The 72,089-nt window shown below is 37.8% G+C and overlaps 1 protein-coding gene and 3 pseudogenes across 1 annotated transcript; 1 reads left to right on the top strand and 3 right to left on the bottom strand.

Annotated features, from left to right (window-relative positions):
* Positions 1-157: 157 nt before the first annotated feature.
* On the bottom strand, positions 158-5,638 carry LOC118836041 (annotated as a pseudogene).
* A 23,019-nt stretch (positions 5,639-28,657) lies between these two features.
* On the bottom strand, positions 28,658-29,162 carry LOC118836032 (annotated as a pseudogene).
* Positions 29,163-31,793: 2,631 nt separating this feature from the next.
* LOC118836018 lies at positions 31,794-39,245 on the top strand (annotated as a pseudogene).
* A 27,177-nt stretch (positions 39,246-66,422) lies between these two features.
* Positions 66,423-67,171, bottom strand: LOC118833749 (proteasome subunit beta type-6-like). The gene has a single exon (XM_036741141.1). It carries the CDS (start codon positions 67,166-67,168, stop codon positions 66,449-66,451), a length of 720 nt encoding a protein of 239 aa, XP_036597036.1. The 5' UTR covers positions 67,169-67,171; the 3' UTR covers positions 66,423-66,448.
* Between the last annotated feature and the right edge of the window lie 4,918 nt (positions 67,172-72,089).

Raw genomic sequence — 72,089 nt, 5'->3', positions numbered from 1 at the left:
TATTGTGAGACCCTCGTTCCTGTGGGAGGGTCATAGGGAAGGGGGGTCCTGGGTTGGGGCGGCTTGGATGCGGTGAATTATAACCAGTCTCCTGGACTCAGAGCTGGGATTGCAGTCCCATGGGAAGGTCAGTCTTGGGGAGTGGGGAGGGGCAGTGTCAGGTCACGGGGAAGAAATGAAGCAGCGTCTTCCGGTATTATCTCTTTATCCTTTTCCAGGAACAGACAGATGTGCAGTCTATCCACCTTGTGCTCCTCCAGCCATTTTCGGAGGGTGCCCAGGACGACCTCAGCTGCGGCCTCATTGGGGTAACCAAAAGCCCCAGTGGAGATGAAGGGAAGGTCACTGATCGAAGGCCGTTCTCGAGTTGCAAATGCAGGCTAAGGTAGTAATTGCGCAGCTCCTGGACCTGGCTGGGGTCTCCCTGAGCGATGGGCCCCATGTTTGGGTGAAGTACTTTGCCGACAGGCGGTAGCCTCCGGTAGACTTGGCTTTGCCCGTCTCGCAGCTGTGTTGACTGCGGCACTCCTAGGTCAGCAGGTGCCACGCGGCTCGGCGGATTCAGCCATCCACGTTGGCTGCATTCACTATGGCGTCCACCTCCAGCTTGGCGACATCTCCTCGGAAGAGGTGGATTTTCTCATTCAGGGCCTTGTCCTTCTTGTACTGGGGCTCGTTTTACTTAGAGGTAGCCCCTTTTGCCGTGTCCTCCCAGGTGGGTATCTTCAGCTTGACAAAGCGTCTCGACAGAAATAATGCTCCTCACTAAGGCTCCTTGTAGTCGGGGGAGGTGTTGAGGTCCATATTGGCCAACATGGCCAGAGCGGGAGCGGCCTTCCAAGTCCCCACGCCAGCCTGGGTCCTTGTGTCTGGCAGAGAAGGCGCGGTGCCAAGGAGGGCTGCGTCCCACTAATCGCCGCCGCCGCTGCAGCGCTGGCGCTCAGTAGTGGCCGGAGGCCGCCGCAGTGCAGCCCAGGGGCGCAGGGGGCGTTCTGGAGGGGGGGGGGGCGGGTGACGGGTAGGTGCGCTCAGAGGCCCCACCCCATACCATTATCTTATACTTATCCTTCCCTTTTATACCCTGACCCCTCTTTAGGAGTTTGTTTTGTTTCTGTTCACTGACTCCTTTAAACTAAGCTTCCTTTTACCCCTCCCCCCTTCTCTTAGCTTCTTTCTCTCTTTGTTATCTATTGGATAAGATGAATTTATATACCCAATCACTTGTGTTTGCATAATCTTCTCTCCTTAAAACAATTCAGATGAGAGTATGTTTCAAGCATTGCCCATATACCCTTCCTATTTTTCCCTCCTTTGTATAAACTCTTCTTGGCCTGCCTCATTTATATGAGATAATTTTCTCCAGTCTTCTCCCTTTTGTGTTTTCACCATTTGATTCTATTTTGAGATCATCTAAACATAGTAAACTTACACAAATGACCTTCAAGTAGAGTCCATATAACTGCCTTAATGATGATAAAACTCTCAGGAGTTACATGCATCATTTTCCCACACAGCAATGTAAACAGTTTAACCTTGTTTAGCACTTTATGATTTCTCACACATATTTGCTCTTTTATGTTTTGCTTGAATGGCATATTTTCTACTTATCGCTAATCTTAGAAATGCTTGAAAACCATCTGTTTCATTAAATATCCATTTTCTCCCCCTATGATTATACCCTGTTTTTGCTGCGTAGATTATTTTTTGTTGTAATCCTAGAGCCTTTGCTGTCCTTAATATCATATTCAAAGCTTGCACTCTTTTATGGTGGTTGTTGCTAAATCCTGTGTGATCCTGACTGTGGCTTGAACATATTTAAATTATTTCCTTCTGGATACTTGAAATATTTTCTTTTTCACCTGGGAGCTCTAGATTTTGGCTATAATATTCCTGGGAACTTTCATTTTGGAATTTCTTTCAGGATTCATTACCAGTGAATTCTTTCAATTTCTATTTTGCCTTCTAATTCTGAGACATCTGGGTAGTTTTCCTCTAAAATATCTTATAAAAAGATGTCTAGGCTCATTTGCTGTTCAACGCTTCCTGGTAGCATAATCATTTTAAAATTCTCTGTCCTTGACCTATTTTCTAGGTCAATTCCCTTTCTTATGTCAGATTTCACATTTTCTTCTATTTTGTTTCAGTCTTTTGACTTTGTTTTATTGTTTCTTGATTTTTCATGGAGTCATTGGCTTCTACTTGACCAATTTTAATTTATAAGTAGTTATTTTCTTCAGTGATGTCTTGCACCTCCTTTACCATTTGGCCAATTCTGATTTTTAAGGTGATATTTTCTTCAGTATTGTTTTGCTTTTTTGCCAAGCTTAATTCTCTTTTCATAATTTCCTTTCATAGCTCTTACTGCTTTTCTCAATTTTTCCTTTATCTCTTTGCTTATAGATATTTTCAAGTCATTGGTGTTTTGAGCTTCTAAAGTTGTTACTGTAGTACTATTTTGGAGATCAAAAAACATCAAATTCCTTATTTGTTGTTTGCGCATTTATGTAGCCGACTTCTTGACTTTGAATCCCTTATGTTTTTTTTTTCTTTTCCATTTTTACCTGTTTATGCTTCTCTTGGGTCTTGATATTGAAGGTCAAGTTTTTGGTTTAGTTCTGGTCTTCCTCTTAGGAAGGCTTGAAATCTTTGTATTTTGTTGCATAATCATTTTTTCCCTTGATGTATTATGTTTAATTTTGTCAGGTAAGTGATACCTCCAGAATATCATGTTACATGACCTCTGATCCTTTAATGTTGCAACTGCCAAGTTCTATGTAAAACATGATTAAAACTCACTGATAAATGAATTGTTTCTTTCTGGCCACTTGCCTTGATCTGATTTTTGCCTTGATCTTACAGTTCTGAAATTTGGCTGTTATGTTCCTTGGGGATTTTATTTTGGGATCTCTTCCCTGAGATGATTGGTGGATTGCTTAATGCCTATTTTGCATGCTGGTTGCAGGACATGAGAGCAGTTTTTCTTGATAATTTCTTGAGAGAAAATGTCCAGGTCCTCTTTTGGTTATGGCTTTCAGGTAGTCCAATGATTCTGATATTGTCTCTCCTGGATCTATTTTCCAGATCAGTTGTTTTTACAAGGAGGTATTTTATATATTCTTTCATTTTTTTATTCTTTTGAATTTGTTTCCTTGATTCATGATGTCTCACAGAGTCATTAGCTTCCACTTTCCCAATTCTAGCTTTTAAGGAGTTGTTTTCCTCATTTAGCTTTTGTACTTTCTTTTCCATTTAATTATTTGTACTTTTTAAGAAGTTGTTCGGGTGTTGGCATTTGCTTGCTCCACCACACTGGGGCCCAAGATCTCCTGTGTTTTGCTGAGGTGAGGCTTGCTGCTGGATTGCTAGGATTCTTTCCATCCTGGACTGTGCTTCCCTTTTACCTGAGTGAGATGGATCTTTCCTGCCAATTCTCCAACTTTCTTGGTCTAAAAGATTGTTTCACCCCATCTTTTTGCTGGTTCTCTTATTCCAGAATTTGTTTGGGGGCTCTGTTTTATGGTTGTTTAGAGGTGAGTATGGGAGAGTTTACAGTGATTATCTGTTTACTCTACCATCTTGGCTTCTAGAAGAGACCAAGAGTTTTTAACTTGGGGTCCATGGATCCAAAAAACATCGAAAAATAGATTTCAAATTGTCCATGAAATTGACTGGGGGTGGGGTAAATCGCGTTTTTTTCTCACTAATCTTGATTGAAAATTACCCTTTCCTTCAATTTTGAGTTTAATGTTTTTTAAAGTTTAATTTTTTAAAAACAAAACTATTTTGGAAAAACAAAGATCCATAGACTTCACAAGACTACTAAATGGGTCCATGATGCAATAAAAGTTAGGAAGTGCCATTGTAGAGGGTGGAGATTCCTTTATTTTTCACCAGAAGAGGGTCTGGCGCATCAGTTTGGAGTGACAGGGGAAGCAAGTAAATGTTCTGATTGCTGCTTAGTCTGAGTGACCCTCTTTGCATTATTATATTTGGGAGGGGGAAACTTTTTCCCATAAGGAACTGGGTCAGCCCCAGATACCCCCAATGATCACAATTCTGTTAATCTTTCAGACAGGAAAACCACTAAGACCTGGATTCAGGAAAATCTGAGTTCTTTCTGAGTTATTTCTTTCTGAATTATCTGTCTCATTTTCCTGATCTGCAAAATAGTGACAACAACCCCTGTTTCCCAAAGTAGTAGGCTGTTGTGAAGCCAAAATGAGATAACATGTACATAGTTCTATAAAAAAGGCTATTGTTATTATTATATTGTTCAATGGATAGAGTGCCAGCCCTGCAGTCAGGAGGACTTAAGTTCAAATTTGGCCTTAGACATGTACTAGCTGTGTGATCTTGGGCAAGTCATTTTACCGCCTTTGCCTCAGTTCCTCATCTGTAAAAAGAGCTGGAAATGGAAATGGCAAACCACTTCAGTTTCTTTGTCATGAAAACCCCAAATGGGGTCACAAAGAGTTGGACACGACTCATTGAGTAAAAACAATTTATCGTCATTATTCTTAAATGTAGGACGTTAACAAGTTTATTTTTGTTTGTTAGTTTTCTTCAGTTTTATTGTAGAGTTTTTTTTGAGTTTCCACCAGAAGTCAGATTCAACATGTAGAAATAAAATATGTCTACGTACTGGGTTTTTTCAAAGTTCATATTTCAGTCTTCAAAACCAGTGAACATTCCCTGTGGGTTGTTTATGGTTTGTTTGTTTTATTTTTTTGAGAACAGGATCAAATGTAAATGAGGTATGAATATGTAAAACCTTTTGTGCTTGCACTTGTGAAAAAGTTCACTTACTAGGTTGAGTAAACCTGTGTTTTTAGCCCACTCAAAATATTAATAAAATATAAATAAATAAAGATTTGAAGCTGAATGACATCACAAAATATTTCATACATTTCATATCTTTTTCTAATTGGAAAGAATATGCTATATGGATGTATATGAGGCCCAAACCTAATTAGAGAAAACATTACATTAGACTAACTTAATATCTTTTTTCCTTTTAACCCCCTCCCTTTTTTTATCAAGCTGGTGTTATGTATCTGATGGGTATGAAAAATTAATGAGAACATTGCTTTGTCTGCAATAGAGTATGTAATCAAACCTGAATTTTAACCTGAAATAATTTTTATTAAAAGATGGTATTATAATGGAATTTTATTGCAGTTATTCTTGAGATAAAGATCTATATACTGGGGATGAGTTTTTCACATTTCAAAAGGAGAATTATTTGCTCTCCTGGTACTTAATGAGATACACAATAATCTGCCAGGCTTGTATTTAAGTGATCCAGAAGTTATAGCTCTCATTATTTGTATCAGTTCATATGTATGAATGCATATGTATGTGTGTGTATATATATATATGTATGTATGTATATATGTATATATATGTATGTATGTATATGTATATAATGTGTGTATGTACATCCACATATGCATAGATATATATGTATGTGTGTATAAATTTTTTTTTTGAAATTGAGCCTCCTTATCTCACTTAGGCTGAAAATACAGCAACCTCTTATGGGCCAGTCCCTCTACTGATGGCCTTGGTCCCTTTGACCTGCTCTGCTTTGCTTCTTACCTGGGTTGGTTTGCTCCTCCTTAGGAGGCCTGGTCACCATCACCCACTAACCCACTCATTCCGTTGGAGTTCCCAATGAGGGCAGATTAAGTGTGGAAATCCAACTAACTTTAGCACTACTGAAACTCGGAACTCCCCAAAGCAAGCAATCTACTAGCCTCAGCTTCCACAGTAGTAAGGATGGGTAGTATGCGCCACCACCTTAGTTTATAAACACACTTATTTATCTTCTTTCTGTTTTGCTTTTAATGTTTATTGCCTTCTGTGAAATAATTTCCCCCTATTAAACAGGTTTACTTCTGTACAACTTAAGCTATGGAGAGAGGGACAGGCTTTCATACATCCCTAACACAGATTTAGGAGTGTGAGTTAATAATTGGAAGATAGCTGGAGATTTTTGGCAAAGACTACAGCAAAGTAGAATAATATCAATTAACAAGTTAATTTTTTAATTTATTCTCATAAATTACAATGTGTTCTTTTGACAAGGTGATACTATATAACATCTACTCTACAGATACATGAAAATGGACATAACTATTTATGTGATAGCTACTTGAAAGCTATATAATGCTGTTTTTAGATGACCCTACAGAAGACATTTTATATCTAAGGTTTGACATGACAGGAAGTGAAAATTCCTTGTGGATATCAGTGTATTGATTTCCTAAATGATTAGCTAGAGTGGTATGTTTCCAATATGGAGCACCTTTTTTGAGAAATAGGCATAACATTTTTAAGCTGTCCAGCCACATAAAATAGATGTTTTGGCATTGAGATGGAAAAAAGTGGGCTGACCTGAGTGAAAAAACCTACATGTAAGACAGTCAGTGTTAAAGAGAGAAACCATGAGGGCCAAAGCATTAATCACCTATAGAAGTAAAGGTTGAAAGTGAATGCTGAAACTGCTTTCTTCCTTTCCGTAAATCCAGTTTATAGCTTAAAGGAATTGTAAAGGCCATCTAGTCTAGTATCTTCTTTTTTGGGATAGATGAGGAAACCAAGATTCAAAGAAGTTAGATGACTGTCCCATGGTCATACAGCTCCCAAGTATAAAAATGTGCTTTGAGCTGACATCCTCTGACTCCAAAACCAGTGCAGTTTCCATAGCATTTCTTTAATGCTGCTGCCTACTGCACTGAAAAGTCAGAATCAAGGTAACAAATCTAGCTTGGGGGTGGGGTAGATGATAGAGTGAGGAGACAGAAACAAGTGTTGCTTCAGGGACCATTTGCTATGACACTATCTATAACCTTATAAAGTCAGGGCTGATATGTATGTTAAGCTCTCAGAGCAGCCAGATTAGCTGGTGTTTGTTTTTTCCAGCTATGCTGATCTAGAATCAAACTCCTCTATGTCTGTCAATCCCATTGGATTCTTTCTTATTCCATCCTGCTAGAAGGTCAACCCAGGGAGGTCGACACAAAATACTGGAGACCTTTCCACATTCTTTCTGATATTTAGATGGTAGCAGCAAAACATTCTAATTGTCCATGTAGCATCATTTGGTGTTGCCATGTATTAACTTTATTTCTTCTTAAAATCATACAATTCTTTGATGATGCAATTTTTCCCCTTTTTTTGAGCTTCTCATTGGTTAAGGGTTGCAGCCTGGTGATATCTAACATGGTTTTCAATTGCTCTCTCTGTGAAAGTCATTTTTATTTCTTTGGAGACATGCCTCACTGTCATCTAACGATGGCACAAATATGTTAAAGTTGAAAATATAGGCCTCTGTTTTTGTGGGAAGTTTGGGATCATGAAATAACTTTCTAATATGCTAAAAGTAATCTAGCCACATTATTCCTTTTCAATATTGAACCCAGATCATTGTTGATCTGTACTATTTGTCCCAGATATACATAACTTTGGACAAGCTATGTAGAGTTTCTATCCAAAGAAATATTGATATCTGGCCAACAGACATTCTTTATCCACTTGAACTTTCCTGTGTGGATGGACGGACAAAAATCCTTTGAATGTATTTCTTTGACCAGACTCTATGATGTTCCAGTACTTTATATTATAGCAGCAAAATTCCAAACAAGAACATATGGAAGATATCCATCCATATGGAAATCCTTTTTGACCTGGACTCTGCTGAATTTTCTCCATCACAATGACTGACAACTTTGGAAAATATACACCTCTCTTTTTGATGCCTCACCTGATGTTTATTAAGAGAGGATCATTAGGAAGGTAATTTCTATTGTCAGGTTTTCCAAAGATTCCTAAAGGATCTTGATATATGAATGGGAGACATGAAACTAAAACTGTCTTAGACTGCATTTTGTTTTCATACCTTCATAAAATCACATCAAAAAGGTTAGATGTGGCTGCAGCTAGTTTTAATTTTATCTTCAATGGGGTGGGGGGAAGTATTGGTATATGTGATATGGTGGGACCATTGTTGGTACAAAGAATAGTCCCGTAGAAGGGAGCAGAGAAGGTAATGTTAGCAAGAGGACAAAAATCCAGTCACAGGTTTCTGGGAAAGAGAGCTGTTCATCCCATAGAAAGAACTATCTCTGTAACCCTAACGGGTTAAGGTGGAATAAGGCCCTGGGAGAGGGTGCCAAGGTTACTTTGGGCATGAAGACAAGGTAGGGAGTCACACTGTAACAATGAGTAACAAGGATACTAAGGTTAGGATTATGCTGGAGTCATGCTGGGCATCATAGGATGATAGGAGACCATGAAGTGATGAGACATTGATTTCCATGATGCATAGGAATGTAGACCTCTGGATTACTATAAGGAGGAAGCATTACTTCTTCAAGAGTTTGAACTCCATTGTCTCTATCCCAGTTATGCCTCTTCTTGAACTGTTCTTTACTGAGAGTACAAATAATAACTTTATAATGCTTTTAATGTTTTCTTTACTCCTGTCACCCTGTAACTCTTCCTTTAGAGGCAGCTAGATGGCATAATAGAACACTGAGTTTGGAGTGAGAATGATCTCATCTGAACATCCAGCTTCACTTCCTTTTCTTTTCTGTGCTATGGCTGTAGCCATGAGTACGCTCATGCTTCAGAAGAAGCTTGCCTTTGGTGTCCTTCAGCATGGAAAGAAGAAGGTTGACTTGATGCCAATGAGACCAATAGAACTAAAAATGTCAATTCCCTTCAGAAGATCCAGAAGTTGAAAAAGATGGGCTGATCATCCAGAAGTCTGTTACTGTCCATTCTCATGCCTGATACTAGAAAGATACTCTGGTTTTATGGAGGGGCAGACATGTGGACATTGATAAGAGAAGAAGCACTCCCAGTGCTTGTATTCCTGAGATGGTGACCTGGATCAGGAGAATGACGACTTTGTACCATCTAGGCTGAAGATGTTGTGAATCCAAAAAGATTGACCACTAGATGCATCACAGCCTGTACTTGAAGACGAAGGAAAATTTATACAAGAATAAGCAAATCTTTATGGAGCAAATGTGTAGACAAAAGGCAGACAAGGCCTGGAAGAAGCTCCTGGCTGAGCAGGAGGCTCACCTGTCCAAGACATTAAATTAACACAAAAGCATCAGGAAGAATGATTTCGTCTAAGTAGGAGGAGACCAAGAAATGATTCTCTTCACTCTTCTCTGTATTTAATATCCCTCTGCATACAGATGTTCCCAAAGCGGGTGATACTGCCCCTGGGGAGCACTAGAATAATGAGGTGAAGGCAGTAACCTTAGGTGCAATAGGGGGCTTTGAATTAAAATAAGGGGGTGGTGGAAGCATAAGGAAAGAAGAGAAGAAAATTTTGAAAACCTGCTTGTACATGTTTAATATGTTGTGTAACAGAGTTAAAGTTGTAGTGATTACACTATTTTCCAAATAAACACACAAAATGTAAGTGATCAAGTCCACCAACAAGCAAGTGTTACAGGCGAGTATGTCATGTGTTGTCAGGAAGTCCAGCATGTATTGGCAGGAAGATATGTAATGTAATATGTGTAAAGACTTGTTCACAGTATGATACCATATGGTTACATGACTCAATATTGCATCGTCAAAATTTCAATGCAGGAAGAAAACAGAAATTATCAAGAAATTATTAAATTTAAGATGTATCATTTAAAAATATTTTATGTTTTTTGAAATGATGCAAATTTCATAAAAAGTGAGGAGGGTGGTAAAGAAATTAGATTTCCATGGTGTGCCAAGTTACTTTTTTTTTAAGAGCGATATTTTAATTTAAAAATTTCAGTACAGTACATTTTATTGTAGTCTAATTTTCTAAGAATCTGTGATCTATGAGTGTATACACACACACACACACACACACACACATATATACATATATATATGTGTGTATATATATATATATATATATATATATATAGCCATTCTCTGTTAACTGTCATGTTCAGGCATCCAGAATACTTTATCATTTTATGTGTACAAGATACCAGGAATCTTAAGTAAATGGTTGGAGAAATATTGTGTTTTGAGTAAGAGCAACATTTTGTCTACTTATTCCTCCTTTCTCTATTTATCATCCATCCATCCATCCATTTAGATCTATTAGCTATCCATATCTATTGATCATCCATTCCTATCTATTATCCATCTCTCTCTCTCTCTCCCTCTCTCTCTCTCTCTGTCTCTCTCTCTCTCTCTCTCTGTGTATATATATATATATATATATATATATGTATGTATGTATATGTCTGTGCATCCATCTGTCCATCCATCCATCTATCATATCTATCATATCTATCTATCATATCTATCTATCTATCTATCTATCTATCTATCTGTCTATCCATCCATACATCTATCTATCCATCCATCCACCCACCCACCCATCTACCCATCCACCATCTATCTATCTATCTTTCCATTTTAAAGTTTATTTTTCTCTTCAGTCAGCATTTACACATCTCCCATGTGCTGGGCACAGTGCCAGGTGCTGAGAATACAAAGACAAAAGTGAAACTGGGAAGAAACTCCTTAAGAAAGTGTCACTTTACTGCTAAAGCAGAAGCTTGATCACTGTACTGCCTGTTCAAAGCACCTTCAGTAACTTCCTGTTGCTCCCAGGATAAAGTTCAGACTCATCTGTGTGGCCTCTAAGGCCCTTCACAATCTGGCTCCAGCCTCATTCCACTTTTTTTTTCATTTAACACATACATATATTTATTTTGTATACATATGTACATATATATTTTTAAATTCTTTTTTATTATTTTAAATTTATTTAACATATTTAGTTTTCAGCATTGATTTTCACAAGAGTTTGAATTACAAATTTTCTCCCCATTTCTACCCTCCCCCCCACTCCAAGGTGGCGTATATTCTGGTTGCCCTGTTCCCCAGTCAGCCCTGCCTTCTGTCATCCCACGCCCCTCCCATCACCTTTTCCCTTCCTTTCTTGTAGGGCAAGATAAATTTCTACGCCCCTTTGCCTGTGTATCTTATTTTCTAGTTGCATGCAAAAACTTTTTTTTTATGTTTTTGAACATCTGTTTTGAAAACTTTGAGTTCCAATTTCTCTCCCCTCTTCCCTTCCCACCCACCCTCCCTAAGAAGTCAAGCAATTCAACATAGGCCACATGTGTATCATTATGTATAATCCTTCCACAATACTCATGTTGTGTAAGACTAACTATATTTTGCTCCTTCCCAGCCCATCCCCCTTTATTGAATTTTCTCCCTTGACCCTGTCCCCTTTCCAAAGTGTTTGTTTTTGATTTCCTCCATTCCCATCTGCCCTCCCCTCCATCATCCCCCCCTTTTTTATCTTCTTCCCTCTTCTTTCCTGTGGGGTAAGATACCCAATTGAGTATGTATGATATTCCCTCCTCAGACCAAATTTGATGAGAGCAAGATTCACTCATTCCCCCCCTCACCTGCCCTCTCCCCTCCTTGCACAGAACCACTTCCTCTTGCTACCTTTATGTGAGATAATTCACCCCATTCTATCTCTCCCTATCTCCCTCCCTCAATATATATATATTCCTCTCTCATCCCTTAATTTGATTTTATTTCTTTTAGATATCTTCCCTTCATCTTCAACTCATCCTGTGTCTGCTCTCTCTCTCTCTATTTATATATATATATATATATATATATATATATATATATATATATATATATATACACATACACATACATATACACATATACGTACATACACATTCACTTTTATATATATATATATACACACACACACACAAACATATATATATATGTGTGTATATATATATATATATATATATATATATATATATATATATATATGCATATTCCCTTCAGCTACCCTAATACTGAGGTCTCATGAATCAATCATGTCATCTTTCCATGTAGGAATGTAAACAAAACAGTTCAACTTTAGTAAGTCTCTTGCAATTTCTTTTTCTTGTTCTTTTTCTTGATTACCTTTTCATGCTTCTCTTGATTCTTGTGTTTGAAAGTCATATTGTCTATTCAGCTCTGGTCTTTTCACTGAGAAAGCTTGAAAGTCCTCTATTTTATTGAAAGTCCATATTTTGCCTTGAAGCATGATACTCAGTTTTGCTGGGTAGGTGATTCTTGGTTTTAATCCTAGCTCCATTGACCTCTGGAATATTATATTCCAAGCCCTTCAATCTCTTAATGTAGAAGCTGCCAGATCTTGGGTTATTCTGATTGGGTTTCCACAATACTCAAATTGTTTCTTTCTGGCTGCTTGCAGTATTTTCTCCTTGATCTGGGAGCTCTGGAATTTGATGACAATATTCCTAGGATTTCTTTTTGGGATCTATTTGAGGAGGCGATCGATGGATTCTTTCAATTTCTATTTTGCCCTGTGGCTGTAGAATATCAGGGCAGTTCTCCTTGATAATTTCTTGAAAGATGATATCTAGGCTCTTTTTTTGATCATGGCTTTCAGGTAGTCCAACAATTTTTAAATTATCTCTCCTGGATCTATTTTCCAGGTCAGTGGTTTTTCCAATGAGATATTTCACATTGTCTTCCATTTTTTCATTCCTTTGGTTCTGTTTTATAATATCTTGATTTCTCATAAAGTCACTAGCTTCCACTTCCTCCAATCTAATTTTTAAGGTAGTATTTTCTTCAGTGGTCCGTTGGACCTCCTTTTCCATTTGGCTAATTCTGCCTTTCAAGGCATTCTTCTCCTCGTTGGCTTTTTGGAGCTCTTTTGCCATTTGAGTTAGTCTGTTTTTTAAGGTGTTGTTTTCTTCAGCGTATTTTTCAGTATTTTTTTGGGTCTCCTTTAGCAAGTCATTGACTTATTTTTCATGGCTTTCTCGTATTCTTCTCATTTCTCTTCCCAATTTTTCCTCTACTTCTCTAACTTGCTTTTTCAAATCCTTTTTGAGCTCTTCCATGGCCTGGGACCAGTTCATGTTTTTCTTGGAGGCTTTTGGTGTAGGCTCTTGTACTTTGTTGACTTATTTAGGCTGTATGTTTTGGTCTTCTTTGTCACCAAAGAAAGAATCCAAAGTCTGAGACTGAATCTGGGTGCATTTTCACTGCCTGGCCATATTCCCAAACAACTAACTTGACCCTTGAGTTTTTCAGTGGGGTATGACTGCTTGTAGACTAAAGAGTTCTATGTTCCATGTTTGGGGGGGATGCGCCAGCTCTGCCACACCAGCACTCCTCCTTCCCCAAGAACCTCCAACCCGGACTGGGCTTAGATCTTCAGCAGGCTGTGCACTCCTGCTCTGATTCGCCACTTAATTCCTCCCACCAGGTGGGCCTGGGGCTGAAAGCAACTGCAGCTGTAGCTGCCCGACCTCCGCTGCCTTGGGACGGTGGCCGAACCACAAACTCCTTCCACTCCCCCAGCTTTTCCCACTAACCTTCTCTGTTGTCTTTGGTGTTTGTGGGTTGAGAAGTCTGGTAACTGCCGCAGCTCACTGATTCATGGCGCTAGGGCCTGCTCCCCCCGGCTCCTGGTCTGGTTGGTCCGAGCCGCTCACAGTGGGCTCTGCTCCACTCTGCTCCCAGCTCCCAGCTCCGTGTGGGATAGACCTCACCCAGGGACCATCCAGGCTGTCCTGGGCTGCAGTCCTGCTTCCCTCTGCTGTTTTGTGGGTTCTGCAGTTCTAGAATTGGTTCAGAGCCATTTTTTATAGGTTTTTGGAGGGACTCGGCGGGGAGCTCACGCTTGTCCCTGCTTTCCAGCCGCCATCTTGGCTCTGCCCCCGAGTTACTTTTTCTCAAAGGAGGTGGTAGGCCAAATAAGTTTGGGAACCTCTGTTCTACAAGGCTAATATAATAAAACTTAAGAAACTACCAAAATGAACAGAAAAGAAAAGAAGAAAGAAGAAAGGAAGGAAGGAAGGAAGGATAAAAGAAAGGAAGAAAGGGAAAGAAAGAGAATCCAGCCTCAGACATTTATTAGCTGTGTGACACTGGGCATGTCACTTAACCTCTGTTTGGCTCTTTTTCCTCAATGGGGATAATAACAGCACCTAACTCACAGGATTGTTTTGAGATCAAGAGACTTACTTAACAAAGTACATGGCACATTGTATGTTTTATATAGATGTGTATTTCTCTCTCCTTCCTTTCTTAACATCCTTGTGGTCTAGCTCAGGGAATTTGAGAGAGATGAAATAATTTTCTCTTGAGTCTCTTCTAGTATTTCTAATCATAACCTCCCTAGCAAAGATCTGAAGATCTTCATACCACATTCTTGTTTGAATGGGGCTCTAGTAATATTTCCTATTCACAAAATGAAATTGCTTAAAGGCAGGAATTAATAACAAAAGGGAACTGTAATAGATATCTCAAAGGAGATATAGACAGAGTATAAAAAGACTTTAGAGAATAGCAATTAGATATAACAAATGGGATGTATACATGGATTAAGTGAATAGTTGTGTTGTCATATTCACTTCAAGTATTTATTTAATTTGTCTACTATTGCACAAATAAAAATCCAGTCAAATGGATTGAATTAGCTCAGTATGTAATATCTCTTTTAATCATGAAGTGACACTGTACTGAAACTGCACCACCTGCCAAGCCTTTGAACAACCTAGAAACCTTTAGCTCAGTTGGCAATCTGAATATGCCTGGGTGGAGCTCCCTGCCCCAAATCTCATTCACTGCTAAGTATGTTGCCATTTCTCTCAGATATCAATTTAGTATAGGAAATAATACTTGAACAAATATCAAATTCCAAAATTTATTATCAACATTTTTTTTGTCTGGAGAGGTTTTGAGGTAAAATTGGATAAAGAGTCAGTCTAAGAGTCAAGAAAATATGGGTTCAAGCCATTCTTCTGATGAATACTGACTGTGTGACAGTTGGGAACAGGCAGTCCATTTAACCTTTTAATGCCCCAGGCAGTTCTTTAGGATTACAAGTAGCTAAGTGGCTGGGATTAACTTTGATAGAATTCTTAGAGTAATAATTAATAATAATGCAGTTTGGAACTACTGCCAGAGGGTTATAAAACTGTGCATACCCTTTGATCCAGTAATAGCACTACTAGGTCATTATCTCAGAGATCATAACAAAGGGAAAAGGACCCACATGTGCAAAAATATTTATAGCAGTTCTTTTTGTGATGGCAAAAAATAGAAATTGTGGGGATGCCCATCATTTGAGGAATCGCTAAACAAGTTGTGATATATGAATGTAATAGAATACCATTGATCTATAAGAAATGTTGAGCAGGTAGATTTGAGAAAAACCTGGAAAGACTTACATAAACTGATGCTGAGTGAAGTGAGCCGAACCAGGAGAACATTGTACACAGTAACAGCAACATTGTATGATGATCAACAATGATAGACTTACCTCTTCTCAATAATACAATGATCCAAGACAATTCCAAAAGATTTGTGATGGAAAAGGCTATCCACATCCAGAGAAAGAACTATGGAGTCTGAATGCAGATCAAAGCATACTATTTTCACTTATTTTTTTTCTTTCTCGTAGTTTTTCCCTTTTGTTCTGATTGTTCTTTCATAATATGATTAATGTGGAAATATATTTAAAATTATTGTACATGTATAACCTATATCAGATTGCTTGCTGTCTTGGGGAGAGGGGAGGGAAAGGAGGGATGGAGAAAAATTTGGAACACAAAGTCTTACAAAAACGAATGTTGAAAATTGTCTTTACGTGTAACTGAAAAAAAAATACTATTAATGCAAAAAAAAATTTTGCTTATAGCAATGAAATCAGAGTTTTCTTCCAAATATTTTTTCAGCTCCTTTCCTACCCTGAGAAATATTTCATTCTTGTGCATCATTTCCATTGATATCCATGGATTCTATCGCTTGGTATTATTCTAATCACATAACCCTAACAACTTAGACTTCTAATGTAAAAGAAAATGTAAACATTCCCTTGTCGTGCCTGCTCCCTGCTAGGACTTTAGTACATACAGGAAAACTTCCTGAATGTACAAATATGAGGTCATAAAGAAGAAGTGTCTATTCGCAGTCTTCTCTTAATTAATTAAGGGAAAGGAGGGCATTTACCTTGGTTCACCAGACTGCCATCAAACTAGATGTATAGTAGCATCATTATCAGATTTAGGGCTTGCCTGGTCATGGTATGGTACCTGTTCCTTACTACTCAAATGTGCCCCAGTGGCTGTATTTCAAACCAAAGTACCATCCCCTTGCCATGGAGGAGTCTGACTAGGAAGAAGAGTTTGAAACATACAGATAGAATTTTTAAAAAGTCTGTTTCCAAGCTCCTGCTTCAACTCCTATTGAAAGAAAAATCAATAGGACCCAAAAAGATGAGGGACAATTAATTTTCCATTGCAGAATCTCAGACTTTGCTAGTTCTCTTTTGTGAATCATTTTCTTGGGTGCCAAAGATCTCCAGATGGAGTAAGCTACAATATTATTGCCCCTTGACCATAATAAAGTAAGCTTCCAAGATGATAGGGATTTCCCAGTTGGATAGGGGGTCTTATTTTAGGGATTCAGGGGCTGGAGATAAGGAGGAATTCTTTTGCATCTCTATTAGGGATAGTTTGGGGTAAATGCAAATAAGAGAATAATGCATTACATTTGACACAGTTGACCATATTCTCTTCCTGGACATTCTCTCTTCCTTGTGTTTTCGTTTCACTACTCTGGCCTGGTTCACCTGACTGCTTCACTTCAGTCCCCTTTAAATAAAGGTTTATATTAATAAATAAAAATCCATAATAAATCCCTAATTGTAGGTATTCCTCAAGATTCTTTTCTAGGTCTGCTTCTTCTCTTCCTCTACACATTGTCTTTCGGTAACATCATCATTTTCCATGGATTTGACTACAATGTCTATGAAGCTATTTCTTAGATCTATACAGGCATCCCTAATTTATGTCCTGAGTTTCAGTCCTACATCACCAATTCCTTATTAGATCTTTCAAACTGAATTTCCTAGAAATATCTTAAACTTAACATGTCTAAAACTGAATTCATTATCTTTCGCCCCTTGACATACCCTTTTTCAAACTGTCCTATTTCTGAGAAAGGTAGTACCTTCTCTCCCAGGTTCATGATCTCAACATTATCTGGGACTCATTCCTGCTCCCTTACTTCACATATCCAATCAGTTGTCAAATTTTATCATCTCTGGCATCTGTAGCCTTCATTCATTCCCACAGCTATGATCTTAGCTTCGCTTCTCACCTAAATAATTACAACAGTTTCCTAATTGGCTTTCCTGCCTCGACTCTCTCACACTCCATTCTATCCTATGTATTGCTGCAAAAGTAATTTTTCTTTTTCATGTGTGGATCTGATGATGCGATTCTCATATTCAACCAACTCCAGTTGGAACCAACACAAAATGACTTCTTATTGCTCAAACCAGCCATCCTTCATTCTCCAGACTTCATCACTAGGCCTCAGTTACCTTCTCCCTCCATCCATCCCTGTGAGTCCCCTCTTCTTATTTGTGAATGCTTTCTAGAACTGCCATATTATGAAAGGGCCAAGACCAACCATCCTTTAATATCTGGACTTTGCTGCCATATCCTAGCTTGGGAACTTCCTTCCCACCTCCTCCAACTTTTCTCTCTCCCTCTTGCTTTTCAGCTCCCTTTTATGTGTTGTCTCATATTCATTAAAATGTAAACTCTTTGCAGACAAATCTGGGGTTTTTTGGCTTTCATGTGTATCCCTAGCACTTAACACAGTGCTTGGCACATAGTAAGTGCTACATAAATATTTGACTTGGCTCTAGGATAAATGATAAATTCTGTTTGGCCTTTAGATAACCATACAATTTTTTTTCCCTTACTGGAGACAAATCCTTTTTTCTCAGTCTATGATCCTGCCAAATTGACCTAATTTATGTTCTTTATTGAAAACTCCATTCTCCATCTCTGGGCTTTTGCATTGGCCTTCCCCCATTCAGGGAATGTATTCTTCTTCATTTCTGCTTTGAAGGCTCTCTTTTCCTTTAAGATACAGCTTAAATATCATCTTCCCTAATCCTAGCAGCTAGTAGTGCCTTTCCCCCAAACTACCTAGGATTACACACACACACACACACACACACACACACACTCACTCACTCACTCACTTACATATACACACATACAAATATATAATATTTCTATTCATTCACTTTATACTAGATATATTTTTATGTATGTGTTATCTCCCCCATTAGAATGTAAGTTCATAGTGACTAGGGATTGTTTTATTCCTTCAGATTGTAACCTTACCTTGTAGCATAACATCTGATACATGGTTGGTGCTTAATAAATAATTGTTGCTGGATTAACTGGGAAAATATATGTGATTATTAATGTCTTCCAAAGATTCTCAAAATAATGGTATGTTTTTCTATCTTTTCTAACCCATACATAATGCTAAAGGTATTGGAGGGGTATGAATGTTTCTAAATAAGCAATAACTACTTTACATTCAAATCCTACAATTACAATAAATCTCATTTAAGAAAATGTACCTGGATACATCTGCCAGCAACATATGATTGAATAAAAAGGTAAAAAAAATAGCAATATCTCCTGTTGCTAAGATCTTTGTAATTAACATGACAAATATGCATTAGTTAAATTATTACATAAATTCTACCCTTTTGAGTTAAATTCTATTACCTGATAAAATAGTGAATAGGTTTTGCTTGATTCTACCAAAAATCTGATTCAGGAAAAAAATGTGCTTGGGCACTGAATTTTAAGATGAAATTATCAGAATAAAGGTCCAAAATAGTAGTCAAAGAGTACAGGTAATACAGATTTATCCTCCTACATTTCGACCCTGTATTTTTTTTTTCTATTAATTTGTTTAGTATTCAGGGAAAGGCATTACAAATGATTCATTCTGGTGATGGAGGTAGGGGGTGGAATTGCATCACTGCACTGAAAAGGCATTAACTGTAATATGAGGACACAATCATAAATGTAATATGATCGCATAGTCATAAATGTATTAAAATTCATTGCAAGTAACAAATAGAGCTATGAGATCCTGGGGATAGGAGAGAGGAACCTTCTGCTTAGATTTTTTTATAAATGTTATTATTATTATTTTTTTAAAGGAAAGCCTCCCTAGGAATACTATTTTACATGACATTCAGTTTTAAGAGTATAGTGGAAGTTGGATTGAACTACCCCATAGCATGTGCCTAGAAACTTCTAGGAACTCTAGAGGTTTGGATGTTGATGAATTCTCTGTCCAGTTCCAATCAGGAAGTGCTTCAGCACTGAAGCTCAAGAGCATTTTTAAATGAGGTAGTAATCCCCTTATTGGCTGCTGAGCTAGAGGAGCTAATGACTTAGTGAGGATTTTTAAGTAGACAGATCTTGTGACTCACTTACTCTTTGTTTCAACCACCTTTTGAAGCAAGTAAAGCAACTTCCTCTAGACTCCCAGAGAGGATGAGGAAAAGAGCTATCTGTTCTCTCTTTTCCATTCTGTTGATGCTTCTCAACTGTCCGGCTGGGCCTGGGCCTGTGGTTGACTTCTGCTCTGTGTTTCATTTTCTGAGCAGGTGATCAGTCATTCTTGAGCTGGACATGACTAGGTTTAGAGGCAGCCTTTTGAGTTCCAGAACTTGAGGTTCTAGGTTTTATCAAGGTTGGAACTAACTAATGGCAAGAGGAGCAGTCCTCAGAAACTCCTCCATTGGTCTTAGAGAAGATAACAACAACAAAATATGGCCCAAACCACTTTATCAGAATACATGGACCAGAAATTGTTTGGACAATAAAAAAGAGAGGAAAAATGTAAAATGTCTAGTTAGAAGACCTGCATATTTCATTGAGGTTCTGGTGAGATTTAATTATCAACCTCCTGACAAAATTAATAGTACTTTCAAGTTGTTATATCATATTTAAGTTCTGTGAATAAACTCTTTTGTGGAGACTTTTGTGTCCATCAGCAATTCTTTTCAATATAGGAAAAAAATAGCCATTTCATGTCTAATTCATATTGTATTTGAGTATCCTTCCTCTCCATTCCCACTTGTGGATATCTAAGCTATATCTAAAATCTTAGCTTTAAAAAAGGTAGGTTTTCTTGCTTTTGTTTCCCATTATGGAAATGTGTTTTATGTGATTTCATACATATATAATTGATATCATGTTGTTTGCCTTTTGCCTTCTCAATAGGGTGGGAGAGGGGCAGGAGGGAGGGAGAGATTTCAGAACTCTCTTTTTAAGAATAAAAGTTAAAAACAAATAATAAATTTTTTTGAAAATTGTTAGGATTTAACCAACTAAAGAATATGATATAAAGGAGCCTAGCCACTCTTTCATTAATACCCAAGTTCCTCAGGATTGAATACCATCTAATAAGGGATGTGGGTCTAAAGGAAAGGGGCTCCTTTGTGGGAGGGAGCAGGCACAATGTTTCTGGGTCCTAGTTCCAGCAGTACAATTCATTGTTAGATAAAGAATAGCATGACATTGTGTAGATGGCTGGTGTTGGGTTGAGGAAGATCTTGGCTTTGTATCTTTAATACATATTGGCTGGCAAGAAATGGCTTCTAGCTGCTAAAGGCAATTCTTTAAGTATATGAGTTAAAAATTAGTTGCCCTTGAAATTTCAGGACTAGACTAAACTTATATGTATGTGTGTATGTATATTTATATAAACAACATATATGTATATGCATATTTACACATAAACACATATATATAATCCATGTATGTATATATATTTATAAATGTTATGAAATCATACAGCGTAATAATTGTATCCAAACGCTTCTTAAATGTAAGGCAGCTATTTCCATAGTTAATCAAATATCTCATATAGATCAATCAAGCAGTAAACCTGTGCTGGGCACTATGTTAAGCACTGGGGATACAAAAAGAGGTAAAAGACAATACTTGGCCTCAAGGAGTTTGCAATCGAATGAATTTATATGGATGCATATAGTTGAGTAGAATAAAACTATATAGATACATATAGTTGAAAAGAAAAGCCACTGATTCCTGAATCCAAGTATCTGGTTCAAATCCTACCTCTGATATGTATTACTGCCTTACCTTGGACAAATCTTTGGGCCTAGCAGATTCTTTATCTGTAAAATGAGGGGGTTGGACTACATGGCCTCTGAGATCCCTTCCAGCTCTCTATCTATGGCTCTTTTTTGTTATATCATAAATACAGTCTTTGACCGATATTTCTTACCGAAGATCGAAGGGGATGCAGAAATGGATGAAATGAAGAACATAGTCCATGGAGGATTCATTCATAAGCTATTAGATTCAGAACTTCATTATTAGTGCTATTGCTCTTTTAAAATGAGTTAGTCAGGAGGACTCTAAAACACAGGAATAAAACCTTTCTCTTCTCTAGGTAAGGCAGAGGTGTGAAACTTGTGACCTAAAGGCCTGAAAACAGCCTCCTAACCAGAATAAAATGTAATTGAAATTGTTTCTAAAAATACAAATAAACTACATAGAAAATACATAGCATATAAAATGCTAATTTGTGGTTTGCTAAGTCACAATGCAGCTGGTCGGGATCTGTTTCTATTTGAGTTGGACACCACTGATGTAAGGCACAAGGAAAACTATTTTGATGATGGATTTACAGTTTGTTTTCTCTCTTATATTTTTATGAAAACTCCATTTTGTGTTATAACTTATAATCATTTTTATTAGACCAAGATATAGCTATTACCTCATAATAGGGAATGAAGTTTTTCCTGTGGATTCCTATGCCTTCTTTCTCGACAAGACCTCAGTTTGAGTAGGATTGCTTCTTTATTAGTCCCTGCTGTGACAGCTGAACATAGATAGTTTCCTGTTGTGCCACAGAAGATGCTTTTATTTAGGTCAAAAATAAACAAAGTGGTCCTTACTTAGGAGGGTGGGAGAGGAGAAGGGAGAGAGAGAGAGAGGTGAGGGAGGGGGAATAATCTCACAATCTTCTGCCCTTAAGTAGAAAAAAAGGAAAGAATTTATAGGTTTTTTGTGAAATATGTTTTTTAACACCTATTCCTAAAATGCTGAAAATATTTTAACATTGCTATTTCAAAAATCAAAATACAAATATCAATCTATATATTGAATTACATATGTAATAATTCTAACATTTTTCTATTTATTTCTATTGTCATATGTTTGTATTAGGTTGGATGACATCATCCATATTTCCGGCCTAATATCTAAAATATAGACAGGCAAATTACAAAATCAGAGACTTCAAGTTGAAAGCAACTTTTGAGGTCATCTGTTCTAATATTGTATACAATTCAAGAGTTTTATTTAGACAGTTCCTGGATCTTACAGGACACATTCCCATTCAACTCCACATTTATTAGGACACATGGTATCAGTCTGGAGTCAACAGACCTGGATTTAAAGTCCACCTCTAACACAATTGGTGTGGCTATGATAAAAAAAAAAAGTCACATAAAATCCCTAGAATTTAATTTGTTCGTTTATAAAATGAGGATTGGATTTGCCTGACCAATGAGATCCTTTCTAGGGATCTGAATCTTTTATCTTATTTCTCTATACAGGTTAGACACGAGGGTAGGCACAGTGAATATTGACACAAAAATAACCTCAGACAACTTATATTCTATTAGGGTATAGAGCATAGTTATATGAGGGAGCCAGCAGTATAAACAATGGGAGATTGAAGGATGCTTTATTGAGGAAGTAGCACCTGAGTTGAGCATTGAAGGAAGGTGAGTCTTCTGAGAGGCAGAAATGAGAAGGAATTCATTTCAGTGATGAGGGATATATGGTACAGATTCAGGGAGGGAGCAGAAATATTAAACTCGGAAACTACTGTTGTTTCATTCTGGCTGGATTTAAAGTACATAAATGGGACTAATGTGAAATCAGGAAGTCTGATTGGGGATAGATTGCAGAAAGCTTTAAATGTCAGGTGGAGATATCTGTATTTTGTCCTCAAGGCAAAGGGGAGCTAATGAAGACTTTCAAGCAGATGTGTGACATGGTTCTATTTTGTTGCTGTTTTTCTGTCATTTAGTCATGTCCAACTTTATGACTCCATGGACTGTAGCACACTAGGCCCTTCTGTCCTCCGCTATCTCCCAAAGTCGGCCTAACTTCATGTTTGTTGCTTCCATAATACTATCTATTCATCTCATTCTCTGCCATCCCCTTTTCCTTTTGCCTTCCATCTTTCCCAACATCAGGTACTTTTTTAAAGGATATATTGATGAATTTATTTTTTGTTTTCAACATTCACTTCCACAAGATTCCAAATTTTATCCCCATCGTTCCCCTCCCCCCACCCCAAGATGGCATGCATTCTGATTAACCCTTCCCCCAATCTGCCCTCCCTTCTAGCACAGACCCCACCCCCCCATCTGCCCTTCTATTTTCCTATAGGGCAAGATAGATTTCTCTACCCCATTGCCTGCATATCTTATTTCCCAGTTGCTTGTAAATATAATTTTTAACATTTGTTTTTAAAATTTTGAGTTCCAAATTCTATCCCTTCTTCCCTCTCCACCCACCCTCATTGAGCAGGCAAGCAATTCGATATAGGTTACACTTCCATAATAGTCTTATTGTTAAAGACTAACTATATTTCCTTCCATCCTATCCCAGCCCCCCACCATTTATTCTATTCTGTCCTTTGACCCTGTCCCTCCTCAAAAGTGTTTCATTCTGACTACCCTCTCCTCCCATTTGCCCTCCCTTCCATCATCCTCCCCTCTCTTAACCCTTTCCCCTCTACTTTCTTGTGGGGTAAGATACATTTCCATACTCAATTGAGTGTGTATGTTATTTCCTCAAGCTAAATCCACTGAGAGTCAAATTCTGTATTCATCTCTGGTCTTTTCATCAAGAATGCTTGGTCTTTTCATCAAGAATGCTTGAAAGTCCTCTATTTTATTGAAAATACATTTTTCACTGAATTATTATACTCATTTTTGCTGAGTAGGTGATTCTTGGTTTTAATCCTGGCTCCTTTGACCTCTGGAGTATCATGGTCCAAGTCCTTTGATCCCTTAAATATAGAAGCCGCTAGATCTTGTGTTATCCTGATTATACTTCCGCAATGCTTGAATTGTTTCTTTCTGGCTGCCTGCAATATTTTCTCCTTGAGTTGGGAACTCTAGAATTTGGGTACAGTATTCCTAAGAGTTTTCCTTTGAGATATCTTTCAAGAGGCGATCAGTGGATTCTTTCAATTTCTATTTTCCCCTCTGGTTGTAGAATATCAGGGCAATGTTCCTTGATAATTTCTTGAAAGATGCTGTCTAGGCTGTTTTTTTAATTATGGCTTTCAGGTAGTCCAATAATTTTTAAATGATCTCTCCAGTATCTATTTTCCAGGTTAGTTTTGTTTTCCAAATTGATTTTTATTTTGCATACATAGAAAACAGGACCCTATCAAAAGGTACTTTATTAATATTATTATTTTACTAAAAATAGAATGGAAAAAACACAAGTCATCAAAAGTTTTGCAGAGGAAAAGCATGCACAAAACCTGTAAGGGACTTTGGGGTTTCATCTGTGGATTCTGCTGTATATCACTAGGTAGGAACTAAATGATTTCACCACACTAGGAGGAGGAGGTCATGGTTAAAAGAAGAAGAAGTGGGTACAATCCACTGATATTAACAGAGGAAACCAGAACTGCAGGAAAACTTAGCCAGAAGTTGAATTTCAACGTATAGTATCAGAGTTCACTGTAACTGGGTTCTTCCCCATATATCTGGGAAAACATTTTCTCTTGCACATATAGTATAATATAGAAAATTGTAGACCACCACCAATCTTCTAGTATCTTGAAGCTCTTGTGCCTATCCCCCTACCTCCCCACCTTCCTTCTCCCCCAAAAAAGCTTCCCTCATGGCCATCTGGGTCTTTGATTGCAATTCAGCTGGACTGTGTGGGTCTGGAGCCAGTCTGATAACATTGCTTCTTTGTTCAAAATGTGTAACTGGGTTCTACCCCATATTTCTGGGAAAACATTTTTTTCTTGCACATATACAATAGTATAGAAAACTGTAGACCACCATCAATCTTTTAGTATCTTGGAGCTCTTGTCCCTATCCCCGTACCTCCCCATCTTCCTTCTCCCCAAGAAAAGCTTCCCTCATGGCCATCTAGGTCTTTGATTGCTACTCAGCTGGACTGTGTGTGGGTCTGGAGCCAACCTGATAACATTGCTTTTCTTTGTTCGAAGTGTGTATCTATAAATATTAATATGCATTTCTGTATATTTGTACATGTAACCAGGATAAAGGTAGACTTTTTGACCCAAAGATTTGTACCTTGGATAGGAACCTTGTGTAGTGCATTTCTTCACATCCAGAATATGAGTCTGGGGGCATCTTGGCTAGGGTCCAGAAACCTGAAGCATCCTAGGTTCACCATAGTTCCTGGCAGCAAGCTTGCAGGACAAATTTCTCATCCATCCATTGGGGTTTCTTTCTATTTGTTAGTGTGTCTTTGTCAAAATAGAATTCCCTAAAACACTCTGATTCCAAAAGTACACTTTCCTTTGGATACATATGGGTCCTCTCAAAACACAGTGCTGCACGTGGAATTGCCATAAGTCAGGGGTTCTTAATCTGGGGGAGGGATGCAGTGTGAATTTGGATGGGAAAAATTAGATTTAGTATCAGTAACCTCTGAATTTTAAAAATTATTTTGAAAACAATTATTCTTGAGAAGGGGTCTGTAACAACAGTGCTGCTACTTGCAGCTGTTGTGGCTGTGTAAGGCCAATAACACCAGCACACACAAGAGCTGCTAGCACAGGTCCTTTGATCTGCTTTTCTAAGGAAAGCAATTTTAAGGGGTTAACAAGCTTACTTTAATTAAACATACATATTCCATTCAGAGGGAAAAGCCAGCACCCTGAATTTCAGGCAAACAGAAATTAGAACCAGATCAACAGACAGGCTTTTATTTGTCTGACCAAACAGTACATAAACAGTTACCAGAGAGAGAAGCACCAACATCTGGGTTTTCAAAGCCGGGGCAGGGGGCTGCTTCAACAGCTACCCAGAGGCTCATCACTAACACTCTTCCAGTAAGTGTGCCCCTTAAACAAAATGCCAACCTCAGATCTTATATACCGGTCTCAGGGCCCTGGGGCACTTGATTGCCTCAGTGCTAAGAATCACTCCAAAACAAAAGACAAAAGGGTCTCACTTTACCTTCCCCATTCAAACAGAGGCAAGACTCATTAAAGGCACTTGATGACCTTAGCATTCCAAAAGAGAAGAACAGCAAAAAAGTCCCACCCTAATTACCATTACAGGGGTCCCTAACATTAAAAAAAAAAGTTAGAAACTCCTAAAGAGAGCTGAATATAGGAAGCTGAGCTAATTTTGCTGGGATACAAAGGATAAACCTCAGAAGCTTGTCCACTCAAGTGTTATAGTTAGCAATTTCAAAAAGGTATTTTCCCATGTGTAAGGAAAAATAAATACCTGGTGAATGGGAGCATTGGTCTGTGGCCTGTGTCTTACCTTTGGCATTAAGTCATAGATCAGGTCAATATCTGGGATGAATTCTCCTAACTAACCCTAGAGAATGACATTTTGTTTGAGAGCCTCATCCCTTCAGACTAGACTTGGAGACCAGGGCCTAGGAAGGTGAATGTTTATTACCCACAGAGTCACATTTTTGAAGCATATCCTGAGGTTGAATTAAATCACATGTGGACTGCCTCAGGCTTCATACTGACTTAATTATTGGGAAAATAAAATCCTTAGAGATTTTGTGCTTTTTAGAAATCCACCTGTAATCTCAGGATTCTCATCTCTTTCTCAGTTAGTACTCCTCCATTTGAGAGCCCCAGACCCTAGGCCCAAGATGACTATGAAGCCCTTTGCCTCTGAGCTAAATAACCACTGTGACCAACACCCCTGCTTGTGTCTCTGAGACTTCAATGGCTGACTGACTTCCCACACTTGGGCACCAGAGTTGGTGTTTTTGTGTTTGTGTGATGGGGTAGTCACAGGCTCCCAGGAGGATTAATGTAAGAAATAGAAATGTTCAGCCCTCTGTTAGGGGTTCACTCAGGATTAGCAGCGACAAGATTGGGAAGGGATTTTTCTCAGGGAATGTCTCAACCTTGTGAAATTTGATTATTTGCTTTCAAAAGACGTGTAAAACATGATGGGACCCACTTCTCTGCAGAGGTGGGAGACTATGAGTGTGGAATACTGCATATAAAAATAGACTTGTTTTCAATATATTGGTTAGTTTTCGTTCTATTCTTTGTTATAAAGGATAGCTCTTGTAAGGAAGGAGGATTAATTAGGAAATATAGGTGATGTGAAAACAAATGCTATCAATGAAAATTATTTTTAAAAAAAAATTAGGGAGTCATTTTCTGCAGTTTCAGAGAATACCCTTTACTAAATGTCTCTGAACCCAGGAGTGATCATTTAGCAGCTATTGATCAGTTTCTACCCAGAGACCTATCTATCAGAGAACAGCACTGTTTCCAGGAAGGAAACAGGGGGAGCTTTGAGTATGGGGGATGGGGAGATGACTGGCAAGGGACCGGAGAAAACAACACAAGATTAGTCTAGAGATGGCTCTCTCTTCTTCAGATCCACAGTTCTTACTGAAGGGCTACAAGGTCGTCATGGTCATCATCCCATGGGAATGGCCATTCTAATACACCCTAGATGAAGGGAAGCTGTTTCCCCCAAAGACACTGATTTTGAAAACATTAACATGCCTATGCCTGAGTGCCAGAGACAGTTTTTCTAGGAATTCCCAAATCCCTTAGTGATTTCTGGAGAACCTTGGGCTATGAGCAGGCAGTTCATTTCATCCTAATCTTTATCCTACATGAGGTATGACCTACTAGTTCTTTAGTCTCCTTCCACGTCTAGAATGAAGTGTTTGGGGTGTTAATGTAGCTGGTGAAGTGATGTAGAGGCTTCTTAAGTTGCATATCCCCTTCTTCCCTCTTCTCACTCTCAGAAGAAGGAAGCATGAACACCATGGGCACCAAATCACTAACAGGAGAGCCACTGCTAACAGGTGATCTCAACACATCTTGTCTCTCCACAAGTAGATGGGTCAGAGGTTGAGCTAAGTGGACCTGAGTATTCCTGAGGTCAGGGACCTTTCTGTCCAGTAGAACAAAGGTTGTCATGGAATGCTAGGCCCTATCTTTTTTTAACTGTTCCCTCTCTGCCCTTAAAACTAGGAGAGAAAGATCTGTTTCCTCCCAGGACCTCCCAAGCTGTTCTGCTTAGACTAGCTTTCCCTATCGATCTGTGTTTTCTCCTCCCTGGTCTGCAGAAGACCACTGAGAGATGCTGCCCCAAAGACTTGGGCTGAAGTGTTTTGTGGCTCTGACAGACCCCCGGACAGCTACCCCACTCAGCCCCAGTGCCTCAACAGCCTGGGAAACAAACAGAAACAATAAATAAACAGAAAACATGAACACACTACAATGTGACTTTAAAAGAGAGGTCTCCATAAAACCCTCAGAAGGGGCATTGTACTAGCTTTGAAGACATCAAAGGAAAATGGATCCACAGGTAGCCCATAAGACCATTCCTTGTGACTAACATTGATGGGACCAGGGAGGGTAGAAGGATTAGTATCTCAGAAATGCCGAGGCCTCCTCCCTTAGGTCCAATGACTACCCCACAGTGCCTTCTTCCTACTGCATCAGATCACCTGACCTTCCATCACCACTACTTGGAGGACTTCACCACCTGTTCATAAAGGGGAGGGAGCATATTGCAGTAGGAGGGCGGGGGGAGGAAACTGGGGTGCCCTGGGGTGAGTTGAGCTGGAAATGTAAAACTGTTGCCATTGGGTTCATCACAGCTTCTCCAGGGTCAGTGTAATACGCATGCCTGGTTGCTGGGCTCCTGTTGTTGGGTTAGTGGGCTGCCTGGTGTAGGATATGTTAAATATTGGTTCTTCAACTAGAGGTGGAGGGTACATCCTCTTGCAAATGAAGAAGCCAGCTCCACAGCAGAAGAGAACACCCATCGTCAGAAGAAACCAAAAATATCAGAGCCTTTGTATGGACAGAGCCCACACAGCATCTTGACTCATAGCAGTTTTCATAGGATCATACATAATATGTTGGATACATTCCTTCAAAATACCAGCAATGTTTTTGGCCTCTGTACACTCCAGCAGGAGCCACAGCAGCAGTGAGAGGAGGATCCTCCATGGAGCAGGCTTCATGACTCCTTCTCTGCTCATGTCCTGGTGTGCAGCAGAAAGTTGTGTGTGGCTCTCCCCTCTATCCTACTCTGGTTTCAGAAACACTGGAGAGCTGTCAATGGAAGCGAGCTCCCTTATCCTATCCCCAAAGGGGAGGGACGGGGGTTGGGAGCCCAGGACAGTTGTTTTTCCGATGAGATATTTCACATTGGCTTCGATTTTTTTTCATTCTTTTGGCTCTGTTTTATAATTTCTTGATTTCTCATAGAGTCATTAGCTTCTATTTGCTCCATTTTAATTTTTAAGGAATTATTTTCTTCAGTGAGCTTTTGGACCTCCTTATCCATTTGGCCAATTTGGCTTTTTAAGGCATTCTTCTCCTCATTGGCTTTTTGGACTTCTTTTGCCATTTGGGTTAGTCTATTTTTTAAGATATTATTTTCTTCAGGATTTTTGGGAATCCTTTAACAAGCTGTTTTAACTCATTTTTCATGATTTTCTTGCACCACTTTAATTTTTATTCCCAATTTTTCCTCTATTTCTCTCACTTGGTTTTCAAAATCCTTTTTGAGCTCTTCCATGGACTGCCATCAATTCATATTTTTCTTGGAGGCTTTTGATGTAGGCTCTTTGAGTTTGTTGTCTTCTTCTGGTTGTATATTATGATCTTACTTATCACCAAAGTAAGATTCTGTTATGCTGTTTACTCATTTCCCCAGCCAGTTATGTGACTTTTTAACTCTTTGTTAAGGTATGACTGTGTGGAGGGTTTACTGTCATCCCAAGCTTCAGGGGTTTTGTGCAGCTGTTTTCAGAGATACTTCTAAGGATCTGTAAATTTCCAGTTCTTCCAAGGTGGTATGGTCAAAAGAAAGGTGTTTACTGTTTTCCTGGCCTGTGCTGTGCTCTGTGAGTAACCACAAGCACTCTTTTCTGCCTTGGAACTGTGAGGCTGATTCCCTCTCCACCACCACCACAGGTTCTGCCATGCCAACTCTCCTCCTCACCCCAGGACCACCACCCAGGACTGCAACCCAAATCCAAGGAGGGCAAAGCAAGAGAATCCTACCTCAGCGCCAGCAAAAAAGATCCCCTGCAATCCCCCTCTGATCAGCCACTTAATCCCTGCATCATCAGTGGGCCAAGAACTTAGCTGCCCCTGTTGCCACTGCCACCACCTTGGAGCCAGGGCCAAACTGTGCTCCTCTCTCACCTACTAAGTCGTCTTTGGCATTTCTGGGTTAAGAAATCTGGAAACTACCATAGCTGCCAGTAATTCAGTCCCTTCAGGCTTGCTCCAGGTTTGCTGGGGGGCCCAGTTTGTGCTGGTGTGGCCAGCATTGGTCTGTGCCCCTCTCCCAGCCAGGTGCAATAGACCTTTTCTGTCGACCTTCCAGGTTATCTTGGGCTGGCAGTTTGTTTCACTCCTTCATTTTGTGGGTTCTGCTACATTTGAATTTGTTTGGAATCATGTTTTACAGGTATTTTGAGGGGTTTGGGGGAGAGCTCAAGCAAGTCCCTGCTTTTACTCCACCATCTTGGCTCCTCCCTCCTCCGGCCTCATCTGGTTCTTTTCCAATGCCTACTGTCTTCTCATTATGTATCTAAAGTATTTAGATTCAGCTTTGGTATTTGCTCATCCAAAGACTTGTCTGAATTAATTTTTTTAAATATTGATTGATTTGATCTCCTTGCCATCCAAAGGACTCTCAAAAGTCTTCTCTAGGCCCACCATTTAAAAGCATCAGTTTTGTAGTGCTCAGCACTCCTTATAGTCCAACTCTCACATCCATACATTATTATTGGAAAAAACCCAATATATAAATATTATTTTAGCCTACATTAGGAAAGACAAAAATGTAGTTTCTATATTGAGGGAGGTTATAGTCCTGTTGTATTTTGCTATAGTCAGATCTCATTTGGAATACAGTTTTCCCTTGTGGGTACTACATTCTAGAAATAAGATATGGAATTTCCAGGGCAGAAGAACAAAGGCAGTGAAGGGTTGGTCATATATGGAGTGGTTGAAGGAACTGAGTATGTTTTCCCTGAAGGAGAGAAGATTCAGAGGGTACATGAAATCTTGTTTCAAGCAAAGGCTAGGTTATCACTTTTTGAGTGTGACATGGATGCATATTCATTCTCTCAGTCTTTATTTTCATTAAATGTCCCCTTTTCTTATTTTATGCTCTTTTTGTTTCTCATTGTTGCTCTTTTTCTTGCAACTGACAATCCCATGTCTGAATCCTCCTTTCCAAGTGTAATGGACCTGGAGTCAGGAAAACAAATTCAAATCCAGCCTCAAACCGTGATATAAAACTGGGCAATTTACTTAAGTCTGCCTTAATTTCCTCATCTGTAAAATAGGGATAACTATAGCCCCTATGTCCCAGGAATGTTGTAAGGATCAAATTAGTATATGTCAAGTACTTTGCAAATCTTAAATCACTATGTCAATCTCTAATGCATTATTATTCCTCAATAGGACAACTGAGAGTGACTTTTCTAGATTTTTTTCCTATTCCCCTCCCATGATTATGCATATTTATTCTGACTAGTATAAGATAGCTTACAAGTGGAAATTTTCTCATAGAGTGAAGTTGGACAATACTAAGTCTAATCTTCAATGTGAGATCTAAAACATGGGTGACCATGAAGGATGTTGACAGCTCAAATGTAAAGGAACAAGAGATATAATCACTGAATGCTTGGATAAATGGAAGGAGTAGGAGGCAAAGAGAAGGTGGAAACAAGTGGGTGAGATGTGCAGGAAAGAGTGACTACTCATGCAACTGAAATGCTTATGCGGCTCATATAGCAATCAGTCACTTCCACATTTTATGAGCCAATTGACTTTTTTGGTAGAGGTTTGGAGATTCGGGTATACAACTACTCATACTCATACTACATCAATTTTAGATAGAGGGAAGAACAGTGAGAGGAATGTCACACATAGGACTCTGCTATAGTTTTCCTCTTGTGGCAGATGGCTGGTCTATAGCTCTGACTCATTTTAACTAACATCTACTTTTTTTTCCTTGCTTCTTTCTGTAGAGGGTACCAAAAGTAACCATACAAAGAAATATTAAGGTGAATGGAAGAGGCTGGGTTAGGAGATGGATTTGGTTTGATTCTTTTAAAAAAAGTTGCTATTTATTTAGCTCAACTTTAAGGTTTGCAGAGTACGTTACAAGTGCTAGATCATATAAACAGACAAACAAAAAAAGTGAGACAGGTATCAGATATTTCATCTCCATTTTACAAAAGAAAAAGAAAACTTTTGTGTAATCTTGACTCATATTGATGAGGTAAATTTGTAAAACAGGGCCTGAATTAATAGTATTTCTGTACTTAGAAAGGAAGCTATGAAATGTCTTATGCTTATATCCTTAGTTAGAGAACAAAAACCATTTAACAGTGGCCTGAGATTTCAGTTCTCAGTCCTGTTCTTAGAAAGGTCCCTCTCTCCTATGTGACTCCCATTGTGTCCTCATGCAACAAACAAAGGTATGCTCAGTAATATTCAATCACCTATTTATGAGAAATGATAGGAAATCCAACAGATATAGATTTTTAATAGAATAAAGGAAGCACAAATGGAAGAAGGCTGGACCAGGGTAGGTTCCATTCTTTCATACGCCTCTTGCTGGCTCATTTCTCTCAGCACTCTAGCTGCTGGACTAGTACTGGAGATAAAGCACACACAATCATGTGTACCACCCAGTTTGCCCTTCTAAATAGAGGTTACATTTAATGGTGTTATAGAAGGGAACTGCAGATGCAGAAGACATAAGTTATGGCTCTAGTCACACAGCTGCCAGGGGATGACTGCCATGTCTAATGTTGTCTTTCTTCTTTCTCAAGTCTCCAAACTCCTGAGTAAAAAAAAAAAAAAATCCACCCTCCTGCCCTTGTATTTAAGGGCTAATTTCCCAAGTTAGTTTCCTCTCTTCCCAAACTGGGAAGAATTTCAAATCCTAGGGTGGCTTGTGCCCAACCAATCCCTCATCAGGGGTTGTTAAATTGATCTTCAGAGAGGTTCAGTAACTTGCCTGTAGTCATGCAGCTAGTTTATGTTAGTTAATGTAAAAGGTGAAATTCAAACTCAAATTTCTGTAGTATAGAAACCACCCTCTTCTCAGAACTTCTCTCCTTCCTAGAATATTGTCCTCTATCCAAGAGGTACCCATTGTCATTATATAGCTCTCTATCATTCCAAATTCTTCTACTCTACTGAAGCCTGGCTTCTCATGATAGTGGCATGCTGAAGTGTTGAATTTTTTAATAACTACTATAAGTTTGTGAAAATTCTAAAGGTGTCTAAAGAAATTAATAGAAGCTCATTATTTTTATTTGGGATTATATTTTCTCTTTCCTAATTGCTTGAGGGCAGATATTGTTTCTCTTTTAAATTTCTATCGTCCAGCACGGTGCCTGGTACATAGTACCATAAGTGCTTAATAAATACTTGCTGACTCATTGATTGATGGATGGATAAAAAACTAGTTGTATATCATCTGATCTCTGTGTTAGTTCACAATACAAAGCAAATTTTAGTTTTCATACTCTTTTATAATGAAGAGAAGTTGACACTGCCCCTCTCCCCAACCAGTACCACCAAATAGTTAACTTAGTTGTTGGTATAGACACAACTTAAGACTCTTGATTTATGTTGCTCATAAAAATGTCATCCATGTTTAGTTTTTACAAATGAATGCCCACATCTTAACTTACTGAATAAAAGGAGAAAAAAATTAACTTGAACATGAGTTATCCATATCATTGAAAGGACAAACATAATTTTTCTTTAGTGATCTATCTAATCTACTAGAAGAATTATGTGAAGATCTGGACTTGGAGAAACTTTCAAAAAGTGGTAACTACTGAGTTAAAATGTGCATATTTTATGCTTATTTCTATGAATTTTACTTTTTTATCTCATAAAAACTCAAGGCCATCAAAATAACAAGCTTCTGTGAACTGTCATGAAATTCCAAAAATAAAACACATCATGAGTTTTACTGCAGTTTGAGAGAAAGCTGAGATGTAGGTCTCTTCACAATAAGAATTATGTTTGCCATCAGAAAGTCAGTGCTAAGCAGATAAAAGCAGCCACAATGGAAATGTAAATACAGCTGAAATCATTCTTTGGGGAGCTGTGAAATTTGAAAATTATAAACACAGTAATCTGGGGAAATGCCATATACTTTAGGATTTTTGTTTAACAATGTCTTTGATTAAAAAGCTCATTGCAATGGAGAGAAAATCATGCTTTACACTCTAGAAGTTCAGCATCCCAATCAGCAGCAGGAAATTTCTCATCATGTTAACACAAAGAATGCACATACTTTAAAAGTGGCTTCAGATTATCAACCCATATTCAGAAAGTTACAGGGCTAAGTGATCATTTGCTTTCTATCTTTTTTTTCTTGTCACAGCAACATTGTGGATCATAGATCTAGAGATCAAAAGAACTTAGAGGAAAGATAGTCCAATTTTCTCATTTTACAAATGAGGAAAATGAGTCACCAGGAGGCTACGAGACTTGCTTAATGTCATGTAGAGAGTAAATGTCAGTCAGGATTTGAACCCAGTTGCCCTGACCTTAGATCCAGGGTAGAAAACCATCTTTATTTAAGAAAGTAAAGGAGGGGGCAACAAGATGGCCGACAAGTCATTTTCTCTGATCCCATGATCAGAGAAACCTCTCCAAAATGTAATTCATAAAAAAGATAAAGCAATTTCGGTAGTTTCCATAGTCTTGATCGCCTAGATTTCAAAAGAAGCTTAAAAAGCAAACCGGTAACAAAAACAACCAAAAAACAAAAACCAGTAAAAGATAGGAACTGCTCATGGACCCTGAGCTCACTCAGCCCTCCAACAGTGAGGCCAAGGCTGCACTAGAAAACCCAAGGACGTGACACAGACTTCAGTAAAAACCCAACCTTGCACCAAATTTCCCCTCCCTCTTTCCAATGTCAGAGAGACTTTGGCTCCAGGCTGTAGAAGTTTCTTTGACTCTTGACAGGCAGCTTGACCACAGTTTTTCAGGAGGAAAAAAACGTTTTTGGGGCTGCATCCTGGAAGAAACAGAACTACAATGCTTGAAATTATTGGTACTAGGTGAAAAAAGACTCCGAACTGCTGTTTCTAGGCCAAAGAACTAAAGAACAAAGGGAATGGGCCAGGTCACCAGGAGAATACACCATTCATGTGGGGAGCTGTGCAGTACTTCACCAGGCCTGAGGACAAGAGCACAGTGTTCAGCTGAAAATAGGGATTATAACAACACCCACATTGCAGGGTTGTTGTGGGGATCAAATGAAACAATATTTGTAAAAAGTGCTAAGAATAGTGTCTGATATATAGTAGGTAATATATAAATGCTAATTTCCCTTCCCCCATCCCTTCCCCTAAGAAAGAATGACTTTAAACAATGTCGTCAAAGGCAAAGCTGTTTTTGTGACATACACTAAAACTGTTTAGCATTCTTTGTGTCCATAGCGTATAAGACTTTCACACACATACACACACACACACACACACACACACACACCCCAGAAGAACATAAGCACAGACAGACATATAAGAAAATAACAATAATAATTGCTAGTGTTTATATGGCAGCTAGGTCGCACAGTGGATAGCATGCTAGGCCTAAAGTCGGGAAGACACATCTTCTTGAGTTTAAGTGTGACCTCAGACACTTACTACCTGTGTGACCCTGGGGAAGTCATTTAACCCTGTTTGCTTCAGTACCTCATCTGTAAAAATGAGCTAGAGAAGGAAATTGCAAACCACTCCAGGATATTTGCCAGGAAAATCCCAAACAGGGTCACGAAAAGTGGGACATGACTGAAAAAATGTCTGAACAACAACAAAAGAATTTATATAAAGCTTTGGAATTTGTAAATTCCTTTACACGTTATCACATTTGATCCTCACAACAACCCTATGAGGTAAGAGTTATTTTTATCCCCATTTCAGATAAAGAAACTGAGACTGAGAGATTAATTTCCTTTGGGTCATATCTGTAAGAATCTGAGATTTAAACTCATATCTTACTGAGTTCAGGCCCATCACTCTATTGACCTATTCACTAGGACCACACCCAGCTATATAGAATTGTATGGAGATACTAAATCATAAAGTTAAACCACAAAGTAGTCAGATTTCATTCTCTCTCTGTCTCTGTCCCTCTATCTCTCTATCTCTCTCTTGCTCCTTTCCAATCCTTTACCTCCATTTCTTTTCTCTCCATCTTCCTCTCTCTTCCTCCATCTCTGAAACAGCAGTGTTATGGAACATCCTATAAATGCCAACAAAGAAGCTTTTCCTAGATTTTGTGTGCTGACTATATGAAATCTCTTTAATGAGATTTAGATCAGTGTCTCTTCAAGGCTACCAGTAGAAGTTATGGTGTTCTTCCCTTACAGATGGACAGCTACGTAGTCACCCTTATTGTGGCAACATTTTGAAGAACAGAGATAAATCCATGCTTTTTGTAATTTAAGGAATGCAGCCTGAGGTACCTGAGAACATTCTTAGTAGAATGACAATATCACAGGACAGGTCAACGATCTGGACTTAAAGGAACTGCAAAGGACACGTAGTCCAAACTTCTCATTTTCCAGAGGAAGAAACTGAGGACCAGGGAGGATAAGTGCCCTGCCCAAAATCACTCTGATAGTAAAGGTCAGAGGGAGTATATAAAACCAGGTCTGTGGTTTCAGAACCAGGGCTCTTCTCATTGTATCATACACATATGCACTTAGCTTTAAGTACTCTCTCTTCACCTCCCCTCAGTGTATCTTAGATTTGGGGGCTGGAGGTGGTGGGATTAACCTTTCCTGGTAAATTCCTGGCTCCTTTATCATTTTAGGCATATCTAATCTGCTACTCTTCCAACAGTTTATCAATATTCAATTTAATTCAAGACATATTTGTTGGTCACCAGTGGTCCTTGTGGGATAGATGAAAAAAATGGAGACCAGATAATAACGTATTTTGATTGATCCTGAATAGATAACTGAATTCAGAGCAGTCATTAATTTATCAATGTCAATTTAGATTAAGATCTTTAGTGGAATCTCCCAGAGATCTATCCTGAACACTATCCTTTTAATATTTTAATCAGGAAGGAAAGAAAGAAGGAAGGAAATAATCATTTATTGATTGCTGTTATGTACTAGGCCTTGTGCTAAGTGCTTTAAAAATATTATCTAATTTGATCCTCACAACAACCTTGGGATATAGATTTGTTATTGTTGACATTTACAATGGAGAAAACTGAGGCAAACAGAATTTAAGTAATTTTCTTTGGATCACACAGCTAGCAAGTGTTCATGAGTCATGAGTCTCCAGTGAAATGTTTATCTTATCTGTTCAGTCAATGGAGAAAATTACTTCAAATGAAAAGCTTTTGATTCAATAGCATAGCAAGAAAAGTAGCAATAATCTCCTCCCCCCCCCAAAAAAGACACTATAGAACTCTCAGACAAATATATCCACCATTAGTTGGAGAGAAAAAAATTAAAACATGTTAATTAGGGCAAACATATGGAGATGTATATATGTAGGCTACAGATATGATGAAGGAATATGTGTGGAGGGAACAACTCATTTTCTGACACTGAAGAGCTACCAAGTTATCTTATATCTTCTGGTAATCATCCTCTTGTTCTCACTGGACCATTGGTAAGCACTCTGCTGAAGATATGGAGGAAGAGCAGGCCTTTACAACACCTAGAAATACTGATAAAGTGGTTGAACTGCACGTTTTGCTTCAAAGCAAGAATGCTGGAGCAGTGATTGGGAAAGGAGGCAAAAACATTAAAACACTTCGTACAGACTAAAATGCCAGTGTTTCAGTCTCAGACAGCAGTGTCCCTGAGCGCAAATTGAGTATCAGTGCAGGTACTGAAACAAGTGGAGGAATTCTGGAAAAAAAAAAATCCCTACCTTGGAAGAAGGCCTGCAGTTGCCAACACCCACTGCAACAAGCCAGCTACCACTGGAATCTGATGTTCTGGAACTCATAAATTACCAACACTATAAAAGAACTGACTTTGACTGAGAGTTAAGACTGTTGATTCACCAGTCTGACAGGAGGAATTACTTGGGTCAAAGGTACTAAAATCAAAGAACTTTGAGGGAACACTCAGAGAGCAAACAAGCTTTTCTGAGAATGCTGTCGTTATTCCATGGATAGAGTTGTTCTTATTGGTGGAAAGCCTGATAGGGTTCTGGAGTTCATGAAGATCATACTGGATATTATATCTGAGTCTTCCATCAAAGGATGTGCATAACCCTCTGATCCCAATTTCAATGATGAAACCTATAACTATAGTGGTTTCACAATGATGTTTAATGATTCATGAGGATGCCCTGAAGACTTTCCATGCAGGGAAGAGGAGACTTTGATGGAATGCCCCCCGGTTGTTGTGGGCATCCTTTGTCTCTATCTAGAAGAGATTATAATGACATGAGCCCTCACAGAGGACCCCCACCACCTCCTCCTGGGTGTGATAACAAAGGTGGTAGCAGAGCTCAAAATCTTCCTCCTCCTTGACCACCATCATCTAGAGGAGGAGATCTTATGGCTTATGACAGAAGAGGAAGACCCAGTGACCATTACGATGGCATGGTTGGTTTTACCACTAATGAGACTTGGGAGTCTGCAATAGATACATGGAGTTCTTCCAAATGATAGGTGGCTTATGAACCACAGGTTAAGTACCATGAGTTTATAGGTGGTTCTGGATTTGATTATTCCTATGCAGGGAGCCATGACTCATACAGTGATCTTGGTGGACCCATTATTACAATACAAGTAACTATTCCCAAAGATTTGGATGGATCTATTATTGGCAAAGGTGGTCAGTGAATCAAATATGTCATGATTCTGGAGCATCAATCATAATTGATTAGGCTTTAGAAGGATCTGAGCATCAAATTATTACCATTACAGGAACACAGGACTAGATACAGAATACATGGTATTTACTGCAAAACAGTGTGAAGCAGTATGCAGATGTTGAAGGATTCTAATGCAGTATTTCTTCTTTTTATAGTGTGAAGCAGTATTCTGGAAAGTTTTTCTAAGACTAGTGAAGAACTGAAGGAGTCCTGCTTCTTTTTTTGTTTGTGTTTTGATTTGCTTCTTTTTAAAAAGCCAACATGCCTTTGCTTCATAGGTGTACTGCATTTGAGATGCAGTGAAATCTTTGCTCTTCATTAGATATGCTTTAATTCTTTACATACTAGGTGTGAGGGGTGGGCATGCAAAACGAACACTGAAATTTTGAAAGAGCAGCAGAGTGAATTTTATTTTTATTCATTATTGGTGGTAAATAACAACAACAACGACCATCATAAAAAAATAATTTTGCCCTCCTATGACTATTGTGAACACTTTGCTTCATGGTCACTGTGATTTTTATTTTTTTGCAGGGTAGTGGGACAGGGGAGAAAGAGTATCAATAGTCCATGTGTCCCTGGCATCCATTCAGAGCAGTATGCACAATGTAATGCTTTTTTGTAAGAAATGTTTTATGATTTTTAAAATGAATTTAGTGAACCTGTTTTCGGTGGTCATTTTTAAGACATTATATCTCAAATGGATAACTCTTTCCCCCTACACAAAAGCAGCACTAATTACATACTAAGTTTGATTTTTAGGAACTCTTTAGATATAGGCATGTCTTCTTGGACACGTAATAAGCAAATAGTCCTCCTGACAACTTGATGACTTGAAAGTCCATCGCTTGAGAAGGAATTGCATCTCATTTATTCATGCAACAAGTTGTTTTTTCAAGTGCTTACATCTACTTGCAGCATGATTTTCTATATTAGTCATTTTGAAGAACAACCAAACTGGTAGCAGTACCACAAATTGATATAGGTACACACCTGAAGCCTGATTAGAAACAAGTTTTACTGATCAGAATAACACTTGGTTGTGAAAATAACTGAAACTGAATTAATTCTGATTATTTTTAGATAATTACTTACTTGTATACCATGAAAATCTGTCAACTTGCCTAGTGTCTACTAGTCATACTTTGTGAGTGCGTGTATGTATATATGTTTCTCCGTTATATGGAGATTTGAAAGATGTACCATTTCTCTATTATATGTTGGGTTATGTAGGAAATATTTGTGAATAATTCAAAATGTGATTAAAAACACACTTCAGAACTTTGCAACAACCAAACTCCCTAGGTTTACTGTAACTTTCCACAAACTTTATGGTCTAGTTGAAATAATTATCTTATTCCTTATACAAGACACATCTTCCATTTACATATCTTTTCATTGAATTTTTCAGAGTTCCATGCCTGGAATGCATTTTCTTCTGAGCTTTGCCTTTCACGATCTCTAATTTCCTTCAAGATTCAGTTTAAGCTCTGTTTTATTTTTCTGCATAAACCCTTTCCTAATCCTGCCAGCAGTTAGGACTCTCCTCTCCCCATTTTCCTGGGTCTGTTATGTGTATGTTTGTATGCGTGTATAGACACATACACATATATACACACACGCATGTGTATACATACACATGTACACACATATACATACATGTATGTGTGTATATATGTATATACGTGTATGTACGTATATATACACACATATATACATACATATGTGTGTATAGTCTTCCCAGATAGAAAAACCCCTTTGTCCCTGAATCTCTAGGGTCTTTATCACTTAATAAATAATTTTAATTGATTGGGTCTGCTATGAGAGAATCTAAGCCTGCATAAAAGGGCAAAAGTTAACATAATTGTCAATAACTGTGTAGCCTGGGTCCCTGGTCATTTTTATTTATATGCAACCAGTATAGACCTCCCTCTACTTGAGTGAAGAGGTTAAGAGACCTACCTGCTCTATTTTCAAATAACAAATCTGAGAAAGATAAATAACTATTTGCAAGATAGATCCAAAAAAGGTTTTGATAATGTAGAATATTCTAAATCTAATAAGACAAAATTAAAATTAACGTAAAGTTCCACACAGTTTAAAAAGTCATCTTTCTAAGTCTAGAACTGAAGAGGTTCAGTGGAGGGGGAGGGGTGGCAAGGAGAGGAGCTTGCTAGCAGTTTTAATGGGTGGCAAGTAAAATAGGAGTTAGCAGTGTGACATGGCAACTAAAAGGAATAATGATGTTAGCATTACCTCAGGATGCCTTGAGACATGGTGTACAGAATGAGTGATATAAGAGTTCGACTGTATTCTGCCCTGTTCAAATCATATTTGGAGTACTGGTTCAGGTATGGGAAACACATTTTTGGAAGGATATAAGTAACCTGGAGCACAGTTATAAGATGGTTGCCAGGATAATGAGAGGATTGGAGACAATAACATATGGAGGAGGCTAAAGGAAAGAGAGAGAGAGAGAGAGAGAGAGAGAGAGAGAGAGAGAGAGAGAGAGAGAGAGAGAGAGAGAGAGAGCAATTATTCTATTTTCTTTCCTTTTTTCCCCTATAGCTCCTTCCCTTCCCTTTCCCCACTCACCACAGGAGTGGAGAAGTAAAAAAAGAAAAGGCATAACCTATTTTGGGGTTATTTTGATAACAAATTTGCAGTCAAGGGAAACAAATTCCCACATCGATGGTATAGAAAATGTCATATTCTTTTATATGCCTTTTATATCTTGAGTCAAGCACTCCTTTGGCAAGAGGTAGGTAGCATGCTTCATCATTAGTCCTCAGGAATCCTAGCTGATAATTGAATTGATCAGAGTTGTCTTTGTAAGGTTTTTTCTTCATAATTTTTTATATAAATTGTTCTCACTTCTCTGCACCAATTCAGAAATATCTTAAGTTTCTCTGAAAATGTCCATTTTGTCATTTATTACTGCACAATAATATTGCATTATATTCATACAGCATATTTTGTTTAGCCAATCCCCAATAGATGAATGCTTCCTCAGTTTTGTTTGCTACTAAATAAAAACTTTTACAGGGTTCTTTTCCTCTTCCCTTGATCTCCTTGGTGCATAGGCTTAATAGTGGTATAGGTGGGTCAAAAAGTCTGCAAAATTTAGTTTTTTTGAGGGAATGGTACCAAATTTCTTTCTCAAATGTATTGATTAATTCGTAATTCTACTAAACAACAATGCATGAGTGTCCCTGTTTTCCTAAAGACCCTATAACGTTTGTCATTTTCCTTTTTTCTTATCTTTGTCAATCTGATGGATATCAAGTGGAAAACTCAGTGAAGTTTTAATTTGCATTTCTTTAGTTATTAGTGATTTGGGGCATTTTTATGCATTTCTTGACAGCTTGGACTTCTTCCAAATGGAAGAACAAATAGACCAGTTTCTCTGAAATGTCAAGTGCAATGAAAGGCTTTTAATGGTACAGAACTTCTTTCTATATTTTATCTTTGAAACAAAGGGAGTTCCTGAAAGCTTTTTTTTGAACAAGGAGGTTACATGATTAGCTTGTGCCTTAGGTATATCAATTGGTAAGTGAGTGAAAATTCCCATAACACATGATAACTTGCTAACCCTATAACTAGGGCTTCTCCAGCTAACCTTATTAACCCGACCCGTTACGCACAGACACACACACACACAGAGACACACAGAAACACATTTCCTAGTCTTCTTACATTTTAAATCTCATCCACCAGCCCTACCCTGTGATCCATTGACATTGGCCTCCTTGTTCTTCCTCAAAAAAGGCACTCTATCTCCCATCTTCAGGCATTTTCTTTTGCTCTCTACCATGCCATTTACTTCTGTCCCTCCTAACCGATGTCTCTTGGCTTCCTTGGCTTCATTCAAGTCCCAGCCAAAATCCTACCATCTACAAGAAACCTTTCACAATCCCCCTCCCCTCTGTTGATGCTCATTTGTGTGCTTAAGTTTTGTTATTTTTGTAGGAAAGGTCAGTCAGATCACTAGAGAGGAGAGTACTTGCAATAATGGAGGGAGATTGTACTTCACATTTCTGTACTCCTTGAACCATTGACAAAGGACTTGAACTTTTAGCACATGCCTAGGAAAAATTTTAGCAGTAAGTTGTAAGAAGTAAATACAAGGTATTCCAGAAGTCTTAGTGCAGTTTTAATCTCCTAAAGCTTAAAACTGCACTGAGAATTTTGGGACACTGTATATTGCCTCCACCCCCAGTCCCAGCCCCCAACACTCTTAACTGCTCTGTGGATTCGATGTCAGTTTTCACTTCTGTGCATTTACTTGACTGAATTGTGTCCCAGGAATCAGAGAAGTAGTAGAAAAATTTGGTAAAGTTTAATGAATGTGTGGCATAGTACACATTTTAGAAGAAAAAAGGTTAATTTTGAAAAAAATGTATATTATTGCTGGTGTTTTTTAGGGGAGAAGCTTGGAAGAGGAAAACAAATTTGAAAGGGTTTGACTAAACAGTGGCTAAAGCCTTGGCTCCTCAGTGCTTATTTGTACTTTGGAAGGTTTGACTGTCACTTGTAATTACACTGATCAAAAGCATTGGGTGTTCTGCTGTCCTGTTGATAGGGACTGGGACTTTTTAATGAATCTGAAAAAGGTTTTCTTTGTTTTCTTAGGTCTCTCTAAATAAGTACAGTAGCCTGCTAGAATCAATTACTAGGAGGAGTTTTATCAGCTATTAGGGTGATCCACTGCCTTCTAAATTAAAAAAAAAGTCAAACTATGCAGGAATTACATTGTGCATTATCCATAAAAAATAGATCTTTTTGTCAAATAGACCTTAATTAGGATGTGATATATGGCAATAAAATAAGGAAGACCCAGTTCCATATTACACGTGTTTTAATGGCTTTGTTACTGTGCTATATCATCTGAATCAATATTTTAAGTCAACTATATTCTTTATGCTTTCATGATAGTATAGAAACATGTTTTTTTCTTCAAAATGCTTATTTACACATCAAATAAAGTTTCATATATATTTATATTTATATATATAAAGTTGTAAAATCATTTTGCAAACTGTCTGCTATGCCATATTTTTTTAAAATTTTTTATGTCATCAAATCTTATAAAGTAGCCTGTAGCATTGAGAGGCTAAATAACTTGCCACCGGATACATAAAACCAATGTGTGAAAAAAGTAGAACTTGAACCCAGGTCTTCTTAACTTCTGGTCTCAATAGACTATCCCAGGCTACCTTGAATACAATATATATCTTGGTTACATCAAGTACCCTATATGAAGAATGATATATAATTCATCTTTCATTATCATACTGAAAGCCTGCATTAGAATCTTTATCCTTTCCTATGAAGCTAGAGTTGTAACATACTCTCATTTCATCAGTATCTATAGGTATGCTGGAATCCTATTGTTAAACTTTTGTTGTGAGCAGTTATAGCTCAAAAATTGGCAAATACTACAAATCAGGGTTTCCCTTATTGTTTTGGTGATTGTGAATGAAGAAAGTGAGGTAGAATATGTCTAAAATGAAGAAAGTGATGTAGAAATTAAACTTAAAACTGTGACATTTGTGGAATGAGCTTCCTGAATGTTCCCTACTCCAAAATAGGTAGAATCTTCCTCTCTTCCTAGCTCTCTACTCTTTCTTTTTCTCATTGCTTGTGTCTGTGTGTCTATCTATCTAATCACAAAATCATGGATTAAAACTTAGTTTTACACATGATCCAATTGAAGCCCAGAGATGCTAAATGTTCTGGCCAAAAACAAAAACAAACAAACAAAACGTTGCTAGGAAGTTGAAGACAAGGAAATTAAATATAAATCTTCTGACTCCAGACACATTGTCCTTTCATTGTACCATAGGTAGAGAGATACATAGATACAGATAGATATAGGGACATATGGACAGAGATGGATAGATATATAAACAGAGACAGACTATCAGGTGGAAAGATTAATAGAAACAGATATATAGAAACAGATGGATAGACAGACATACAGAAGGATAGACAGAGAGATAAATACAAAGAAACAGAGAGAAAGATGGTTAGCTAGCTAGCTAGATAGGTAGGTAGATAGATAGAAGATATATAATTTATAGCATACATCACAATGAAAAATAAGTTATATATTTCCAGGTCAAAGAAAATAAGGTATACAGGACCAATAAAATAAGGCTTACTTTTGAATAAGATTCCTACAATTTCATTAAAAATATATATATAGACTTTAAAATACCAGTGTTGAATTGCCAAATTGAATTGAATGTTGTCTCCTAATTTGTATAATACCCATTTTCTATCTATCTGTCTATCTAGATACCTATGTGTACATCTGCCTATCTGTATATCTATCATATATATTAGTTATATATATGTATATATATATGGCAGTCTACAATTACATCTATTTTAAATTATTGTATTTGTCAATTAATAAAATATAAAATATATAAAATACTAATAATCTTTTAGGTAGGTAGACAGAATGAAAGTTTAATAGATACCAAATTATAAATCCATTTTCCCTCAATATACTTGGACTTAAAAATTTGTACAATACATAAAATATTTATGAAATATTTTATACAAAAAATACAATTGAATTTAATTCAAAATTGAATTCAATTCCATTTTTAATGGTGGCACTGCATAAAACAGTGTGCTAGGAGATGGAGAAATAAGAAGGCAGAGGCAAGTACAAATGAAAGTTTGATGAAATTGTGAGAGGTTTGGATGTAATTCTTATCACAACAGTAGCAACAGTAGTAGTAGCCATTTAGAATCATGTCCTTGCCACCTGAAATTGTAAAAAGCTTATCTTTTAGGATCCCAGACTTAAATTTTTCTAAATATTATTCACCATAATGGGGGAAGCTTAGCAGCACTTTGTATCTTTTGGGTACTTAAAGAGACAAAAAGTGGCTAGGAAACCCTGAAACACTATCCTTTGTAACCAAATGGGAACAAATCCTGTACTGTAAATACAAACATCTAAGGTTCCTTGAAAATTCATCAAATAAATCATACTGCAACTGGTTATCATTGAAAATTGAAACTGCTCTCCATAATTACCTAGTCATGAAATTGATCGATACAAATAAGTCAGAGCAACCTTTTTAATAGATGTTGCTGTAGCAACTATTAACAATCTCCAAACTACATGGATTTAAGCACTTTCAAAACACAGAAACCTAGTAAAAGAAATTAAAGCCATGTGGGAAAATTATGAGATGTGAAATCATCCTCATTGTCCTGTCTGTTACTGGAGTTGCCCAGAAGATGTGTTCAGTGTGCCTATAACACAGAACTTTCATTTAATTAAAAAACTGTCATTTTGTCCACCTGTGCCATATTTTACAAAACATTAGATATAGAAATAACAGGATAGCAACTTCCCCTTGGGGTATTTCTACCTTAACTTCATCAGAAAAGATGAGAAAACTGAGATAACAATGATAATATTAATGATGAGTATGAAGATGACAATGACGACAACAAAGAAACTGTAGGAAGTATGTGACAGAACACCAGCCACAAAAATTTAGCACCTACCAAATATTTCTCAAGACATAGCTTATTGCCTAGAATTACAAATCCACATTTTCTCTCCTTCATAAATTGAAGTTGGTAACATGCTATACTACAAATATAAAGCAAACAAAAAAACATCCTTGAAAATTTTAAGGAATAAGCTATACTAGAACCACACCATTAGCATCAACTAAGAGATTATTTACAATTGCTGAGAAATAACATTGATACATAAATTTTTCAAACATAGAATGTTTAACAGATGTCACCATACAAAATATTTATGATATCTAAGATATGTGGCACATAAAAGCTTTCAAAATATGAAAAAAATCTGGCAAAGGAAAACAAAATTATGTAGAAACAGTTTGAGGGTGTATTATCCCTACAGTACTGTCTACTACTGAAATTGCCGTTAGGATACTTTCAGTGAGCCTGCTGTTAACAAAAGACCCTCAGGTCCAAAAAGGGACCTGAAATGAAACAGAATCTGATCACGGATTATAAAAGCATTTATTTTCTGAGAAGAGCTTGTACAAGCAGAACAGTAACATAGAGGGATCTCAGCTGCTCAAAGGGGAGTGGAAGAAGAGTGAGATAATATAGTTTCTAGAGATTTTCAACCATGGTGTGTGCATTGTGGGAGAAGACATCTGTAGATATAATAAGCCAGGCCGTAGGATGTTTAGAAACACTAAAGCAAATTCTTGAGCCTGCAGGTTCTGCTCACGGTCGCCCTTGAGTTGTTCAAGGTTGCTTCTGTGTTTTCTGGCAGTCATAGGCATCTCCAAATTTGGCTAGAGTACACTTGCAAAGGATCACTGGTATGTCAAGCAGATATGAGCTTCAGAAATGCTCCTGATTGGCTGTTGTGTATTCCCATTGTCTTGCTCCATGTAAAGAAGAGAAGCTCCAATGTATCTAACAAGTTATTGTAACCAGGACAGAGCCCATGTCCACAGAGCAGAGATGATATATTCAATTTGTCAATATGTATTCTGTACATTCTTAGGTGTGTAAATGTTGTTTCCCATGATAGAATGTTAGCTCCTTGAGAGCAGGGAATTTTTTTCTATTAATTTATTTATAGTTTCCAACATTCACTTCCACAAGATTTCGAGTTAGAGATTTTCTCCCCATCTCTCCCCTCCCCCCACTCCAAGATGGCATGTATTCTGATTGCCCCTTCTCCCAATCTGCCCTCCTTTCTATCACCCACCACCCCTTCTCTTATCCCCTTCCCTTCTGTTTTCCTGTAGGGGAAGATAGATTTCTATATCCCATTGCCTAATTTCCCAGTTGCATGTTAAAACAATTTTTAACATTTGTTTTTAAAACTTTGAGTTCCACATTCTCTCCCTTCCTCCCTTGCCACCCACCCTCATTGAGAAGGCAAGCAATTTGATATATGTTATACATGTGTAGTCATACAGAAGACTTCTATGACAGTCATGTTGTGAAAGACTAACTATATTTACTTCTATCCTATTCCACCCCCATTTATTCTATTTTTTCCTTTGACCATGTCCTTCCTCAAAAGGGTTTGCTTCTGATTACCCCCTCCTCCCATTTTTCCTCCCTTCTATCATCCCCCCTCTTTTGTCCCCTTCCTCCCTACTTTCCTGTAGGGCAAGATAAATTTTCATACACAATGAGTATGTATGTTTTTCCCTTCTTAAGCCAAATCTGATGAGACTAAGATTCACTCATTCCCTCTCACCTCCCCCCTCTTCCCCTGCATTGTAAAAGCTTTTTTCTTGCCTCTTTTATGTGAGATAATTTGCCCCATTCTATCTCTCCATTTCTCCTTCTTCCAGTACATTCCTCTCTCACCTCTTAATTTTATTAATTTTAGAAATGATCCCTTCATATTCAACTCACCCCATGTAATCCCCTGTGGGGTTACAACCCACAGTTTAAGAAGTGCTGATGGTGTCACTAGTGGAAAAAGTTTAAGAAGTCCTTACTATCTACTTTAAGGCATGTTATAACTCTACTCCCACTGATATTAAATGTGCATGGCAATAGAATATGTGCTTCCCAAGAACTGAGCTAAACTACGTCAAAATGTGATTACTGATAACAAAAAAATATTCTCAGTAATTCAATAGTTTGGTCTTTTCTGAAAAAATAAAGCTGACGAAGTCTGCTGGAGTAAAGGATTTTTTTTCTTTTTTCTTAATCCTAGGAATTAAATGGTAATATAGTGGTACAACTCAGCTTTTTGCTTGCTTGTTTGTTTGACTGAATTTAGTTTCCACAGGGTGATGGAATATGTTCTTAAACATTGACTAAGGACTTTGTCATTATTTGAAGAAAATCTACCCTAGTTATTGTAGGCAACTAAATGTATAGATCACTGGGACTGGGGCCAGGAAGTTGTTCAGCCATTTTCAGTCATGTCTGAATCACTGTGACCTCATATGGAGTTTTCTTGGCAAACATACTGGAATAGTTTGCCATTCCCTTCTCTATTCATTTTATAGATGAGTAAACTGAGTGAAATATGGTTAAGTGACTTGCCCAGGGTCACACAACTAGAAAGTATTTGAGGTCAGATTTGAACTCAGATCTGAGATATTTAATTTATGCCTGTCTCAGTTTACTTAACTATAAAATAAGTTTAATAATAGCATTTACCTCACAGGATTATGATGATCAAATGATATAATATTTGTAAAATGCCTGACAGATAGCAGGTGATTAATAAGTGCTTATTCCCTTCCCTTGGACAAAGCATCAACATATAACCCTTACGTGTAATTTATAGGTGTCCTAATCCTAATTCCTACTCACAATGGCTAGTCAAGTCCTCTGAGCAAGGATAGATAGTGCTCACCTTGGGGGTTCTGGAAGTATTCTTGAGGGACATTGGAATAATTATCTAATGATCTTGGTGCTCACTTCTATTCCACTGTATTCTGTTCAGTGTCAGTCACTGATTAGCTCCCCAGCTTTATTTAACCAAAAATATGAATTGGATTTTACAAAGGATAGTAAAGGGATATTTACCAAGAAAATATTGTATTAATAGACATTCAGCTTTCCCCAAAGCTACATACTCTTTCATACACCACTGTGGTCTCTGTTGAGAGTGGACCCAAATACAAAGTGTTTGCTAAAAGCCTTTACCCTGTCAAGTTCACAGAAGACTGATGAAATTATTAAAGAAATCATTGTCTCCTCTGGAGGGATATAATTCACTTCTGATCTGAGTCCCACAGGTTGCTCCTCAGGGCTGCATTGATGGATCTCTGGCAGTTTTCCTGAACTTTTGAAGTTCATAACATCACAACCTAGGCTTCATCAGACTTCCAAAGGAATCCAAAACACACACACACATGCACACACACGCACATACGCACACACACATACACATACACACAAACGCGTGTGTTGAGAACTCTTGTTTTAGAGGGTTAGCAAAATCAAATGTGTCCTTCTTAGCCACACAGAAATCTCTATTCAAACAGGGAAGAACAGCTAAATCCACAGAGAGACCCCCTTTTGAATAATACTCAAGTTTAAGAGACACTTGGGGAATAGAAGCTATCAATTCAGCCAGGAAACAGTGATAGCCTCAGGATTGGGATTGTAAAACCAGGAGAAATGGAGATACAGATAGGTTGCCTGGTCCATAGGCAACCTCTTCCTTGCCTAATACTCCTATTGTTGGCACATTTACTGAATAAAGGGCACCCATAGAACTTAGAAACAGTGAAAAACTTAGTTTCCCTACATTAAGCTTAACTAAGGAGGCAAAATAATTTCTCCACACACCTTGCAGGCATACATCTCTTTGTTATGCATATCTACCAGCATTAAATACTTATATGTAATATGATACATTATAACTGATTATTTGGTATTTTATTTTGGCCAGATGGAAAACCATCCCAGCTCCTGCATAAGCGAAAAGTAAAATTCAAGACATGCAGTATAAGTCTGTCACATAATAGGTGAAAAGCATCAGAACAAGATTTGGCTCTATTGAGTCAATTCACAGGCCAATAATAAAAACCACTTTCTGCTCTCCACATACTATTAAGCTGATTCATCTCTTATTTAAAAATCATATATTAGGTATGTTTAAAAATTGAAGCAGCGACCGCAGTTACAAAAAATAACTCGGGAAATGTTCTAGTTTCTCCTGGAAAAAGATTTGGCAAGAATTTCCTTGAAAACCAGAGAATTACTTTATAGTTGTTTTCTATTAAAAAAACATACATTTTACAAAGTATTAAATCATTGTATTTAATTGTATTCCAATTTTTTCTAATACATGAGAAGCTAAATTTAATTTTGGCAATTGTAATTGATGTGAAAATGAGCACTTTTTAATGTTAAATACTTTTTATTTCAACATTAGGGTATTTTCTATCATTTTAATAGATGAGAAAAACAAAGGAAGTATTATTACAACTTTTTAAAATTTCAATATTTACAACAGAACAGAATTGTAATGTGTTTCTTTGTGATAAAGAGCAGCCTACCATTGTGGATATAGTACTGGGCCTGGAGACAGGAAGCCCTTGGTTCATTTCAGGTCTCAGAAACTAGGTTTATGGGAAATCGCTTAACTTGTCTCAGGTTCAGTTTCCTCATATATAAAATGAGGATAATAATAGCACTTAACTCATCTGGTTATTGCAAGGATCAAATTAGATAATATATAATATGTGTAAACTGATTTGTGAAACTTTTAAAAGTTACATTAATGTTGGCTACATTTTACTTAAAATATTTAAATTTACTTTAAAATTACGTAAAATAATTACCTCTGAAACTATGGAAATTGACATATTGCTTAGTCTATCAGAACCTTTTTCCTCATAAAAAGATTGGGCTGATAATACCTCTATTATCTACATCACAGAGTTATCATGAGGCTTAAATGAGACAATGTCAATGAAGCACTATCTAAATATTTATTGTTATTGTTATTGTAAGGAAAAAGAAATCCCTTTTGCCATATACTTTAAATGAAGCAATAAATAAAGAAATTGTAAAGGTGTTATTTTAAAATGATGTATAACTTTGATGATTTTATTCTAGCAAAAAGTTCATATTCTTTGGATAAATCAGTGTCAAAAGTATCCTTAACAAGGTAGAATAAGAACAAATGATCAAGAAACTGTCAATTTACCAAGGATCTGAAGATGCCTCTGGATATACAGTATTATGTAGATTTAGTAATGAGAGTGAATCAAACCATTTTCTGGATTCATATTAAAATATTCTGCTAAATTATAGCTTTTATAGATAATGCAGTTGAAAATTAAAGACTATAAATCAGCTAATCCAAAGCCCACTGTGTAGAAATCATCTTGTCAGATCAAAGCCTTGAGCAGAGTTAACTTTCAAGTTAGTTTTGCTCATTAATCAAAGCAAAAGTGATGGAGTCATTTGGAGCTGAAGTATTGACAAAAAAAATAGCTTTCTAAGAGACACAGTATGTGGCCATTGTCTGCTCTATTGGAAAGTCATCTTTCAAAGGGATGGCTCTAAAAGCCTCAGTTAACATCATAATAGTATTGTATTAGTATTTTGGAATGCTGGCTGTATTTCCCTTTGGGTTAATACAAAGTTTGCTATTTTTATATTTAACAAAATGGGAAGATTTAGGTTCCTTAGACAACATTTGCTGAAATTTTATAGGAATGCTTGAGTTGGGTAAGCTAGTCCAAATACATAGTAATTAAGAGCTTCAGCTTTTACATTTAAATTGAAAGCAGTTATGGAAATGAACTTCAATAAAGTTATCATATTTATTATTATATGGTTGTATTATATAAATAATATATATTATATATGCTATATATAATAAGATATATATGTGTGTATATATAATATATAATATGTTATTGTAGTCATTTCTGATTTGAAAATGTGTGAGGAAAAAGTGAGGTCTTAACACAGATAACAATCCTATCATGGGAGAAATGCCTCTTCTGGCTACTTATCACAAAAATTACAGAAACAGAATTTCATACTTTAGAAAGGATTTCAACAGCCATTAAGTCTGCATCTGAAAAAAAAAAGAACTTTTCACATGCTATACCCAACAAGTGATTACCCAGTCTTTGCTTAAAAATGTCCAGTGAAAGGAAACTACTTTAATAGGCAATACCTTATGCTATTGGATAAATATCAATGTATAGAAGTTGCTCATGATATTGAGTCTGTTTTTTTTTCTCTATTACTTTCGCCTTCCACTTACTCTTTTGGGCAAAAGAAAACAAGTCAGATTTTCTTATCCATCAATTCTCTTGTCTTATCTGGTTTTGCACTTTGTACTTTATTTCCTAATTTTCATTTATTAAAATGAATGTGAATGTGTGTGTCAAGATATATACACACAGACACACAGACACAGACATAGGCACAGACACACACACACACACACACACACACACACACTACCTCCAGTCTCAATAATCAAACAATTCGGAAAAAAGATTATTAGTTTCTCCCTAGCAAAATCATTCTACTTATAACAAAGGATTTTCACTTTTTATTTTTAATTGATCTAAGACATTGTTCGTATTTGGCAAATCCCATCTCTTTCAGTAACGGATCTCATGCTGTTAAAATGATTTTAAATTCTATACATAACATTCACATTTTTCTACTGATAGTTCCCTAATTTTTGGGAAAATTCAATAAATGAAATTAAAACGTAATTCCATAGCATGAGACTCCTTAAAGAATTTACTTGAGAGATTTTAAATGAACAAAATTGTGCCATAGACATGAAAGTTTTTGCTCAAATACACCAGAATTCCTTTTGGTGGTTCAGATAACAAGCTATCCATGTAATTCTTGTCCATTCTCTGAAATTATTCACCACAGACACTCTGTAAGCATCCATCATGTTCTCTGACATAAGGAGGGTAGAAGTGAAATACTCCAATCATCCATTATTTTCAGTGCACTCCACATTACCAGCACATCCTCACTTTCTGTCAGAGCTGGATACACGTTTTTTCTGGAGTGACCACATTGAAGAGGAGTGCCATGAAACTGGCATAGGTTTTGCAGTTGTGTGGGTCAGAGACCACTACTCACATTAAAAATAGAGAAAAGGCAAAAAGGAGTTTATTACTTTCTCATGAGAAAGGACACACCCCAGCGTGGCCCAAGATGATGCCAGCACATGTGCATACAGCTCAAAGCAAGTTATATAGACCCTATTGCAGAGTTCCCCCAGCCCTTACTGGCTCCTCTTCCACTAATTGGGTTTGGAGCTCACATTCTAAATGCGGAATCTTTTCCCAGCAACAGAGAACAAAGAACAAAAAGAAACAGGCGTGAGACTAAGGGCTAGTATTCAGCAAGAAGGGAGTAGTAGTTAGATAAAACAGGACCTTGCAGGTGTCTGTCTACTGATGTAATTTCTTATCTTTACTTTCTCAACAGAGAAGTTTCTAAAAATGTAAGAGAGGTGCAGGGCAGGGTGGATCGTAGGAGAGGTAAGGTCTTTTCCCATACTGAAGGGGGTGACGCTTCACTATTTCAGTATTCTATTCAATACCATACTGAGGGGTCTTCACTGTTTCAACATTCCACTCACAATCAAAACCAATCTTGTCTTGTATGCCTACCAAAAAGAATGAATGACAGGCTCATGACAATACAGTTGCCCCTTGTGGGAAAATGCCACACCACCACCATTAGTGCCTATGCTCCCTCCATGATGAAACCTGATGAGGTCAAAGAAAAAGTTTGTGAAGACCTGGAGACCCTCATAATCAATGTGCCGAAAGAGGACAAGCTTATGCTGGGTGACTTTAATGCTAGAGTAGGCATAGACTACCAGAAATGGCAGGGAGTCCTTGGTAGGAATGGAGTTGGAAACAGCAACAGAGGTTGCTTGCTACTGAAGGCTTGTGTGTTTCATGACCTTCTTATCACCAACACTGTCTGCCATTTACCTAAATGCAACACAACCTTGTGGATGTACCCCCACAGCAAACATTGGCATTTAATTGACTATTCAATGTGGCCTCATGTGGCCCTTTGACTGAATCCAAACTTCACAGAACAAATCCCTTTAATAAAAGGATGTGTTCTGTAAAACTTGGACTTAGTCAAAAAGGATCTAGAAGGACCTAAGACCTAGAAGATCACATGTGGCCTTGAGGCTTCAGGTTCCCCACTCCTGGACTTTATCATTGCAAGGAGAAGAGACAGACAGGATGTGAGAGTGACAAAGATAATGTGCAGGACTGATCATAGACTTATCTTTTCCAAAGTAAATATTCACATTAAACAAAAGCAGTGGCCCCAAGGACAGATGACTAACAGAAGGCTTAATGTCAGAGGATTAGAGTGCTTCTTTACATAGAAAGTTTATTGCTAACTTGGAGGGAAAGTTTAACCAACACGTGTCAACAGTGGAGCAGAAAAGGAGTGGGCAGCTTTCAGAGATTTATTGTATAGTACTGCATTACTTATTTGGGACAGAACACTTGCAAAAATCAAGACTATTTTGATGAAAATGATGGGAAAATTCAGAAGCTACTAAATGAAAAATGAGAACTCCACAAGGTTTACCAGCAGATTAGTTCTTCCATCTGTAAGAAGGTAGCATTTAACTCTATCAAAAGTAAAGTACTTAGAGAGGTGCAGGTTTCTTACCACAGTAAGAAAGCAGGTGAAATTTAGTTTTGTGCTGATAGTAACAAGCCCTTTTGTGATGCCCTGAGGGTTATTTATAGACCAAAGACCTATAGATGGTGCATCTCAACTACTTAATGCTGATGGAGCCACATTGATTAATGATAAGGACATGATCCTGAGAGATGGCTGAATACTTCTGTAGCGTTCTCCACAGACTGTTATCAATCAATGCTGAAGCCACTGACCATTCACCTCAGGTTGAAGTCAATCCCTCTGTAGACAAATTTTTTACTGAAGAAGAGGTTTTGAATGTGATTAGGCTCTTCTAATATGTCAAAGCACCTGGTGCTGATCCTATTCTAGCTGAGATTTACAAGGTGGGGAGGGGAGGGGAGTCCATTGCTCATTACAAAAGCTGACTGAAATTTTCCAGGTTAGATGGCAAGAGGAGGTCATCTCCCAGGAGTTCAATGATACCTCCATTGTCCATCTCTATAAAGGTAAAGGAAATAAATTATCCTGTGACAATCACAGGTGTGTCTGTCTCTTAGGCATTGCTGGCAAGATTCTTGCTTGAGTCCTTCATAGGCTGATCCTTCACCTAGAATATGGTCACCTAACTGAGATACAGTGTGGCATATGTTGTTTGCTGCTTGACAACTTCAAGAGAAATGCCAGGTGAAGAACAGAGGTCTGTACACAGTGTATGTAGATCTGACCACGGACTTTGATACTGTCAGTCATGAGGGCTTATGGAAAATTATGTCTTTTTTTTTCTTTTGCCAGAGAAGTTTATCAGTATTGTACATCAATTTCATGATGGCATGCTTGCCCAGTTTCTGAATGATGGATAATGCTCTCATGCTTCCCAGTCACCAACTGAGTGAAGCAAGGCTTGCTCCCATGCTTTTTTACATGATGTTTATTGCAATGTGGTCGAACACCTTCAATGAGGATGAACAGGGCATTGAGGTCAGGAACCGCACTGATGGTAAATTATTCAACTTGTAAAGGTTACAAATCAAAACTAAAGTAGAGGGGGATTTGGCACATAATTTTTTGTTAGCAGATGATTGTGCAGCTCTGATTGCAGTAGACTGATTGTGTAGATCAATACAGCCTCTGAAACTGAGATGCAACAAAATATGGATGAATTCTCTGGTGCTTGTACTAATTTTGGCTTAACAATTAACACCAAGAAAACACAAGTACTCCACTAGCCAGAACAACACCATCAATATGTAGAACCATTGGTGACAAGAAACGGAGAAATTTTGAATACTGTGGATAAGTTCACTCACCTTGGAACTATATATTCCAGGAATGTACACATTGAAATGAGGTTGATGCTAGCTCATTGCTAGGGCTAGCTCAGGGTCTGTCAGATTCTAAAGGAAAGTGTGGGAGAGAAGAGTGAAGACCAGCCTGAAGATCTACAGAGCTGTCATGCTGATCTCGTTGTATGCCTTTAAAACCCATTCAGGATACCAGCACCATGCCAGGGAACTGAATCACTTCCATTTGTCGGGATATGGTTCCAGACACTAAGGTCCTTTCTTGAACTAAACGGCCAAGCGTTTAAACTCTATTTCAGAGAGAGTAACTCCAATGGGCTGGCCACAGTGTTGAAATGCCAAACGTATACTTGCTTAAAACATTATTTTTTCAAGAACTCAAACAAGGCAAGCATTGAGATGGTGGTCAGAAGAAACAATGTAAGTACACTCTCAAGGTCTCTTTGGAATTGATTGTGTGACATGGGAGAAGCTGGCACAAGACTACTCAGCATAGTATGCACTCATCAAATAAGGCACTGTGCTCTATGAGCAAAGCAGAACTGAAGTAGCTCAAAAAGAAACATGAGATGTGCAAATTTAGAGAATCCATCTCAAATGTCACATGATTTATTTCTTGCCTCTAACATAGTGATGCCATTTTGGTCCTCTTTAAGAGTGAAGGACAAGAAGTAAAGAATTAGTCCATTGATAAAAGTCATTTGTAAAATCTGCCTTGTTCCCTACAAATACTGTCATATATCATGTCCTCTCTCTCTGTCTCTCTCTGTCTCTCTCTCTGTCTCTGTCTCTCTGTCTCTGTCTCTCTGTCTCTCTCTGTATGTATATATACACACACACATATATATATACACACATATATATGTATATATATATATGTATATATACACACACACATATATATGTATGTATGTATGAATAGGACCCTCATAAATATTTGAAATAGTTGGGAGAGAAGGTACAAAGGCCAGTAATTGTTGATGTTCTCCGTCCTTTTTGGAATCACTAAGACCTGTAACTTTGTTTTTTACATATCTTTCATATAGTCTGCTCCTTTATGTTTCTTAAAAATAGTTCTCTCCTTTTCCTCACAATTCTATCAAATCCAATACATATAGAGCTTCATCTTTGTATACTCAATCCCATACAGCTGCTTTCTCAGGCATTACTATTGCAATTTCTACCTCCTTTAAAAGCATCACATGGACTGTGCTGTTAGGATCCAAGTGTGTTGATCCCTCTATCCTTGATGAATAAATCAGTTTATTGTAATATATTTTTGGAAAATTTTTTCCCATTTCCCCCGATTTAAATCTTTTTCTTTTTTCATGCTTGAATGTTATTGTGATGACTTTGCTTAGTGTGATATCTCGTCAAGCTTTCTTTATACTGATTTTACTCTCCATTGTTTCTTTCTGCTATGTGAGATAACATTACAAAAATCCTTGATCTTCCTTCATAATATTTTACAGACAGGTTTATATTCTAATCAGGTATAGCCATCCCAATCTCTCGTACACACACACACATATACATATATATATATATATGTGTATATATGTGAATATATGTATATTTGTATATGTAAGTATGTATATATACACATATATAAACACATGAACACAAATACATACATAAACATGTATACATGCACACATGTATGTATATATGCATATATTTATGTATATATACACATACACACATTATACACACATACACACATTATACACACATGCACATTTATATTGGTTTAACTCCTGGTTGAAATTATTATAATCAGTATTGGTGCCATTTCTATTGTACATTTCCCATTTTAAAAAAAAATCACTAGCTTGTTTAAATCATTAAGAATCAAATCTTCTTGATTACATGCCATGACTTTTTCCCCTAGTACTATTCTTTTTTCTTTCTTATTATAAATTCTGATCTTAGCTCTGACAAATTTAAGACCTGACTATCCACACACACATCTGATGCAGGGATAATCCCCTATTCATAAGGCTTTTCCTATCTCTTAAAATATAGTTGGTCATTTTTATTCTTTTGTCATGCATTTTGGTGCTCACCATGACTAGCACCTATGTCTTTTTTTTTAAGCTTTCAGGTTATAGAAGTTTGAGTCCTCTGTATAATCTACAAATTTTTGGCTATTTAACGTTCCTCAGATTTTTCCCTCTGAACCTTATTTCCCATAAATTTCTCTTCCTTTTCAAACTTTGTTTTAAAAATCACAAAGAATCATTGGTTGAGCAAGATGGTGGCTAGAAAGCAGGGACTTCCTTAAGCTCCCCCACCCAGGTCCCTCCAAACACCTATAAAAATGGCTCTGAACAAATTTGAGAGGTGCAGAACCCAAAAAATAGCAGAGGGAAGCAGAGCTCCAGCCCAGGACAGCCTGGATGTTCACTGGGAAGGGTCTATCACATGGAGCTGGGAGTGGAGGGGAGCAGAGCCCAGCATGGGCTGCGCCAGGACCAACCAGACAAGGAGATGGGCAGAACAGGCCTAGCACCCTGAAGAGCTGTGGCAGTTACCAGACTTCTCAACCCACAAACACCAGAGACAACAGAGAAGGTTAGTGGGAAAAGCTGCTGAGACAGAGTGGAAGGAGTTCGCGGTTGGCCACCACCCTGGTGGCAGTGGAGGTGGTGCAGCTCTGAGGCTGCTTCTGGAGCCACAGCTGCAGTTGCCTCTGGCCCCAGGCCCACCTCATGGGAGAAATTAAGTGGCAGATTAGAGGGGGTGTGCAGAGTCTGTTTAAGATCTGAGTCCAGTCTGGGTTGGTGGTTCTTGGGGGAGGAGGAGCGCTGGTGTGGCAGAGCTTGTTGTATAGAAATAGCTCTGAAAACAAGAGTGCATTCCCTCAAGCTTGGAACAAAGTACTCTCTACTCTACAAGTAGTCATACCCCAACGAAAAACTCCAGGATCAAGTAGTTGTTTGGGAACATGGCCAGGCAGCAAAAACGGACTCAGATTCAGACTCAGACTTTGGAATCTTTCTTTGGTGACAAAGAAGACCAAAACATACAGCCAGAAGAAGTCAACAAAGTCAAAGAGCTTACATCAAAGGCCTCCAAGAAAAACATGAACTGGTCTCAGGCTATGGAAGAGCTCAAAAAGGATTTGGAAAAGCAAGTTAGAGAAGTAGGAAAACTGGGAAGAGAAATGAGAAGGAAGCTAGAAAACCATGAAAAACAAGTCAATGATTTGCTAAAGGAGACCCCCAAAATACTGAAGAAAACAATACCTTCAAAAATAGACTAACTCAAATGGCAAAAGAGCTCCAAAAAGCCAATGAGGAGAAGAATGCATTGTAAGGCAGGATTAGTCAAATGGAAAAAGAGGTCCAAAACACCAATGAAGAAAATACTACCTTAAAAATTAGACTGGAACAAGTGGAAGCTAGTGACTTTTTGAGAAATCAAGATATTATAAAACATAACCAAAGGAATGAAAAAGTGAAAGACAATGTGAAATATCTCATTGGAAAAACCACTGACATGGAGTATAGATCCAGGAGAGATAATTTAAAAATTATTGGACTACCTGAAAGCCATGATCAAAAAAAGAGCCTAGGTATCATCTTTCAAGAAATTATCAAGGAGAACTGCCCTGATATTCTAGAGCCAGAGGGTAAAATAGAAATTGAAAGAATCCACAGTTGACCTACTGAACAAAGATCCCAAGAAGAAAACTCCTAGGAATATTATAGCCAAATTCCAGAGCTCCCAGATCAAGGAGAAAATATTGCAAGCAGCCAGAAAAAAACAATTTGAGTATTGTAGAAACACAATCAGAATAATACAAGATCTAGCAGCTTCTACATTAAGGGATCGAAGGGCTTGGAATATGATATCCCGGAGGTCAATAGAGCTAGGATTAAAACCAAGAATCATCTACCCAGCAAAACAGAGTGTCATGCTACAAGGCAAAATATGGACTTTCAATAAAATAGAGAACTTTCAAGTTTTCTCAGTGAAAAGACCAGAGCTGAATAGAAAATTTGACTTTCAATCACAAGAATCAATAGAAGCATGAAAAAGTAAACAAGAAAGAGAAATCACAAGGGATTTACTAAAGTTGAATGGTTTTGTATACATTACTACATAGGAAGATGATGTGGAAGGGAATACAGACAGAGGGCACAGGATGAGTTGAATATGAAGGGATGATATCCCAAAAAATGAAATAAACTTAAGGGGTGAGAGGGGAATATATTGAGAAAGGGAGAAAGGGATAGATAGAATGGGGTAAATTATCTCACATAAAAGTGGCAAGAAAAAGCAGTTCTGTTGTAAGGGACGAGGGGGCAGGTGAGGGGGAATGAGTGAATCATACTCTCATCAAATCCAACTTGAGGAGGGAATAACACACACACTCAACTGGGTATCTTACTCCAGAGGAAGGTGAGGGGAAAGGGATAAAAAAGGGGGGGATGATACAAGGGAGGGCAGATAGGGGGAGGAGTTAATCAAAAGCAAACATCTTTGAAAAGGGACAGGGTCAAGGGAGAAAATTGAATAAAGGGGGACAGGATAGGATGGAAGGAAATTTCACAACATGAGCATTGTGGAAGTGTTTTACATAATGGTACATGTGTGATATCTGTTGAATTGCTTGCCTTCCTAGGGAGGGTGGGTGGAAGTGAAGAGGGGAGATAATTTGGAACTCAAAGTTTTAAAAGCAGATTCTTAAAAAAATAAAGGTTTTTTTGCATGCAGCTGGGAAACAAGATATATAGGGAATGGGGCATAGAAATCTATCCTGCCCTACACGAAATAAGGGGAAAGGAGATGGGGGTGGGAATGGGGTGAAAGAGGGGAGGCTGACTGGGGACCAAGGCAATCAGAATATATGCCATCTTGGAATGGGGTGAGGGTAGAAATGGGGAGCAAATTTGTAAGTCAAAATCCTGTGGAAATCAATATTGAAAACTAAAATATTAAATAAAAAATTTTTTAAAAATCACACATAATTAAAATTTACGTCGATTTCATTTAGATCTTATCAAATCCTCCATAGAATGTCTCTACCTCTTTTTTCTCAGCCTTTGACATTAGTAAGTTGTAGTTATTTTTGTGGTGGATTTTGCAAACACTGATAGTTTTATAATAATAATTCATATAATGTATACCTTAAAGATTTTTCCAATTTAACATCATTTTATCCTGTCACTAGGTAGAAGTTCTTTTTATTGTTATTTCTTAGTTGACTGATTTATTTAAATTCTTATACTGCAGTTAAAGTGGTTTAAAAAAAAGCGAGGCTTTGGTATCCTTTTTCCACAGCATAACTTTTTTTACTGTGTTCCAAAGGGTCAAAAGTTAAATGCTCTATATTATACTATATTCTATTAATATGGACTGTGTTCCATCTCTGTTTTTTATCTGACAGAGAAACAATGACAAAAATACAGTAACAGTAATTGCAATGCATACTTAGAAAAAACATGAAGGTTTGCAAAGTGCTATGTGGGAATTTGAGTTTTAAAAAATAGCTTATAGTTCATCTTGATATAATCGAGCAATCAAGGTAGCAAAAAGAATTACTTATGCTCTTAATCACAAAAAGCATACAAGTCTAAAAGAACAATAAAATCCTAAAAATTTGTTTTTATCTAAATTGGGAATGCAGGTAGGATATATTATTTTGGGTATGTGTCTCTTAAGGGGCAGAGTGATTTAGTTTGTAGAAAGCAGACTTGTAGTCAGGAAGACCTCGGTTCAAGTTCTATCTCTGACTCATACTTACTCCAGTAGCCTCTTACTGCCCTTAGGCAACTCTGTAAAATTCAGAGAAAATGTTATTCAAGTGGAGAAAGTTTCTTCCTAGGGCTTCCCTGCCATGGTGACATCACAGGTACCACCCTCACACTGCTGTTTCCCCCCCCCCCAAAAAAAATCCTATCTTTCTTATAACATTCAATATATTTAAAATTTATTCAAAGTGATTAGATTGAAATAAAAATGTCGCCAAAGTAAGTATCAAAGGAAGAAAAAAATGTGAAATTCAAAAGTATGATTATATACTAGTGTGAAGAACATATCAGAAGGGGAGATGAAATGAAATAGATTTATTAATTATATAAATATGCAAAACACTGTGCTAAGTATTAAGAATACAAATAGAGAAGTAAAACAGCCTCTATTTTTCAGGAGCTCTCATTCATGTAGGAAGAGAAAACACATATAGCAGATTTCACCTACAAGATAGGTGGAAATATCCAGGTATCCTTAAGACATAATAGTATGGTAGAGGATTATGCATCTTTTTTAATATAATTTCCATTCAAAATAGCATCTTCATTAATGACATTGAACCATTTGACAGCATGAAGGACCTGTGGTTGCAAGAATTTTTTCCCCAGGTCTTCAATAGCTGTGGCAGCTAAGGTGGCAGGGGCCATAGCATCAGCATAGGAAATTGACAGGCTACATCTCCCCAAAGCTGTTTCCTTGGGTGAAGGGAACTCTGGCCTGACTAGAGGCCTTGGGCAGTGCTGCTAGTCCCAGTACTCTTGGCCTTCTCTCTGTGTAGAAATTAAATCACCTCTTTTCCCAGTCTTACTCAGGATTCAGCCTTCTTTATTCAAGATTTTGCCATGAATGTACAAAACAATCTCTGACCTGATAATTTCTTTTTGAAAGGATTCTGGGGGGGGGTGGGTCAGAGAAAGATGGTGGAATGAAAACAGGAACTTGCTTGAGCTCTCCCCCAAATCCCTCCAAACACGTGTAAAAAATGACTCTAAACAAATTCTAGAGCTTTAGAACCCACGAAATGACAAAGTGGAACAAGTTTCCAGCCCAATACTGCCTGGATAGTCACTGAAAAGAGTCCGTCACACTGTGCTGCGAGCAGAGCAGAGCCTAGTGGGCCATGCCAGAACAGACCAGGACTGAGGAGACCTGGTGGAGCAGGCTTCAGGGCACTGAATCACTGAACTGTGGCAGCTGCCAGACTTCTCAACCCACAAACACCAAAGACAACTTAGCAAGTCAATGGGAAAGTTCTGTTGACCCTGCACGAGAGACAGGCATGGTCCAGCTCCAGCCCGAGGGCAGCAGAGAGCAACTGCTTCCAGAGCTCCAGGTGTACAGAAGGTGGGGGGGAATCAAGTGGCTGATCAGGAGTGCAGGGATACCTTTGCTGGTGCTGAGGCAGGATTCTCTTGCTTTGCCCTACTTGGATCTGGGTCACAGTCCTGGTTGGTAGTCCTGGGGTGAGGAGGAACGCTGGTGGGGCAGAATTTGTGGTGGCATAGAAGAGGGAGACCTTCTGGTAGTTACATGGCAGAAAAGAGTGCTTGAGATCACTCACAGACCAGGTCGCAGACCAGTAGAATTGTGAACACCTCTCATTGAATTGTACCACCTCAGAAGAACTGAAAATTTACAAGTGCCTACAAGTAGCTCTGAAAACAGCAGTGCAAAACCCCAGAAGCTTGGGACAGAGCACTCTCCACTCTGGAAGCAGAGTTCTACTTTGGCAAAGAGCTAAAAAGTCAAGTAACTGGCTGAGAAAATGAGCAGGCAGTGTAAAAACCTCAGACAGAATCTTATTTTGGTGACAAAGAGCAAAACATACAGCCAGAAGAAGACAAAAAAGTCAAAGATCCTACATCAAAAGCCTTCTAGAAAAATATGAATTGGTCTCAGGCCATAGAAGACCTCAAAAAGGATTTGGAAAATCAAGTTAGAGAAGTAGAGGAAAAATTGGGAAGAGAAATATAAGTGATATAAGAAAAGCCTGAAAAATCAGTCAACTGCTTGCTAAAGGAGACCCAAAAAATACAGTAGAAAGTAACATCTTAAAAAATAGACTCTTTGCCATTTGACAAAAGAGCTCCACAAAGCCAATGAGGAGAAGAATGCCTTAAAAAGCAGAATTGACTAAAAGGAAAAGGAGGTCCAAAAGCTCACTGAGGAAAATAATTCCTTAAAAATTAGAATGGAGCAAATGGAAGCTAATAACTTTATGAGAAATCAAGAAATTATAAAACAGAAAAAAAGAATGGAAAAATGGAAGACAATGTGAAATATCTCAATGGAAAAACCACTGACCTAGAAAATAGATGCAGGAGAGATCATTTAAAAATTATTGGACTGCCTGAAAGCCATGATCTAAAAAAGAGTCATCTAGATATTCTAGAACCAGAGGGTAAAATAGGAATTGAAAGAATCCACTGATTGCCTCTTGAAAAAGATCCCAAAAGGAAAAGTCCTAGGAATATTGTAGCCAAATTCCAGAATTTCCAGGTCAAGGAAAAAATATTGGTAGCAGCCAGAAAAAAACAAGAGTATTATGGAAACCCAATCAGGATAACACAAGACCTAGCAACTTCTGCATTAAGGGATTGAAGGGCTTGGAATATGATATTCCAGAGGTCAGAGGAACTAGGATTATAACCAAGAATCACCTACCCAGCAAAACTGAGTATAATGCTCCAAGGCAAAAAAAAATGGATTTTCAATGAAAAGGAAGACTTTCAAGCATTCTTGATGAAAAGACCAGAGCTGAATAGAAAATTTGACTGTCAAATACAAGACTCAAGAGAAGCATGAAAAGGTAAACAGGAAAGAGAAATCATAAGGGACCTACTAAAGTTGGACTGTTTACATTCCTACATGGAGAGATGATATTTGTAACTCATGAGACCTTTCTCAGTATTAGGGTAGTTGATAGAAATATACATGTGTGTATATGTATATATGTGTATGTATATATACATATATATGTATATACACACATATATGTGTATATATAGAGAGAGACGGCACTGGGTAAGTGAATATGAAGGGATGATATCTTAATAAAATTAAGGGGTGAGAGAGTAATATGTTAGGAGGAGAAAGATAGAGATAGAATGGGGTAAATTATTCTCACATAAAAGAGGCAAGAAAAAGCTGTTATAATGGAAGGGGAAAGGGTGGAAGTGAAAGGGAATGAGTGAACCTTACTCTCATTGGATTTGGCTTAAGGATGGAATAACACACATACTCAATTGGGTATCTTACCCTACATGAAAGTAGTGGGGAAGTGGATGGGGGGGGATGATAGAAGGGAGGGTCGATTGGGAAAATGGGTAGTTAAAAGCAAATATTTTTGAAAAGGGATAGGGTCAAAGAAGAAAATTGAATAAATGGGGGATAGGATAGGATGGAGGGAAATATAGTTACAGTCTTTCACAACATGACTATTATGGAAGTGTTTGCATAACAATACATGTATAACCTATATTGAATTGCTTGCCTTCTCAAGGAGGGTAGATGGGGATGGAAGAAGGAAAAGAATTTGGAACTCAAAGTTCTAAAAACAAATATTAAAATTTGTTTTTACATGCATCTGGGAAATAAGATATTCAGGTAATGGTATATAGAAATCTATGTGGCCATACAAGAAAGTAGGGGGGAAGGACATAGAGGGGGGGGAGTGGGGTGATAGAAGGGAGGGCAGCCTGGGGAAAGGGGCAATCAGAATATATGCCATCTTGGGGTGGGGGAAGAGGGGAGAAATGGGGAGAAAATTTGTAACTCAAAATCTCATGGAAATGATTGTTGAAAACTACAAATAATTTTTAAAAAATAGATTTTGACTAAAAATATTAAAAAATAAAAGGACTCTTCTATGCCAAAATGATTGTTTCTTAGGCCAGAGACATAACTAATCTTTCCTTCACGTGGGTGCAGCTTTCTTCCTTATTCACTCCCCCTTCCTTCACAGAGGTGTGGCTTTCTTTTCAGGTTCTGATTTCTGCCTCCGAGGGGAGGAAAACATGGTTTGTGATTATTATTATTATTATCATTATTATTATTAAAACAAGAATTATTTGTGTCTCATAAACATTTTTTTTTCCCCTTGACCCACAGTTTATTGGATCTTGGGTATATTTGAGGATGGCTTATGGGGGGGGGATGGGGGGGGGTACAGAGAGAACAGGGAGGAGGTAGTAGATCTCAAGCTGAAGGAAAAGTGCTAACAGGAAATCGGGGAAGCTGGTCCCCCATAAGCACCTGCTGTTCCACTCCTTTCTCAGTAATTGCTGCCAACCGGATTACGCCACCACTTGAGCCATCTCTCTCCATGGCCAAAGCAAGAGCATTGGCAGTGAACTGAAGACACTGCTTTTCATTTATACCCTCTTGATAGGTGGCATCCACATAGCCATAGATGTAGGAGCTACCTGAACCCCCAATGGAGAAAGGCTGCCGAACCATCATACCTCCCATGGGTACTGAGTATACCTGGCCCCCCTCATAGGGATCCCAGCCAGCCACGATGATCCCAGCCATGAGATCCTCTCGGTAACGATAACACATCTCCTTGAAGAGGTTAGCAGCTGTGTGGACCAGGGGAGGTTCTTTCAGTTCAATGCGGTGGAAGCTGAGCTGGTGGGGGACCGCGTCCGCCAGGGCCTGGGTGTCCGCCGCTGAGCCGGACCTGCAGCAGAAGATCCGGTCGTGGATAGGAGTCAGCTTGTCCGTGACTCGATTAGCGATGTAAGACCCGGTGGTAGTCCTGGAGTCCGCTCCCAGGACCACGCCCCCATCAAACTGCACGGCCATGATGGTGGTCCCGGTGGAGACACCTCGATTCCCCCAGTCCAGGGCGAGGCCCATAGGCCCGTAGGCTGGTCCGGGGCACGCTCCTCGAGCCGCTACTAGAGCCGAAGCCATTATTCCACGGTTCTGGCGGCGTAGGCCCGGCGTGGTCTATCTCAGAAACATTTTTGCCAGGCTTGTAAAAGTCTAATACCAGTGTCCCCACTTTGCCCTAATGACTCCCACTCCTATGTGTGACACTTTTGTCAGGAACCAAATGTCTACTCTTTAAAATATGGAATACTTTCTTTCTCTTCCTTTTCATCTGTATACATGAGCGTTATATAAAATATAAAAAAATACCTCAAGCTTATCTTAGATAGTAGCTGTATTACATGAAGGAACTTGGTAAATAAACTTTTAAAGAAAAGAAAGAACACTCCTACAATCTTAGCATCTCTTTTGGAGATTCTGGAGATGGACAAAGAGGATGGTAAATTGAAATGAATAAATAAATAATCCATGGGAACATTTATGTACCTTCTGGGAGAGAGTAAAAAGGAAGGAGAAAGAGTGGATCACCACTCTCTTTCTAGCCTATGTGCTAGAACTGAATGTACTGTCAAGATCTCAGCCATCTATTCTCTATGACTCTGTACTTGTATCTTTTGCTTGGAATAAATGAATGCTAGTTATTGTTATCATTATTATTGTTTTGCTTTTTAGGTCTTCTCACAGCTTCCCCTTCCCCTACCTCTCATCAGTGTTAAGAAGGGAGACAAAACTAGGGACTGACTCATTCTCCTCCATCCATAAACATAGGTAAATACCCTAAACCTCTTAAATTATTCTTGAGTCAAAACTATAGGCTTGACCAAAGGAATTAATAGCTTTTTTATTTATTTTTTCTTCACCATCTACATTTTCTTTTCTTATACTTTTAAAATGCTCTATTATTATTGTTTCATAGGACTATCTGCATAGGGTTATGTAATCCAAACTACTTAAACAGCAAAAGTGTGTATGGAGTTCATTTAAGAAATACAAGAGAAATTTAAATCTATAGAGAATCATCCCTTCACTCACTTTAAAAAGTGAGAAAGCCAAGACTTAAGAGAGGTCAGTTGACTTACCCAAGCTTGTACAGATAATTAAAGACCTGATATTAGAATTAATACTAGAACCTGTGTCTCTTGATCAGGTTGCTGAAATGATCAATCTGCAAGTCCTATTAAAACATGATACTCTAAAATTTGACCTTGCAAAATTATAGCTTTTTCATGACACATGGCTGATTTTCTTTTCCCTACCTTCTTCTTCCCTCTCTTTTCCCTCAGTTTCTTTTCTCAACTTCTTCAGTTCTCCTCTTTCTGTCCCTCTAACTCTTCTCTATTCTTTTTCTCCATCTCTGTCCTCTCTTCTACTTCTCTTTTTTATCCTCTCCTTCACTCTGTTTCACCATAAATATTTTTCAAGTTAAAGTAAACAAAGCATACTTCAATTAAATTTCTCATTTCCTCACTACTTGGTCATACTGGTCATCTCAAAAGTCTTACTTAAGTTTTAAGCTATTAAATACCTATAAGTTATATAACGATTTAGCTGTAGATATGGATTTTGACCTTGGTTTGCTACAAAAGTACATAAGAAATACATTATGAACATACTCAGTATCATTAAACTTAAAAAAAATAAGCATTTACATAAAGGAATATTTTTCATATTTATGATAAATAATGGCTTCCATTTATCCCCATTGCCTTACACAGTTAGTTCTTTGATGTATAGTAGGTGCTTAACAAAAGGTTATGGACCCAAATTACTTGTAGGATATTTATAAGGTAGAATTAGCTACTGTTGTGATTCAACTAACAAAAATATAATCAAAGTCGACATAGTACTATTATAATCAGAAAGTGGCAATAATAACATTAATGTAAATAAATAGATTGTTAGAAAAATGAACAAATACACCTTATGAGCACCTTAGAGTAACAGTTAATTTCAAAGTTCTGTAGAGTGTCCTTTTCACATTATGAGCATTCAGGCTACATAAATCTAAAAAGATAATTGAAATGATGTTCAAAACTCACCATCTACAAGATATATTCCTGTTACTGTACAAGGACTATATGCATTTTCCAGTTTAGTGAATTATTTTAATTGCTTTCTGGCAAATTAACCCCCATTATTTCATTAAGTGAAGCAGCTACTACAGATTGACTTTAAGTGGCAATAGGCAAGACCATGAAAAGGTAAAAAATGGACCTTTACCAAAGGTTGCCTATAAAGAATAATGCAGTCACTTTGTGTCAGCTTCCATTTATTGAGAACACACTTGTATTAATCAGTCCAACCTAGGGAAGCATCCTTAATGAATGAAAAGGATGGCAAGCTCATTACATTCTCAGACCTCTGAGGGACTGTTATTAGAATTTATAAAGTAACATCAACTTGGCACTTTTGATTTGAAATAGAACAAAAAACTGCCTTTCCACAGTTAAGTGTAACTCGACTGAACTTCTTTCGGTGTAATATAAGATTCTGGTGGCTAATTCTGTTTAAAATTTTCTTCGCTTATCAATATTCCCAGGGTTTTTGACTGAAGCATCTAAATAAAAAGAAATTCCTATATACTACTTTGAAACCATATTCTCTTAGGTCTTGCAAAAAATAATTTGTCAATTCTTTGACAAAAGTACATATTAACCTGTTTACAAACATGAGCTTTTCCCTCATTATTTATTTTATTGAATGTGAAAGCAGCTTTATTTGGTGCTTTCCAGGGTGGCAAGGATAATTATATTCTATGTTGATAACAGTACTTTCCCCCCCTAGAAAACTGCATGCCCCAAATGTAGCCTATAAGTGGTGTCATTGTGTTAGTCTTTTTTTCTTAAGAAAATAGTATTTCCTGTATAACAAAGTCTTACTAGTCTATATGCCATCTAATGTGTTTTTCTATGCTATTAATTTGTGTTTAATAGTTTCATTTCTTTAGAGTCCTGAAGTTTTTTCATTATTTTTTTTAGTTCAAAATAGAAAGTCTGAAAATGTTAGTGTTCCTTACTCTTCAATATCCAATTTTGATGTTTCTACCTCCATATCTCATATCCATCTTCTCCTCTATCACACAAACAATCTAGTTGAAGCATTTTTCACCTATCCCTTAGCCTAATGTAATAACCTCCCAATATGTTTCTCTACTGCCATTCAAAATCATATTCCTAAAGCTCAGGTACATGATATCACTTTCCTGCTTGAGAATGTTCAATAAATCACTGAATCTAAGAGTTGTGAGGGAGTACAGAACTCCAAACTCTACCAAAATAAGGATTACCTGCACAAAAACCCAATAGTTGGTCCTCTCGTTTGAGTGCAGATTCCCTGAATTTCAGAGTTGTAAGGTACCTTTGAAGATTTCAAATGATGGATAACCTACTACCTTCTGAGCACACTCCAATTGGTAAGAAGTTGTCAAAAAAATAAGTTGTCCCTTATATGAAAGTTAAATGGACTCTACAAATTCCAGGGATTACTCTGAGGTTGGCCTGGGGAGGCCAGGAACAAGCATAGGCCTTTTTCCACAGAAGGAACCTTTTGGATACACAAGTCATGTTCTTCCTCTTTTTTTCTCAATTCTAACATTTCCCATTTCCTTCCTCGTGTAGCATTATGTAATAACAATGTTGCTTGCAGTTGCTGTGGATGTGTAAGGCCAATAAGACCAACACACAGGTGGGCTGCTAGCACAGGTTCTTAGATCTGCTTTTCTAAAGGAAAGCAACTTTAAGGGGTTAACAATCTTACTTTAATTAAACATACATATATTATTCACTTAGTTCAGGGAAAAAGTCAGCACCCTGAACTTCAGAGAAAATAAAAACAGAAATTACAAGCAGAAATTATAAACAGATAAAATAAACACAAATCAACAGACAGGGCTTCTAACTGTCTGACCAGGACACTATATATACATAGTTACCAGAGAGAGAGAAGCACCAACATCTAGGTTTTCAAAGCTGGGGCGCTCCTTAACTGCTATCCAGAGTCTCATCTGGTCAAATCACACAAACATTCTTCCAATAAGTGAGCCCCCAAAACAAAATGCTAACCTCAGAGTATATATACACTTTTTCAGGGTCAGAGGGCATCACAACTATGTGACTCAAACTCATGTGAATTAGGCTTTCTTGTGACTTAAGCAGGTCATCAAAGACTCTTGATTGAATCAAAGACTCTTGAATGAAAGGAAGGTGAAACTTAATCACTTAATTGCTTTAGTTCTGAGAAGCACTCCAAAAGAAAAAAACAGCAAAAAGTCTGGCTTTGCTTGCCATTACACATTAACTCAGTGACTTCTTCCAGCTAATCTCTTTATAAAATGTGGAATTCAGAACAGAATAAAAAAATATTCCAAATGTCATCTGAAAATTACAGAGAGCAGTCTTTTGGGATGCTTACTATGCCATTTACTGGGTTAACTAGCACTTCCCACATTATGTTATATGAAAATTTGACAAACATGCCATTCTTAGCTTTATCTAAATCTTTGATAAAAATATTAAAGGTATAGCACCAAGCAATGTCTTTGGTACATTATGCTTGAGACTTCACCCCTAATCCTCCTCATTTACCTACTACGTATTCAGATTGACAAAAGTTCATTAAGGACTACTCTTGGGTTTTCTGTTTATTTTTTTTAAATTAGTTCTTCATATGTTATACAAATTGGCAGTGTAGTGGCCACTTATGGCCCTGTTCCCCTACTATACAGTATAAGAGCTGCTGGTGTTATTGGCCTTACACCTCCACAGCATCTGCTAGTAGCATTGTTGTTACACCATCATGAGTCCTTTGGAAATGTTTTGCATTGCAGAGAAGGGGTAAGTCTATCAAAATCAGTCCTCCCACACTGTGGCTGCTACTGTGTATAATGTTCTCCTGGTTCCGCTCACTTCACTCAACATCAGTTCATATAAGTCTTTCTAGGTTTTTCTGAAGTCTACCTATTCATCATTTCTTATAGCACAATAGTATTCTATTACATTGATAT

The sequence above is a fragment of the Trichosurus vulpecula genome, chromosome 1, assembly GCF_011100635.1.
Source record: "Trichosurus vulpecula isolate mTriVul1 chromosome 1, mTriVul1.pri, whole genome shotgun sequence".
Classification (NCBI taxonomy): domain Eukaryota; kingdom Metazoa; phylum Chordata; class Mammalia; order Diprotodontia; family Phalangeridae; genus Trichosurus; species Trichosurus vulpecula.
The sequence above is the reverse complement of the archived record's forward strand: the minus strand, read 5'-3'. Positions and strand labels throughout refer to the sequence as shown.

Coding starts and splice junctions, on each gene's coding strand:
- LOC118833749 (XM_036741141.1), bottom strand. CDS start 67,168: ATGGCTTCGGCTCTAGTAGCGGCTCGAGGAGCGTGCCCCGGACCAGCC.